At 35.8% G+C, this 72,089-nt stretch overlaps 1 long non-coding RNA gene and 2 other non-coding genes across 4 annotated transcripts; 2 read left to right on the forward strand and 1 right to left on the reverse strand.

Annotated features, from left to right (window-relative positions):
- Positions 1 to 38,842: 38,842 nt before the first annotated feature.
- LOC150015354 (uncharacterized) lies at positions 38,843 to 47,871 on the reverse strand. Of its 2 annotated transcripts, none has more exons than XR_016509990.1 (4): positions 47,640 to 47,871; positions 42,608 to 42,687; positions 40,847 to 40,998; positions 38,843 to 39,096 (listed from the first exon to the last, which is right to left on the reverse strand). It is a non-coding gene; the product is annotated as an uncharacterized LOC150015354 (long non-coding RNA). The 2 variants fall into 2 exon arrangements; XR_016509989.1 differs by having other exon boundaries at positions 42,608 to 42,774.
- Positions 42,600 to 42,761, forward strand: LOC150015355 (U1 spliceosomal RNA). The gene has a single exon (XR_016510330.1). It is a non-coding gene; the product is annotated as a U1 spliceosomal RNA (small nuclear RNA).
- A 21,450-nt stretch (positions 47,872 to 69,321) lies between the features above and the next one.
- On the forward strand, positions 69,322 to 69,425 carry LOC150015356 (U6 spliceosomal RNA). Its single transcript, XR_016510205.1, has one exon. It is a non-coding gene; the product is annotated as a U6 spliceosomal RNA (small nuclear RNA).
- Positions 69,426 to 72,089: the final 2,664 nt, after the last annotated feature.

Consider the following 72,089-nt stretch of genomic DNA (forward strand, 5'->3'; position numbering starts at 1 on the left):
CTGTCCTCAAAGACCAGATTTTACATTTCCCTGGTTTAATGATGTAATTTAAACAAGAGGACTATTATGCACATAACTTTCTCTGGGAAAGTTGAGCCCAAGAGCATAGTTTCTCCTTTCCTTACACTTACCTACTTTTAAGAATGTGTTATTGCCATAATTATTGAAATAATTATAAGAACTTGGTCTAAAAACTTGTGCAAGAAAAACAGGGCAAATATGTTAATAAACAGTTATTCATTTTTATACAGTTACTAATTGTCATTTGAAATTCTCTGCTTAATCTTACTTGATTTTAATAAAACGTTCAGTCTAATTGGAGAAGATATGCTTGCTGTACCCAACCTCAGTGTCTGCTTTGCAAAATTAATTAGAAACTGGCTAGTGTGACTTGGTGAGACTAGGTTCTATTTGATGAACTTGAGATGGGAAGTTTTCTTTTGTTTTGTTTAAGCAAGATTCAGGTGGTTCAATAAATGCCACTTAACTGGGGCCGACTTGATCAAGGAAGTTGCTGAATTGGGAAACCAATTAAGTCTAATGATAATTAGCATGCACTGCTGCTTAATTGGGATAGGAGGTCCATTGAGTTGGTATCACCGTAGGTAATTAAATCATGCTCTTGAAGGATAAGAAATAGAGTCTTTCTGATGCTTTATAGACTGAAGGCAATTTATTTCCTCTCTTGATCATGCTACTACTGGTTGAGGAAAACTCCCTTTTAAATGATGGCTTCAAAATTTCTTCTTAGAAATGACCTCTTTATTTGCGTGTATTTCTTTTTTTCTTCTCACTCTCAGCTGATTGACAAGAAATGAAGGATTATGCATTTTTTCAAATGCTAAGAATGACTCAGAGAGTCTGAGTGATTTCCTCAAAGTAGCCATCAGTGACTGGACATGGACAAGGACACAGGACTTCAATATTCCTCCCTAATGATTCAGCACAGGTGTGTTCATCATTTGGCAGCCAGGTTCAGAGAGGCTTGGTGGGACAGAGGGTAGAGCCTCCTGGGAGTCTGGGGACTTACTTCCAGCTCTGCTGCTGCCACACAAAAATAAGACATTTGGCCCCTCTGGACTTCAGGTGCCTCTTTTATTAAATAGACTGGGAGTAAATAGTCACTGAAACCCCTTCCAGATGTAAACATAAAAGTAACTCAATTCACTGATTTTATTTTAAAATTGCGAAAGTTGATTTCAACTATATTGTAAAGCTATCTTCATTAACATAGTATGGTATGTAGAGGCATAAAAACAGATGAATAGACCAATGGAACAAAACTGAAACAAAAGGAAACAAAAACACTAATTCGAAAATGTATCTGCATGCCCAGGTTCATAGTAGTATTACTTACAATAGTGGAGACATGGATACAGTCTAAGTACTCATAGGTAGTAAACAGATAAAGAAGTTGTGGTATGTATATAGGCAATGAAATAAAAACAAAGAAATCCTATCACTTGTGACAATATGGATGTATCTTGAAGGCATTATGCTAAGTGAAGTAAGTCAGAGAAAGACAAATAACTGAATGATCTCACTTATATATGGAATTAAAATAAAAACAGCAACAAAATAAAAAACAAACACATGCAAAAAAAGATTGGACTTGTGGTTACCTGGCAAGATGGATAGGGTGGGGTAAAATTGGAAGGAGGTGGACAAAAGGTACAAATTTTAGTTATAAGATAAATAAGTACTAGGGATATAATTTGTACCACTGCTATATGATATATAAGAAAGTTGTTGAGAGTAAATCCTAGGAGTTCTCATCCTAAGGAGGAAATTTTTTTTGTATGTATAATATATGAGAAGGTGGATGTTAGCTAAACCTATTCTGATAATCATTTCATGATATGTGTAAATCAAATATTCATGCTGCATACTTTCCTTATATAGTGATGTATATCAATTATTTCTCAATAAAACTAAAAAAATTATTGGAGAAAACATCTTCATTGATGACTTGGCAATGAAATAATCTCTTGCCCCACATTTGAAAAAATATTATCGTATAAGATGTATCTGGGTACTTTCTGTAAGGCTGAGTGAGAAGTGGGGTGGGTATTCATTGAGCAATTTTTGTTTGTACTATGAAAAAAGCATAAATCCATGGAGAAGTAAAGAAAATGAAAGCGATACTCCTGAGTCTGGACAGCTTGAAAGATACAGGGGTTGGCAAAAGTAGGTTTACAGTTGTGACTAGGTGAAACAGTTTATTCTTGTATTATTATTCATTAATTATTATATTATTTACTACTATTATTAACCTACTTTGACCACCCCTGTAAATGGAAATAAAATTTTAAATGAAAGTAAAAGAAAATGAAATATCTTAGGCTTCATGAAAGAGAAAACCTGGGTTAAGGCAATGATGTTGGACACTGTTCCCAGGAACCATGCAGAATGTGACAGTTGAATAACCTTTGACATGGCATTTGGAAAAAGTGGAAATGGAGAAATCAGACTGTGTTAACAAATGTGTCCTAATGGCCAAGACAAATAGGGATAGCAGTTATTAGTGGGATCTACTCTAATTTGTTTTGACTTAGATATGAATTTAAGATATTAGATCAAAAAACTAGTTTTATCTGTATTTTCCCTGTGTCAGCATAATACCAAGCATTTGGACCATGATATTCAATCATAACAGAAATATGATAATTAAGTAATGTGTAGTAGTCAGCCTACCCTGGCTCGCTTTTTTCTTTCTTTCTTGTCTCTTTAGGCTCATCATTTACACATTCCCACAAAGTAACATCACCATCCACTTTCTAAATCAGTGATGACTCATGATTATGCTGGAAACACTATCCAAATTTGCAAAATCCTTTACTATCTTTTAAACTTGCAGACTGCTTTAAATTCCTCATTGATCTGTCTACTGTAGATTCTCCCTAAATATTTATTTTTAAGCCACAGTGTAGAGATAAATATCACAGAAATATATGTATGCATACACAGTCTACCTGGAAAAAGTCCAATCGTTGTTATTTTAATGAGAACAGTTTGTGTGACATTGATGTAACCTAATAGCCAAGGAGAGTGGACTGGAATGTGCATGGATGAACAATGATGACTTCACTGTACTCATCAGTGGAGGCTGTAGACGCCATTGAGTGAGCATGTGTACTGTGTGGCCATTGCATTCAAAATGACCGAGTAGAGCAATGAATCTGCATCAGATTTTGCATTAAATGTGAACATTCCTCCGCAGAAACTATTTGGATGATTCAGAAGGCCACAGATATGGGCAACTGGTGATTGGCAGCTTTATCACAACAATGTGCCTGCTCATGCAGCATGTCTTATGCAGAGATTTTTTGGCAAAACATCAAATCACCCAGGTGGCTCAGCCCCACTACAGCCCAGATTTGGTGCCCTGCAACTTCTGGCATTTCCCAATATTAAAATCACCTTTCAAAGGGAGAGATTTCAGAACATTGATGAGATTCAGGAAAATACAATGGGGCAGATGATGGCAACTGGGAAAACTGTGTGAGGTCTCACACAGTTTGTTGTCTAGTTTGAAGGGGACTGATCATCAATAAGTGTCTCTTTTTTGTAGTACATGGATGCATACTTTCTGGACAGTCTCTCTCTCTCTCTCTCTCTCTCTCTCTCTCTCTCTCTATATATATATATATATATATATATATACACACACACACACACACGTACATATACATACATACATATACACACACACAGTTATTTTGCTTCGCTTATTAGTTACATCCCAGTTTAATACCAGTGAAAGGGCAAGTTTAGTTTATTCTTTATTTTTCTTTGTGTTACTACATGCAGGCATATAAAAAGTTAAGTGAAAGTTGCCAACTACAGTATTAGAAAATACATATGATTTATTTAGGAATAAGTCAGCAAACAACTTGGCATAAAATTGCCAGTGGACTGCTTTAAATTCAGAGGCCATTGCCTTTACAGAAGAATTATTGATAATCATACCCCCAATAAACACCTGTGACAGTGGCCCAGAGTTGAAATGGAATGGGTTCCAAGCTCCATTGCAGAATTTGTCCACTTGTTCTTTTTGCATTTTATAAATATAAAATATATGTATTAACTGTGCTTTAGCTTATTACTTATTATTTTATGACTCATATGGTCCTTGGAGAAAGATATCTTTGGTGAGTAAACTTTGAGAACATTTCCTTCATTAAGACAAAAACCTCACCCTTGTAAATTAAGGGCCCCAGTATAAGTGAATCAACATGTCTCCTTGAAATTTATTCTTCACTGTCCCTGGGAAAGTGCAGTCAGGCACTCAGGGTACAGAACTTCGGGGCAACTACAGTAGACTCTCCAGCCCAGCTCCTCCTGCAGGGGGACAGAACAGCTGACTGCAGCTCCAGCTTTGATGACCTTTATCCTCTGAATGCTTTACTGCTTGATTAAAAATGTGCTCATGCTTAAAGGTGGATTGCCGACAGGGTTTATAATAAGGCACAAACACACAGAGAGATTTATTGGAGGTATTTTATGTAACCATCTTTCAGGAATTGATTTTATGTGAGAAGTCACTAAAGGCCAGAATGACAACTGATCTGTGACTCTCTGGTAAGTTTTCTGAATCAGTTCATGTGGAAATCAAATTGCACCTGAGCAAATATTGAAGGGTGTAGCAAAAGGAAGGAATAGCTTTCATTTTGCAACCACAAATATTACAATAGCCTGTGCACATATTTTAGGAAAACATTTTTTTTATGTGAAATCACTTTGCATGAAATTGTAGGATAAATTTTGGTGGTGTGGATAACCTGAGTTGTTCTTTCACAGTTATAGCCTCCAGGAGAATTAGGATGTAACTGCTCACAAAAAAATTAATGGGAAAAAAAGATCATCTTGGGTCTTGCCAACTACTAGCATTTTGTTATGACTTTACAACATGATAATGAAAAAACATAATCTAGATATTGATAAAAGCACTATAAAAATAGATAATCATAAAACAGGGCCAATATTTAAAATTTGATAGGAATTATAATAGCTACATGTAATGAGTGTTTAATGTTCCAGGCACTATTTGGAGAGCTAAACATGGTTTTTGTCACTTAATATTCACAACACTTTCATGAGATAGGTACAGTTATTACCCCATTGCACCAAGGAAACTGAGAGTTCACCTACCTTGTTCATTGTTACACAGATATTATGATAGCATTAGGATCTAAACTGAGGCAGTCTGACTTTGAAGACCTGTCTTTTAGGCCATACACAACACAACCTCTTTAGATGTACTTAGTTATAAACAAAGGCAGCCTTAGTGACCAGAGGTGGACAAGGTTTATGTTTCTAGGACTTTGTCCATTTCATCTAGGTTATCCAATTTGTTTATATACAATTGTCCATAGTACTCCTTTACAATACTTTTATTTATGTAAAATAAGTAGTGAAGTTCTCTTTTTTATTTCTGATTTTATTTGAGTTTTGTTTGGGTGTCAATATTTTCTAAAAGCTTCTTAGGTGGTTTTAATGTGCAATCATGTCTGAGAATCACTGGTATAAGACAGTCTTGATTCCAGAAATACTTATTAGCATTTTCCTAATTTAAGATTTAGGTTTCAGATGGGAAAATTCACATACAAGATAATGCAAAAATAATGCTATTATATTAAATGAAATTGATCAGTAAAAAGGATGAGCTGGATTTTTAATGCTGGGTTTCTCTTTTCCTTTTCAATGATTTTGTCCCCTCATAATAAATGACTACTTGTTATTTGTGTTATGACAATGTAGTTAACAAATATTCATAATACATTAATTTGTATTAAATAAGTAAAATATACAGTTAATTCCTGCATTAAAAAAACTGACAAGAGGCAAGAGAACCAAACACATATCATTGAAGTTAATATATAAAACTTTCATCTCTAATACTCTTAAGTTTACTTTCTAAGTTTACTTCTTAATGCCTTTCATTCATGGAACTACCAAGACAAAACTTTTCAAGAAAGTTTAACTTCTTTATTTTATCTAACCAAGACACCATTAATTTTAAGATGTAATAATTTTTAATATTTAATAAAATCTCCCGAAACGACACTGCCAATAAAGATTATGACATAGCATTAATTGTAAAGTGCATTCTAATTTGAGAGATAATAAAATATAAAAATAAGCATTTTAGGTTCAATAAAATATGCACTTTTTCTTAATCTAAGCAGAAGTATCGGTTGATGGGAATAAAACAATGCAAGGCCTACATATTTAATTCATTGATTATTTGTGGATGTGGGTAATTTATGCCACAGGATGCTTATATTTATTTGGCTAACCAAAGGTTGACTGTGTACCAATTTATCTAAGATAGTGGAACTTTGTTATAAGAGTCAAGGCAGCACAAGAGATGGGTTCTTAATGTCTCTTCCAGTGCTTCAAGTATGAATTCAATACAGTTTTAAAGCTGAAGAGTTTACCAGCTAAATGAAGACATGTGCTTTCAATAGAAATGATAGTCAAATCATGTCTTTTTCTCTAGATATTTGCTCTTTCCAGGTGGTATTTGTTTTGTCCAGAATGGGATACAGCCAGTTCATCTTAGTCCAAGACTGTTTCACTTATGCTGAGAAAGCAGACAAAATGTAGCATAAAAGCAAGATAAAACAGTAAGACTGCAGCTCTGAATTCACTCCAATCTTGATGATCCTGCACAAGCAAATGCAGTGCGGAGGTCTCTTCCATGTTATTTGGGAATTTGGGGAGGTCAAAGGGGGGAATTCAGAGTAGAAGATGTGTATATTTAAAAACCCCAGGAAGAATTCCAAAAGATCATGAATACCTGAGATCCAAACAAATGAAATGACCTGCCAAGTTATATGGCAGTGGTTCAACATTAGAATTCAGGTCAAGAGACTATGCAGAAAATAAGAAAACCTTGACTCATTTGCTTCTCCCTCTCACAATTTTTTTTGCAACATATGTATTTTGTGAAGATTTTTAAAAAGTTTTCTCATAGAACATGCAACCTGCACCCCCCTTTTTTCTCCTTTGAAAATGCAATAAGCTCCTTTAAATAGAACATGCTTTGTCAATTTCAAGATAGACAAAGGATTAAATTTTAAAAACAGCCAGCTGCTTTTCAATAGTTAGGAATGGGGAAGCAACAAGCTAGTAAAATTCCTTCTTTAGGCATGTTTAGCTCCCCTAAGTTCCTCCTTCATTATTTTATTGTCTTCTATGGGGCACAGCCCTGGCTGGTTTGGCTCAGTGGATTGAGCGTCGGCCTGCGAGCTAAGTGTCGCTGGTTCGATCTTCCAGTCAGGGCACATCAGAGAAGGAAAACTCTGATTCCAAAAAACCTCCGCTGCCTTGCGGCATACCTCTTCAGGGGAAAGGCTAAGGGAGTAAACCCCGACAGAAAATCCGGAGCCGGAGTCCCTAAGGCGGTTTGATGTTGTAGTCAACACTGGCAACTCCTGCGGCACACCTGAAGCCAAGCTGTATTGACTCCGTCTTTCCCTTGGATCCCTCAGTTGCGAAGAGAGTGGGGGGTCTGCTGCATGGGCAACAGCAGACCCTCCATATCACCCTGCCCAGGCTCTGTAGCTTCAGCTTCACTGGAGAGGACACTCCAGCGTCATCGTAAGATGTCGATTCAACACTGGAGGAGACAGATACCGTGTCACTCCCGAGTCTGACTGCACAGCCATTCTCGGCGGTGCAGATAGACTCTTAAGAAGCTACACCATCCTCTCTCGAGGCTCTGTAGCTTCAGCTTCACTGGAGAGGACACTCCAGCATCATCGTAAGATGTCGATTCAACACGGGAGGAGACAGATACCGTGTCACTCCCTAGTCGGACTGCACAACCATTCTCGGCGGTGCAGATAGACACTTAAGAAGCTACACCATCGTCTCTCGAGACGGACGGCTGCCGACGACGACTATGGGGCAGGGATACCTTCTACCCACGACCTTCAAATCTTATGAGAAGTCAGCAGTGACTAAAGTATATATATACTCTGAGTCCTCAAGAATTATCCACATCCCACTGTTTTCCCAACATAGACATACAAACTCATAAGTTTAACATGCAGCCTTTTAGTTTTGCTTTTCAGTTTTAGGATAGGATTCTTTCTAACTTACCATTGATGACACCACAAAAATGTATAAAAAGGGGTCAAAGGAGCTGAAAGTAAAAGTAACCAATCCTTTTCAGAGATTTTTCTGGAAAGAAAAACACTTCTCCATCACAGTGCAGATGGATCAGAATAAAAAATATTTCTGCGCAGACTTCTGGAAAAGGGTACCTTGAATAGCCAAAGCAGTCTTGAGAAGGAACAAAGCTTGACAAAAAACAACAACAGCAACAAGGAAAAATCCAGATACATAGATCAATGGAACAGAATAGAGTCCAGAAATAGATCTCCACATATATGGTCAATTAATTTACGACAAAGAAACCAAGAATGGGAAAGTGTAACAGAGCAGGGTCTCCAAAGTCCCCACAACCCCTGGTTTTGGGGATAGGGGAAAGAAATAATACAGCTTTTAAGGTATTTTGCATATCTATGGCAGGCTGGTAGCTAGATAATAGCTGCATCACTGCCCGGGTAAAAGGCCAGTAAAAGGGCAGATAATAGAGCTTAAGATATTTTTCATAACAATGAGATAATGGTGCTCTGGGTTAGGTCAGATTTAAAATAAGGGGGAGCCATGATGAAGGGGGTCATGTGGTTTTAAAGGATAAAGAAGGGGCCCCGTCTATCATGAGAGGAAGCATGATGGAAGGAGCATGTTAGAGGAGCAGGATGGAGCAGCAGGTTGGAGCAGCCATGTGAGAAGAAGCAGCATGCAGTTTGTAGTCAGGATCCAGCCATGCGGCCTGGGCTGGTAAGAAAGCAGGCACGCTGCTGCTTTGATCATGCCTGTTCTACCTGACTCCAAAGCCACCGAGGATTCTGCCTTGCAGACCGGGGTGCTAGCCGGACTCCTGGAACTCGGGACATATGGAGAGGACACTCTCTAAGGATTTGTGGCTTTTCTGGACTTCCCTATGACCCAGTGTAATACAGCATATGCTTTTCTGGACTATTATACGGAGGCTGAGGACAACATATCCCAAATTCTGAAGGAAAGAGCAGACGGATGAGTAACGGGGAACAATTGGGCTTAGTTTTGGCTTATAGCCTTTTGGGAAGAAAGGGAGTTCTGGGTCTCATGGGAGAAGAGGGCTTCGAGCTGAACTGCCCCCAGCCCCACCAAGGTTGGAACATTATATACAAAGACCTGTTTTCCTCAACACTAATTGTTGAGTCACACATCAAGGTGCCACATTAACAAGACCCTCTTTGCTTGGAAAAAGAAAGGCAGTCTTTTCAATAAATAGTGTTGGAAAACTGGACAGCCACATGCAAAAAATTGAAACTGGACCCCTATCTGACATTATGCACAAAAATTAACTAAAAATAGGTTAAAGACTTGAATGTAAGAGCTGAAGCCATAAAACTCCTAGAACAAAACATAGGTGGTAAACTTGTTGATGCATCAGTCTTAGCAATGTGTCTTTTTATAGATTTGACACCAAAAGCAAAATGAGTGGGACCACATCAAATTAAAAAGCTTCTGCACAAAAGAAGGAAATGATCAACAAAATGAAAGTGCAACTTAATAAGTAACAGAGCTATTTTGCAAAGTATGTGTCTTATAAAGGACTAATATCCAAAATATATAAAGAACTTATATAACTCCATAGGAAAAACAAAAGCAAAAATGAAACAACAATTCAATTAAAAAATGGACAGAAAATATGAAGACATTTTTTCAAAGAGGACAAACGGATGATCAACAGGTGCATGAAAAAATGCTCAACATTGCTAATCATCAGGGAAATGCAAATCCAAACCACAATATCACCTCACTCCTATTAGCATGGCTATAATCAGAAAGTCAAGAAATAACAAATATTGGCAAGGATGTAGAGAAAAGGGAATCATTGTGCACTCTTAGTGGAAATGTAAACTGGTATAGCCACTATGAAAAATAGTAGAGAGGATTCTCAAAAAATTACAAATAGAGCTACCATATGATCCAGCAATATCACTTCTGAATATTTATTTAAAGAAAACAAAAACACCAACCTGAAAAGATAAATGCACCCCCATGTTCACTGCAGCATTTATAATAGCCAAGGTAAGGAAACAACCTAAGTGCCCAACAGTGAATGGGTGTATAAAGAAATTGTGATACACACACACACACACACACAGACACACACACACATACATATGTTTAGAAATATTATTCAGCCATAAAAAATGAAATGCCATTTACAACATGAATGAACTATGAAGATATTATGCTAAATAAATAACTGAAACAGAGAAAGATAAATACTGTATGAGCTTATATGTGGAATCTAATAAATAAATAAATACATAAATACAGATACATAGATAAAGAGAACAGGTTGATAGTTGCCAGAGGCAGAGGGTGGGAAGTCAGCAAAACGGGCAAAGGAAATCAAAAGGGACAGACTAGTAGGTAAAAATAAATAAGTCATGGAAACGTACAGGAAGGTGACTATAATTAATAATACTATATTGTGTATTTGAAAGTTTTAAGAGAGTACATATTAAAAGTTCTCATCATAAGAAAAAAATCTATAACTATGAATTGTGACGCATGTTAACTAGACTTATTGTGATCATTTCACAATATACACAGATATTAATCAATATGTTGTACATCTGCAACTAATTTAATGTCGTATGTCAATTATACCTCAATTTAAAAAATAAAAGAACAAATATCATTTCCTGTGAGAGTTCTAAGCAGGAAACTTAGATTCTCCTCACTACTCACACCTCACCAACCCTTTCAAACCCCTCCTGGATGGTTCCTCAAATTCAAACATCAGAATTTCACTTCCTGCAGACATGTCATAGATTAAAACTGCAAGTCCTTTCAGGTAGAACAGAATAGAAAGAGATGAATACTAGAGATACTCTCGATCTAGAGATATCAATAATATTCAGGAAGGAAGGTAAGAGATAGTTAAACCTGGAGAGCTATTGTGGATTTGGAATATAGACTCCTCCTCACTGTAAGAAAACAGATAAAGGGAGCAAGAGAAGTTAGTCCCTCAGTCTGGGAGAGCAATACTCAATAAGTATAAATTAAAGCTCATGATTACAAATTTCATTTGGAGTTATGAAGATCAGCTTGCCCTTGAGCTTCAGATCTGAGAGGGAAACTTTATAACTTTCACAGCAGAGCAGCATCTGTTTGTTGGCAATCTGTTCGTCTGAATGAATCTCGTTTTGTTAAAAGAGGAATGCACTTAAAAATGGCAGTACAAGGCCTGCATATCAATTCAGCATACTAAAAAAGAAATCTATAATTCTAATAATTAGACAAAGGGTGCTCTCCCAAAGGTTTTACTACAGGAAACAGAAGACTAATTTAGAATGCATCTCTTTTATGTTATAAATAAATATGATAAATTAGGATTATATGGAAAAAGCAATAAAATGAGACAAAAATGCCTTGCAGAAAAAAAGATAATTGCAGTCAAACCAAAATTATGTAAGCCTTAAAATTCATGTTAGTAAAATCACTATAGCAGAAAATGAAGATAAGAATCTTAATGGGCAAAGAGTGAAGATTTCTATCTGTCTCAAATATTTAAAAACAGAGAAATAATGGTCGAATAACATGTTTTTTGAACCAAAGTGTATACTAAAGTGAAGGGAAAAAAGGTAATACAAAATAGTTAATAATAAGAAAAAATTATTAATAAAATCCAGTTAATATATGCTGCACAATTTATTTTTTTATCTTTCAGATTTTACAATACCCGTACAGAGAAAAATGTAATTTTTTTAAATTAAAAAAATCAAGATTGCTTTATTTTTTCTCACAGAACTGAATCACAGAAGACAATGGCAAAATTTCACCAATGTTTTAAGGAAAAAAGGATTGTGACCCTCAATCTGAATGTTTTAGTTTGACCTCTTTTAAAATCAGGTCCTAAGCCAAGACCCTGAGAGCAAGCAGTTTACTTGAAAGGCATGGGGAACATCAGGAGGGCAGCGGGAAGTGATATAGAAAAGCAAGAAAGGTAGCCAGGAAGATGTGCGTGACTACGGCAGCTACCCCTGAAGTTAACAGGAATTTGGAAACTGGAAAACATACAGCAACATTTTGTTCTAAATCTTTGACCTTGCACTTGGCAATAAATTCTTAAGTATGACAAAAGCACAAGTAACAAAAGAAAAAATAAATAAATTGAATTAATCAAAATTTAAAAATTTTGTGCATCAAAAGACAATATCAAGTGAAAATACAACCTATGAGGAGAAAATATTTTAAAGTCATTTATCTGGTAAGTGTCTAGTATTCAGACTATATAAAGAACTCTTGCAACTGAACAACAAAAAGACAGACATTAATAAATGAGCAGAGTACTTAACTAGACGTTTCTCCAAAGAAGATACACAAATAGCCAGTAAGTTCAGGAAAAAAAATTCTCAACATAGTTAATCATTAGGGAAATGCAAATCAAAACCTTAAGAAGATATGACTTCACACTTATTAATATGGCCAGAATTTTAAAAAAGAGCATAAAGTAACAAGTGTTGGCAAAGATGTGGAACCTCTTTACATTGCTGGTGGGAATGTAAAATGGAACAGTTTGGCAGTTCCTCCAAAAATTAAAATAGACTGCCACACGATCCAACAATTCCACAACAAGGTATATACTCAAAGTAATTAAAAATATATATGCAAACAAAAAATTGTCCGTGAATATTCATAGAAGCATTATTCACAATAACCAAAAGGTAGAAATAAACCAAACTTCCATCAACTGGTAAATAGACAAGTGCTGTATATCTATACCATAGAATACTTTTTATTCATAGGACTAAAGTACTGATACATGCTACAGTGTGATGAATCTCAAAAATATTATGGTAAGTGAAAGAAGCCAAACACAAAAGGTCATATATTATATGATTCCATTTATATGAAGTATACAGAATAGATAAATCCATAAAAACAGAAAGCAGATGATGGGTTGTTAGGAGCTGTAGGGAGGAAGGAATGAGGTACGATTACTTAATGGATGTGGGGTATTCTTTTGAAGTTATGTAGATGTTTTGGAAACAGAGGTATTGGCTGTATAATCTTGTGAGTGTACTAAATACCAATAAATTGCAACTTTAAATTGTTAATTCTATGTTAAATAAATTTAAAATACATGCCTCAGAATTATTCCATTTGTGTTTTTTTTTTTTTTGGTTTTTCAATTACAGTTGTCCCCTTTTCCCCTAATTTCTCTCCCCCACCCAACCCCACCCCCTTTTCCCCTAATTTCTCTCCCCCACCCAACCCACCCCCTCTCCCGCAATCATATCCCTCCCCGTTGTCCATGTCCATGAGTCTTTTATACGGGTTCTTTGACTAAACCCTTCCCTTACTTATCCCCCTTCTCTGCCTCTCCCCTCCCCCCTATTGACTGCTATTCTGCTCTTTGTTCTATTTAGTTCCTTTGTTTGTGTTGTTCTTTAGTTTCCTGTATTAGGTGATATCATATGGTATTTTGCTTTCTTTGCCTGGCTTATTTCACTAAGCATAATTCTCTCTAGTTCCATCCATGTTGTTGCAAATGGCAGGAGTTCCTTCTTTCTTTCTGCTACATAGTATTCCACTGTGTAAATGTACCACAGTTTTTTGATCCACTCACCTACAGATGGGCACTTAGGCTGTTTCCAGCACTTAGCTATTGTAAACAGTGCTGCAATGAACATAGGGGTGCATAAGTTCTTTTGAATTGGTGTTTCAAGATTCTTCAGGTATAATCCTAGTAATGGAGTCACTGGTTCAAAAGGCAGTTCCATTTTTAATCTTTTGAGGTAATTCCATACTGTTCTCCATAGTGGCTGCACCAGTCTGCGTTCCCACCAACAGTGCAGTAGGGTTCCCGTTTCTCCACATCCTCGCCAGCACTTGTTGCTTGTTGATTTGTTGATGATGGCCATTCTGACAGGCGTAAGGTGGTATCTCATTGTGGTTTTTATTTGCATCTCCCTGATGGCTAATGATGTTGAGCATTTTTTCATGTGTCTGTGGACCTTCTGTATGTCCTCTTTGGAGAAGTGTTTGTTCAGGTCCTTTGCCCATTTTTTAATTGGGTTGTTTTCTTGATGTTGAGTCGTATCAGCTCTTTATATATTTTGGAAATCAGTCCCCTGTCTGTGATGTCATTGGCAAATATGTTTTCCCATATGGTTGGTTTCCTTTTCATCTTGCTGATGTTTTCTTTTGCTGAGCAGAAACTCTTTAGTTTGATGTAATCCCATTTATTTATTTTTTCCTTTATTTCTCTTGCTTTATAAGATGTATCCGTGAAGAGATTGTTACATGAGATATCTGATATTTTCTTGCCTAGAATTATTCCATTTGAAGGGTGAAAAAGCTGAGACATTTCCATCCTATCTCATGTCAGCCACTGATCATTGATTGAGAGCTTGTCTCTGGCATTGTTGATTCCCTGGTACTTCTAGGCTACCCCATAGGTGAAGGAAGAATACTTCCTGTGAATTGCAAGAAATCCCTTGGGCACAGAGATACAGTCGGAAAGTGTCTGCAGCATACTGAAAATACATGGTCTGAAGGATATGGGTAAGCACTGATAACAAATGCTGTACTTGCTGTGGTATCATTCATATGTCATTTCAAGCTATTTAAAGATTCACATTACATACTGCCATGTAAAATTCCTGAAACAATTACTCAAAATACATTCCAGCTATGAATGCCATGAACTATAAATTAAAATGCAAGAAAGAAGAAATAGCAGTAAACACATAGAAATGTATCTAAATACCAGTAAATGTGGTGATAAACTTACATTCAAAATAAAAATAAAGTTTTAAAAACAAGGCTATTTAAATATTAAAAACCAAGTTAATTTAGTAGAGTCAGCACTTTTGGTTGTTATCTATAGGTTATATTCACCATGACCATAAAGGGGAGAGTAGAGATAAATCAAAGTAAAATTATTTTAAATTCCTGTTTTATATAAAGTGGAATTTAAGAGTTACAATATATTCCAAATGTAAGTTTAAAGAAAATTATGAACATAAAGTGAAAACAAAAATAATTCCAGTTATATTTATATAAAGTTTGAAATAAAAGCATACACCCCTGTTCACAGATGATAGTAATAAATTCTATGTGGCCCACATACTGAAATGATAGTAGAGAGTCTCACAGAAACCAAGGGCATGAGTGCAGAGGGGCCTCAAAAACAGATCAGATTTGGAGTATCAAATACCTTTAGTAATGTATATGGTTTTACCTTTGCTTCGCTCTGTACGATAAATTCTTCTCTGTTTCTGCTAATAATCTCTTTCCTTGGCTCCACTTCAGAAAATATAATCATCTAAGTCTCCTGATTTCAATGTTACATGTACAAACTTGTGATGAGAGATTTACCTTTTTCACTAGCTTTTTCCCAAAATTTTTAGGAAGTGAATTGCATAGATGAACCTAAGTTGGTCACCTACCCCCAAACCAGTCAGCAGTGTGATAGACACCTCTTGGGGTACAGTCCAGTGGCCAGTGATGACCATTTTCTATAGCAGACATACCTAATTGGTCCCTCTTTCCCCCCTGAACAGGGAATCAGCAATCACTTAACCTTAAGAAACCATCAATATTATAAGATATTTAAATATTTTTACTGCATCTCAAATATTGTCTAAGTTGGCATTACTTCTATTGCTCAGGGCTTATCAAACTCAATGCATGAATTAATTCAGCCTCCTTTGTGCCTGCTATTAAAACAAAACAAAATTCAAGTTAGTCTGCTCCTAGTCCAACTACCCCTGCAAGTGACTTTACTCCTAGGCATGTCAACTTATCAGATGCCCACCTGTGATGTTGTCAATAACTTTGCAACAACCAACCAGATAATTCTTATGATTTCACTTTGGTTAGCAAGAAGACCTGAGTGCTGGTACTAGTAACTCTGGAACAATGATACATTTTATCGGGGTTATAAATTATATTCTATACAAAGACCTGTTGAAATCATATAGCCCAGAGCAGTGGTTAGTTTGCTACTTGGTAACTAAGATCTGATAAAAATCCAATGGATTCCATTTTCACAGGCAGATAATGACAAGGCTACACAACATGATCATTGAAGAACCTAAACCACTCTTTCATTAACATTGGGAAAGCAATGAAAATTCAATCTGTATATAATTAATGTCTTCATAAAAGAAACCAAAACAAAGGGAAAAGAAGCAATGGTCAATAACCAGATAAAGGATGAACCAATCCTATTCCTTATATGTGTCAGATAGGGGCTCACTCAAGAGATAAATAAAAGCTGGAATTTAACCACATATAAAGGGGCTCTTTCTCCTTCCATCCAGAAAATATGAATTGAGCAGGACATCTTATGATTGCAAGAAACTGCTAACAAATGGTTAATAAAGTGGGGTAATCTCTCTCAGTCTTTGTGAAGGTTAATAATAATATTAAGCATGCTAATAACAATGGCAACATAGACTTGAGAAAGAAATATCTAAGCTGAGACTTGAAGGATAACAAGATTTAAGCCAGATGAAAGGGAAGGAAGGGAGCATATGTCCTTGGCAAAGTGCATTCCGTATTGGGAAAGCCCTAGTAATTGAACATAAATATAGAATTGTGGTATGGCTGGATGAAAAAGTAATTAGAAAAGAGGACATTCTTTTAGGCCTGCAGAAAAGCTGCCTCCTTGCATGGTGGGCGTCTAGGGGAAAATGGGTACTAATTCCATCCTGAGGGCCGCACTCCCATGATCTTATCTAACCCTAATTAATTCCTAAAGGCTCCACCTCCAAATATCAACACATTGGTGGTTAGGGCTTCAACCTATGTATTTTGGGGGATACAAACATTCAACCCATAATGTACCTACATTGATACACGAAGACACAAAGTACTAAAATGTTAACAATGGTTATCATCTAAGATAACAACTGAAAATCCACAATAGGTTCTAACAATCACTTTCCTATCTCTTCTTTCTTGTCATCAAAAGTCCTCTTAGCATGTTTCTGTATTTCTGTTATTGCATTACCACTCACACGTTTTATTCCCTCCATCCTTCCTTTCTTCTCTTCCTTCCTTCCTTTCTTTTTGTTGCTCCATAACATACCACTTTATTTGTAAAGCTGTTACCTTTGTAATTATCTCAATGCTATATGAAAGATTATATCAACTTTCTAAACATAATTGTTTTTTACTTTATTGTTTATGTACTAGGCTAAGGTCATATGGCATAGGAATTAAAAGCATGGATTCTGAAGTCAGATTGCCTGGGTTCAGTTTTCAGTCACATTGTTAGTAGTGTTGTAGACTTAGATAAGCAATTTAATCTATCAATGCCAGGCGTCTAATGTCCATAAAAAGAGGGAAATAACCATAAGTATTTCACTGAGGTATTGTAGGAAATCAATGAGTTCATGTTTGTAAAGCACTTAGAAGTGTCTGCACATATGCAGTACCCAATAAATATCAGTTACTATTATTATTATATTCTATCATGATTTTTATTTCTAAGAAAATATTTAATCACTTTCTAGACTATTAACTTTAAAGCTATGTGTTAGTGTTATATTTCGATTGTATCTGTTATCTGCCAGGATAACTGGTGTTAGAGTTTAACTGTCTCTTTTTAAAGGAATGTGATTGACAGATCTGTGAAAAATATGTTTCTTGGTCTATATAGCTGTATTTCATTCCATGCCAGTTTATTTTTATAAGCCATAATATTTAATCCCAATCTTTGATAAATATATAGTCATCCACTCTATTATAAAATTCTCTTTTAAAGGTTATTATATTTTAACAAAAAAATTCTTTTCTCCCTCCCACTTTCCTCCTGTGCTTCCCTCCTAAAGCTTTCAACTATTATTCAACTATTATTTTAACTTTTAAAAATGCATAAACTGCAATTTTATGTGGCCTTGTCTTATTCTATGTGTATTCACAGAACATGATTGTGGTCCTTAGGTCTGGTGAGTCTTGACAAATGCTTCATCATCCAAAACTGCAGCTATGATGCAGTGGACAGAACATTACACAGGAAGTTGGGCACCTATGATCAAGCCTGAGGCTGTCTAGGGTATAACTTCAGAAAGTTTCAATTCCTTTTTCCTTTAAGAGATGAGAGATTACAACTGGAGATCTTTAAAGCTCCTTTCAGTTTGGAAATACTTCGACTCTTAGGAAGACAGCATATGTCCATGATTAACTCACATCAGCTTTACCTGCACTGAGTTCTGAACTCCAGGGCCGGAACGTGTCAATGCTATTTATTTCTATTCTATACTGTTAATAACAAGATTGCTGAAATTGGTTATGCCTGCAAGTTGTACTTGCCTTTGTTGGAATATGGGAGGGGTTGCTACTGTAGCTTGTGTGTGAAATGGTGGGTGTGAAATAACTAAATGGAAAAGTCTTAAAACTTTATGCGTCTACAACTACCAAATAATCTTGCAAATAGTTCCTCCAGCCCAAGAATGATGAATACTGAGAAAGAAGGTACACTGATAATTAGAAGACATTTTATTTCATTTACAACTATCTTAATGCTTACCAAGATTATTCTTGGTGCTCATTTTACTCATGGAACTCGTAATTTGTTTAACTAGAACACAGGACATTTTCAAAAGATTGTTCATATTTGCCTTTGTTGCTTAGTAATGAATGACACTTAGAAAGGTTTTCTTTCCCTTTCTCTGTTTATGCTATGCTTAAATGAAGAAGCTGTCCAGATAGCTTTGTGAAGTGTATCTCTCCCTTTTTGTCACAGTCACAACTTGATCAGTGTTCAAAAAGATTTTTCACTTTCCAAAATTGTGTGGGTTGAAAAATTCTCCATGCTGTCAAGCTCTTCATGACGAATAAATGTTACCTGTATCAAGTCTTCTAATTATCTTGAAGCTTTTGGATGTTAGAGCCAGCAATTTCATTATTTTACCATCTGCTAAAGAGAGTTTTTGGCAGGGTTTAGAAGAAAGATAGGCAATGTGGATTAAAACTTCACTAGTTAAATACTAAGCCTGAGCATAAAAATAATGCTATGGAGTTTTGCTTGAGTCAATGAAAGACCTCATTTGGTACTCTTAGGTCCATAGTGAATTTAAGTGCTCTCCATGCCTACCCACTGACCATCTTATTCACACCAAGGGAAATTAAAGAGGAAGTAAGGAAAACTTTCTATGATGATTAATGTTCATTCCTTCAGAGAGTAGTATATATTGAAATAACTTGTAACGTCTGGTTATTAAAACTAAAAAGGTAAACTAATAAATTTAAAAATATGTATTTTATATTCTCCCAGAAATAATGTCTTCATTGAGACACATAGAGCTTTCTTAAGGGCCTTATAAATTCTTCTCTATCCTCCATTATTCAAGGAAATGTGGGCATATCACTTTTAGACTTTGGAAATGGTTTAAATACCTCATAGCCTTAGTGACCTGCTTCTGACCAGCAATGCTGCATGTATGCTCTTTTACCTAAAGTAGACACTTAAGTATTCCAATTCTCTCTATGCCATGAAGGTTTCACACTACTGTTTTAATGGAGAATTAATGTGATAGCGTGCCTGTACATTATTCTGAAAAGACTGGTACTGGTACTCAATGCTGCTATAACTGTTCACAGGTCCTCCTGCAATTCTCCATCTTTGGGACTTGGATTTAAAGTTGAATTCTTCCACTTGCTATGTAGCCATGAGAAAATTATTTACTCTTTCCATGTTACTTGGATTCTGCCTCTATAGAAATGGGATAATAATAGTAGCTACTTAAGCATATTCATGTGAGGATCTGATGTTAATAGATATGAATCACTTAAAATAATGTCAGGACCCTGGCTGGTGTGGCTCAGTGAATTGAGTGCTGGCCTGCAAACTGAGAGGTCACCTGTTTGATTCCCAGTCAGGTCAGGGCACATGGGTGGGTTGTAGGCCAGGTCCCCAGTTGGGAGCTAGCAAGAGACAGCCAATTGAAGTTTCTTTCCCTCTTTTTCTCCCTCCCTTTCGCCTCTCTAAAAAAAAATTTTTAAGTAAATACATAAAAAATCTTTAAAAAAATGTCTGGCTCATGGTCAAGATGAGGAGGCAGAGAAGTATAGCCCAAAAGAGGGAATGGATCAAGGTTCCAGTGGGAGAACTAAGCCATGAGGAGATAGCCAACCTAACAGATGCAGAGCTCAAAACATAGGTGATAAAGATGCTCACAGGTTTGACAGATATGCTTGAGTATGGCAAACACATAAGAGAAGAAGTGAAGGCTGTGCTAAATGAAACAAAGAAAAATCCACACAAAACCAATGGTGAAGGGAAGGAAACTGGGGTTCAAATCGATGATTTGGGACATAAGGAAGAAAAAAACAGTCAACCAATACAGAATGAGGAAACAAGAATTGAAAAAAAATGAGGAGAGGCTTAGGAACCTCTGGGACAGCTTTAAACGTGCCAACATCCAAACTGTAGTGGTGCCAGAAGGAGAAGAGGAAGAGCAAGAAATTGAAAACATATGTGAGAAAATAATGAAGGAAAACTCTCCATGTTTGTTGAAGGAAATAGTAATACAAGTCCAGGAAGCACAGACAGTCCAAAACAAGCTAGACCCAAAAAGGACCACACCAAGGCACATCATAATTAAAATGGCAAAGGTTCAAGATAAAGAGAGAATCTGAAAAGCGGCAAGAGGAAAGTAGAGAGTTACTTATAAAGGAGTGCCTATAAGACTGTCAGCTGACTTCTCAATAGAAACTTTGCAGAGAGGAAGGGACTGGTAACAAGTATTCAATGTGTTGAAGAGCAAGGACCTACAACCAAAACTACTCTATCTAGCAAAGCTATCATTTAGAATGGAAGGGCAGAGAAAGTGCTTCCTAGACAAAGTAAAGCTAAAGGAGTTCATCATCACCAAGCTATTATTATATGAAATGCCAAAGGGACTTACTTAAGAAAAAGGAACTCAAAATCATGAACATTAAAATGACAACAAGCTCACAACTATCAACAACTGAATCGAAAAAATAAAAACAAAATCCAACTAAGCCAACCAGAATAGGAACAGAATCATAGGTATGGGGGAGAAATTGGGAAATGGTGCAGGGATTAAGAAGCAAATTTGGTAAATACAAAATAGACAGGGGGAAGTTAAGAATACAGTAATATAGGAAAGAGTGAAGCCAAAGAATGTATATGCACGACCCATTGACATGCACTGAGAGTGTTGGGATTGCTGGAGGTAAGGGGGATACTGTAAAGAGGGGAGCAAAGGGGAAAAAACCAAAACCACTGTAACAACACAACCAATAAAATATACTTAAAAAATAAGCCTGGCTCATAGTAAATCCTCAAAAATGTTCTTATATATATAATACATTATTTACATCACTGACATAGAAATTCTAGTAACAAAAACATCTTAAAACATATATGTATGCAGATATATACATTGCAACCTTTATAACAATATGAATGTTGAAACAATATAATGACCACATATCGGAGAAGAACAGAAAGAATAAGCAAATTATGCTATATCTGTGCAATGCAATATTAAATGAAGTGTGTAAAAATTTAAGTAACATATTAAAGAAATCTAATTTTATAATATTAAACAATAGCAATGATATAAAATTATTTAAATATTATTTCAGGTATATGAATCATTAAGCACAGAAGGAATGAAGTATAAAACAATATTAAGAGATAAATTATCAGATTTACAGGTGGTTTGTTTCATTTAGGTCTTTGCTCCTTTCTTCTATAATAAATGAAAGTAAGAACCCATATATACCAATTTTAAAGTAATTTAATAAAATGAATAAATTAGGACAAAATTGACATGGAAAGTCAATATAAAATATGAAAACTGAAAAGAAGCTTAAAATCACCTACTCTGACCTCTTGTGTAATGAGGAAATAACTAAAGCTCAGAAAAGTGAAGTGACTTGTTCAGTCACACAATTAGAGTGTGAACACAGATTTTAAATTTCTATTGCAATCTAACTTGTTAAAATAGATGTATTGAATAGTTTTTGGTGTGATACTGTCTTATGCGTATATGAGTAAGAAAAATCTGAAATGATCCTTCAGAAATTAGAAATTCTCTTTTTTGGCACTAAATAGTAATACATAACTATGTCTATGAAGGAAATGTCATTATGACATGGGCTATAAAACAGCACTGAAATTTCAAAGAGATAGATTTTAATCTGTTCAAATGCTTTTAGATTAGGTGACTGAGTAGCATTTTGCTGTCAGCATGTATAGTTAACACTATACAACACTTAGTGGCTGACAAGAGTGACAATTGGCATTGGAGTCACATACCAATGAGTCAGGATTATGAGAGGTGACACATCAGAATAAAATAGTAACATAATGTATTTGAATATATAAACTTACTCTAATAAGTGTGCATTATCAATCTTTTTGTATTGTTTTACTCAAGGACAGCACTGAGTACATATACCTCACCTACTACTAGATCTCACTATCATAACCTTAATTTCCCTTCTATTTAAGTTTAGTTTACCTTAATGTACACCATATTTTTTTTAAAATTGCTATAATTTATTTCTAGACTACAGTGAAGAATAAATAAAGTGTACCCTATTTTGTTATTGATATTGTTACACTGGGGCTTATTCTTTCTTCTTTTACCACTATTTTCCTTTGCATAGATGGAATTTTTTCTACTTGTCTTTAGGTTATCTGTTTCTGTTTTGAGCTTCCTGGTGGTTACTCTCATTTGTTGAGAATCAAATGCGTACCTTAGCAATATTAAAACTAAGTTGTACCTATATTTTATCCTGGACAAAGTAAGACACTAAGCAGGTTTTCACTTTCTATTGATGTTCAGAACAGTCTCCAGTCCCCAATTGACTTGCATGTTCTAGTTTTAATACAAGATTATATGGATCTAATATTTATACAATTGTGCTTATTTGGATAAACATAAACTTTATTAAATTTATCCCTCTGCCTTATTTCCATATCTTATTGCTTCCTCCAGCACTTTTTTTTTACTTCCTGAAGAACAAGTTCTAAAAATTATTTCAAAGAGTGTCTAAAAATACCTTTAATCCCTTTTTATGTTAAATGCAAATTCAGCTGTATATGAAATTATTTGTTAAAATTTTATTTTCAGCACTCTAAAGGTAATAGTCTATTATCTTTTCCAGCCAGTGTTGCTATTATGTAGTCAATCTTATTAATTAATAAGATTAATCAACAATTTTATTGTCAATCCAATTTTTATTTGAGAGATATCTGATTTTCCTCTTTAGAAACTTTAATTGTTCTTTCTCTATTTTGTTCTTGAATTTTACTAAAATGCATCTAGAGTTGTTATTTACCCTACTGGGCATTCTCTGAGCCTTATTAATCTGAAACATTGCATTATTTGCTATTTGTAAAAATTCTCATTATATTCTTAAATGCTTTCTCCTTTCTGTTTATGTTCTTTTTTCCCCCCCTGGGGCTCCTATTGATTACATGTTGAATGTTTTGTTTTCCTCCATGTTTATGACCTTTTTCCTTATCATTTCTTCTTTCCTGATGCCCTCTGGGAATGTTTTTGACCTAAGTTCCTACTCATTAAATAGTTTCATGGCCTACCCATTGAAATTATTTTAGTAATTATATCTCTTATACCAAACAACTGCAATTATTTTTTTCTTCACAGCTGCTTTTTCCTACTTTATGTTTCTAATACCCTCTTCTATCTACAAGTATTTTAAATTCTTGTTCTTTCTATTCCATGAGGTGTACCTTCTTTTGTACAGCTTCCTAAACTTATCTTATGTCTATATTCCTTAAGTTCCCCGAATTCTTTATTTCCCCAAGAAACCCACATTTTATCCTCTTTTCCTTATCAGCTACATTGACTAGTAATTTCTAGTTTAAGGAAATTGATGAAAACCTAGGCTTCAGCTTGGTGAAACTGGTAAAAGCCCCAGAATGATTTCAGGGAAAATCTCTTCAGAACAAAGAGCCTATTTTATGCATATTCATGATTCTTTACCTCCCTTGGTATCTGTTGCCTCTGAGCCAAAATATATTCTAATCAAAGAGTAGATACCCTATGAGAACATTGCCTGGTTTTGTGAGTGAGAGAAAATGCTCTGGACTATGCTGACATTAGTTACTTCTAACTTCCCAATAGTGCCAAGGTGCAAGCAATTGTTACCAAGCAAACTGGGGCTCATTCACATGGTGCCTTGGTGTATGACCCAACAATTAGTGTTTAGAAAAACAGGTCTTTATTTACAATATTCCAGCCTTGGGGGGCTGGGAGCACTCCAGCTCAGAGCCCTGTTTTCCCACAAGACCTGACACTTCCCTTGCTCCCCAAAAGGCTATAAACCAAAACCAAGCCCCCATGCCTTATCTGTCAGCTCTCTCCTTCAGAATATGGGATATGTTGCTTCAGTCTCTGTAAAATAGTCTAGAGAAGCATGTGCCATGTTACACTGGATTATGGTGAAGTCCAGGAAAGGCACAAGTCCTAAGAGAACATCCTTTCCATTGTCCTGAGTTCCAAGAGTCCAGAGTCCAGGTCTGCAAGGCAGAATCCTTCGTGGCTTTGGAATCAGCTACAGAGGACATGCTCAAAGCAGCAGCGTGACTGCTTTCTTCCTAGCCTAGGTTGCATGGCTGGATCTACACTACAAACTATGTAACTGCTTGCTCATAGCTCCTACATCACGGCACTCCTCAAATGGCTGCTACAACTTGCTCCTCCAACATGCTCTTTTCAAGGCTGCCTGCCTTTCCTCTTAAATTCTGAAAGTCAAATACACCTCTCCATAGCCCAGCTATTATCTAGCTATCAACTTTCCATAGATATGCAAAGTACCTTAAAATCTGTACTATCTCCTTCCCCATCCCCCACACCATGGACCATGGGGAATATCTGTACCTTATTTCACAACAACAGAAAAGGACGCTGCTAGAAAAGTGTCCAGAGGCCAGGCCACAAATATGCACCCCAGAACTTGCCCACTGGAAGCTGTTCCCACATATTGGGACTCATTCACTTTTTCTCTCCTTAGGTATTTATATAGACTTTTGGTTAGTTATTGAGGCATCTCCAAATTTCAGTTAAGGGGAAAAAGCCAAAAGTCTGAAAATTGTAACTATGTTGACTTATTTCTTACCTAGACTAAAAATCTATAATTTAATTTCAGAGATACACAAAGCTTTTAACTAAATAAAAAATATGATAAACATTATTAGAAATTAAACACAGTGGTAAAATTTTTAAACAATTTCTTAGTTTTGAAAAGCTAACTAGACACAAAATGTAGGTATATAATATATCTATATAATAATATAATAGTAGTATATGAATACAGAATATATATATATATATGTATATATATATATATATATTCTACAAAGAGAGATTGCGGCATTTTTTTAGGCACATAGGTCTTATTTTTCCCCCTAAACATTCAGAGAAAACTTTGATAAATTTTGAAAAGTAAAATTTTATCCTATCACATTCTCATAATGAATTGTAGGAAGAAAATTTTGGAACAACAATAAAAAGTTAAGCAGCTATCATCAACAATAGCAAAAATCCAGCTTCTTAAAAATTAAAGTTTGTCTTCTAAATACTAGTGAGATCAAATTATAAATGAAAATGTTGGTTATATATCAAGGTTGACCAGAATGCAGGAAAAGGGGCAGGAATATATACTATTGTTGTATAACCTGATAAAACCTTTTGTGGAGTGCAATGTGAGAGTGTTTATCAAAATTGAACATGTACATACCCCTTAACTTAGGAACCCCACTCCCTGAAATCTATTACAGAGGGATATTTGTACATGCAGGCAATGATATAAGCACAAGAATGGATATATACACCTTTTTTTATGTAATGTATAGTTATATGGATAAAAGGATATTTGAAAGAAGAGACAAGCTGGTATCTTAAAAAGTTGGTTTGAGCTAAAGTAAAGAGAGAATTTATTTATTTTTAATTATATATTTCTATACTGCTTGAAATTTTGTAAAAATAAAACAAAAAATTTCAATTTTAGAATATTTAGGAAACAATTATACTGTAACTTTAAAATGTCATTATGTGTGCTCAAGGATCTAGTCACATACCAATTTAGAAGCTTGAATGTCAACATTATACTAAATAGAAGGAAATATATAAAAATATTTTCAATGAGAGAAACTGAATATGCTCAACAAAGCAACTCTAAGAAACTAGTAAGAAAAATGATAAAAATGAAGGTTGACAGTTGACAATTTAACAAATACATCAAAGCACTTGCTTTATTAAAACTTTAATAAGATGGAAAATTTTGGAAAGTCTGGAGAAAATGTAAATAGTCAAAATTAGAACTGAAAAGAAGATATAACTATAGAGAGAACAATAAAGGATAATATTTTTATATCTTTAAGCTAATTTATTATATGTTTTGATGAAATTTGTGGCTTTCTGTATGAAAAATTTTTTTTTTGATTGAATAAATTGTTTATTTATGATAAAATTCTAAGAAGTATTTTATTTTATTTATTTTTTTTTATTTATTTTTTTTTTATTTTGGTTTTTCAATTACAGTTGTCCCCTTTTCCCCCAATTTCTCTCCCCCACCCAGCCCACCCCCTCTCCCGCAATCATATCCCTCCCTGTTGTCTATGTCCATGAGTCTTTTATACAGGCTCTTTAATTAAACCCTTCCCTTACTTATCCCCCTTCTCTCCCTCTCCCCTCCCCCCTATTGACTGCTATTCTGCTCTTTGTTCTATTTAGTTCCTTTGTTTGTGTTGTTCTTTAGTTTCCTGTATTAGGTGATATCATATGGTATTTTTCTTTCTTTGCCTGACTTATTTCACTAAGCATAATTCTCTCTAGTTCCATCCATGTTGTTGCAAATGGCAGGAGTTCCTTCTTTCTTTCTGCTGCATAGTATTCCATTGTGTAGATGTACCACAGTTTTTTGATCCACTCATCTACAGATGGGCACTTAGGTTGTTTCCAGCACTTAGCTATTGTAAACAGTGCTGCTATGAACATAGGAGTGCATAAGTTCTTTTGAATTGGTGTTTCAAGATTCTTCGGGTATAATCCTAGTAGTGGAGTCGCTGGTTCAAAAGGCAGTTCCATTTTTAATCTTTTGAGGTAATTCCATACTGTTCTCCATAGTGGCTGCACCAGTCTGCGTTCCCACCAACAGTGCAGTAGGGTTCCCGTTTCTCCACATCCTCGCCAGCACTTGTTGCTTGTTGATTTGTTGATGATGGCCATTCTGACTGGTGTAAGGTGGTATCTCATTGTGGTTTTTATTTGCATCTCCCTGATGGCTAATGATGTTGAGCATTTTTTCATGTGTCTATGGACCTTCTGTATGTCCTCTTCGGAGAAGTGTTTGTTCAGGTCCCTTGCCCATTTTTTAATTGGGTTGTTTGTTTTCTTGATGTTGAGTCGTATCAGCTCTTTATATATTTTGGAAATCAGTCCCCTGTCTGTGATGTCATTGGCAAATATGTTTTCCCATATGGTTGGTTTCCTTTTCAATTTGCTGTTGTTTTCTTTTGCTGAGCAGAAACTCTTCAGTTTGATGTAATCCCATTTATTTATTTTTTCCTTTATTTCTCTTGCTTTAGGAGATGTATCCGTGAAGAGATTGTTACGTGAGATATCTGATATTTTCTTGCCTATGTTTTCCTCTAGGACTTTTATGGTGTCACGGCTTACATTTAAGTCTTTGATCCATCTTGAGTTTATTCTCGTGTGTGGTGTAAGTTGGTGGTCTAGTTTCATTTTTTTGCAGGTCCCTATCCAGTTCTCCCAGCACCATTTGTTAAAGAGGCTCTTCTCACTCCATTTTATGTTCCTTCCTCCTTTATCAAAGATTAGTTGACCATAGAGGCCTGGGTTTATTTGAAAAATTTTTTTTAATGCATCCCTTTTTATAAACTAAGACAAACCAAAATAAACCATAAACCAAAATATGTTAAAGGTCTCAAGACCTGATGATATTATAGAAAATATCTTTCAAAAATTAAGGAACACACAGTTTATAAAATAAATGGAACATAAAACAAATGAAACGCTTTAAAATTATGATTATTTTAATAGCCATTATACAAAAATCTATTTTGTGAATATTCAAAATTTGGAAAAATAGTTTCAGTTTAAAAGCAAATACTTCTATGCCCAAGTAAGATATATTCTGAGATTATAAGGAGAATTTAATATTTAATAAAATAAAATAAAGCATGTCAATAAGCTAAAAGATATATTCTATATAAATGGCAAACATCCTCACCTGAAAACAAAACAAAACAAAACAGATCATTTGATGCCATTCCCAATGAAAATTCTCAGTATATGAGAAATAATGTGTATTTCAATCAACAGCTGCATCGTTCCTCGGAGGAATGCTAGATTCCTTGTAAAGAATACATTAAAGAATAATTGAATCATGCCCTCTCTGGCAGCTGGTGAATTCTTACTCAAGAATTACTTCCTTCTGCTAATAGAACCTCAATATGATTCAGGCACCAAGTGAACATGTCTCTTGGATGCTTGGTTCTCCTCTAGTCCTAAAGGGTAATGACAAGTCTGAGCCAATCCTGGTAATATTCTGTTCAGTTTGTCAAGGAATGCCTTAAAAAAAGCATATGAAAAATGAAAATGAGAAGTTTCCTTTTGTGGAGCTTCTAAGGAAACGGGCAAAATTGATGCATGAAAGCCCCTCTATTCTGGTTTTAGTATGTTTTGGAGTAAGAATGTGAAATGTATCTAAGAGGGCTTTGTCTAACCCAAGGCTACAGATATTATTTCTTAGTTTTATTCTACAAGTTTCATAGAATTTGATCTGCATTTAGATCTATAACTAACAATCAGTTAATTCTGGTGTATCATAAAAGTAAAGCAACCAACTTCATTATTTGACATGTGGATATCTAGTTGTTCCAACTCTTTTTATTAAAGAGACTATTCTTTCTTCCCATTAATGGTCTTCGCAACCTTGTTGAAGATCAACTAACCATAAATGTAAGGATTTATTTCTGTACTCTTAGTTCTGTTCAGTTGTTTTACATGTTTATCATTATGAAGTTACCACATTGTCTTGATTAGTAATTTTTTTAGTAAGATTTTAAATTGCGGTGCATGAGTATTCTAATTCTCTTTTTTCATTTTTAAAATATATATCTATTTTGGTCCCTTACATTTCAATCTAATTTTAAGTTGAGCTTGTCGATTTTTGCTAAAATGCTATTAAAAATATCTGCCTCCTCCCCAAGTGGTGCATTTGTTACAATCTATAAACCTACATTAACACATACATTATAATCACCCAAAGTACATAGTTTACATTATGGTTAATTTTTGGTGTTTGCTTTATTTCTTGAAACTACTAAGTCTAAGCACTAGCTCACATTTTTATTTACAGCATACTCCATACTCCTGTGTAATCTAATCTACATTCTAGGGGTTTGGACAAATATAGAATAAATGACACGTATCCATCATTATGATATCATACAGAATATTTTCACTGACCTAAAATCCTTCTCTGCCCTGACCATTTATCCCTCCTCCTCCTCCAACCTTGGCAACTACTGATCTTTTTACTGTGTCCATAGTTGTGCCTTTTCCATGAAGACATATAGCTGGAATCAGTATATAGCTTTTTCAGATCGGCTTCTTTTACTTAGTAATATGCACTTAAGCTTCACTCATTCTTTTAAATGGCTTGATGGCTCATACCTTTTTAGCATTGAATAACATTTTATTGTGCATTTATCTGTTCACCTATTGAAGGACATCTTGCTTGTTTCCACGTTTTGGCAATTATGAAGAAAGCTGCTATAAATATCTATGTGCAGAGTTTTGTATAGATGTTAGTTTTTAACTCCTTTGGATAAATACAAAGGAATGTGACTACTGCATTGTATGATAAGGGTATGTTTGGTTTTGTACAGAACTTCCAAACTGTCTTTCAAATTTGCTATATCATTTTTGCACTCCCATCAGTAATGAGAATTCCTGTTGCTCCACATCCTTGTCAGCCTTTGGTGTTGTCAGTGTTCCAGATTTTGGTCAATCTAACAGGTATGTAGTGGTATTTTATTGTTGTTTTACTTTGCAGTTCCCTAGAGACACTCAATGTGCAACATCTGTTTATATGCCTACTTGCCATCTGTATTTTTTTGTTGAGTTGTCAGTTCTGGTCTATTGTCTATTATAAATTTTTTCTTTTTTTGTTTTCTTACTGTTGAATTTGATATCTTTTATATTTTGGCTAACAGTCTTTTATTAGATATGTGTTTTGCAAAGATTTTATTCAGTATTTTCATTACCTTAACAATGACATTCACAAAGGTTTTAATTTTAATAAAGTCAAGTTTATTATTTTTATGGATCATGCTCTTAGCATTGTATTTAAAAAGCCATCACCAACATTAAGGTCATGAAAATTTCATTATATTATTTTCTAGATGTTTTATAGTTTTGAGTTTTATATTTAGGTTTCTGTTACATTTTGAGTTAACTTTTGTGAAGGATGTAAGGTCTGGGTACAGATTCATTCTTTTGTATATAACTGTAGATGTCAGTTGTTCCAACAATATTTGAAAAGACCCTTTTCTTCATTGTGTTACCTTTGTTTCTTGGTCAAAGGTCAGTTGACTACATTAATGTGAATCTATTTATGGGCTTTGTAGTCTTTTCCATCAATCTGTTTGTCTATTCTTTCGCTAACAACACACTGTCTTGATGAGTGTAGCTTTACCGTAAGTCTTAAAGTCAGGTAGTGTCAGGTCTCCAACTTTGTTCTTCTCCTTCAATATTGTGTTGCTTCTTCTGGTTCTTTTGTCTTTCCATATAAACTTTAGAATCAGTTTTCGTTATTCACAAAATAAGTTACAGGGATTTTTACTGGTATTGTATTGAATCTCTAGTTCAAGTTGGGAAGAACGGACATCTTGACAGTATGGTCTTCCTATCCATGAACATGAAACATATTTATATTTATTTCTTTTTAAACTTTATTTATCATATTTTTATAATTCTCCTCATATAGATCTTGTACATATCTTGACAGATCTGCACCTAAGTAACTTATGGGGGGGGTGCTAATGTAAGTGATCTAGTGTTTTTAATTTCAAATTTCATTTTTTCATTATTGTTATATAAGTTATTGACTTTTATATATTAACCTTTCATTATGCAGGCTTTCTGTAATAGCTTATTATTTCCAGTTTTGTTGTTGATTCTTTTGGATTTTCTACATAGACAATCATGTCATCTGTGAATAAGTTTTATTATTTCCTTCCCAATCTGTGTACCTTTCATTTCCTTTTCTTCTCTCACTGCATTAGCTGGAAATTATAGTACATTGTTGAAAAGGAGTGGTGAGAAAGTTTTAGTGAGTTTTTCATTTCAGTTTTGTACTATTCACTTCTAAAATTTTATTTGATTTACTTTTATAACTTCTATATCTTTACTGATATTCCCTATTCTGAGACATTGGCATCATATCTAATTTTATTTTTGTAAAGCTTGGTTTCCATTTGTTCTTTGAGCATATTCATCTTAACTATTTTGAAGCCTTTATGTGCTTACTGTGACATCTAGGCCTTCTCAAAGGAGGTTCTATTTTTTTTCTTTTCTGCTTTTTTCCCTCCAGCCCATTGATCACAGATTCACAGATTCCTATGTGTAAGCACATCTTGTAAATTTTGTTGAATTTTGGACATGTAAATAATACATTGTCACAACTCTGAATAATGATACCATTTATTCCTTCCTGGGGGTTGTAGTTTTTGTCACTGTTTGCTTGCTTATTTATCTAGTAACTTTGATAGATATTTCAGTGACATGTATCTCCTCTACAGTGTGCGTCCTCTGAAGTTTCACCTCAGAGGATGCAGCTTTGAGCATGTACACAAATCACCAAGACCACCCCATTTGCAACTCCCAAGGTTGATAGTGATTTTAGTTAATCTCCTTTTAACTCTCTTTAGCTGTTCTCAGCTCTTAAACTTCTCACTGGTCTGCCTAGATTGATACCACAACTAGCTGTTAGCCTCCACTAATTGCCCCATTGTTTTCAACAATGTCCTGGGCTACAAATTGCTCCACAGTCCAATCAAGTTAATATCAGTCCCTTTGCAGGTTTAGTCTTTGAAACTAATCATTGAGGCTTATTCTGATCCAAGAGGGTGATTTCTAGTTCTTCCTCTTTCTTTCTATTAGACTTCTAACTGGTCTACTATTTTTCTTATTCCCATCATGGAGCTACAAGTTTCCTCTTAACTGCTCATCAATAAAATTTCTATTTTTTGAGTCACTCATAGGCTTGAACTTCTCCACACTGTATTCTAAATAAAGTAAGTTCTCTGAAGAAAGCTATGGAACTCTGTTCTTTTGGCCTGCCTTTCACACTGTGCCTCTGTTCCAAACCTATGGTTGAAGACAGTGACCACTTTCTCAAATGACACTACTGCTCTACAAATTAGGTGTTGGGTGGGAGTGGTAGCCATTGGTCTTCTTGGCTTGCCTCTCCTGGCATGGAGCTTTCACCCTCCCAACAATGGGGGGCAAGGGTGACTGAGGCAAGTCTTACCTTCTGTACCTGAGATGAAGTTTCTTCCTTACAAGTGGGGTGCTTGGTAAGCCAATCAGTAAAAGAAATATACCACACGATCTCACGTATATGTGGAATCGAAGGAACACAATAAACTAATGAACAAAATAGTAACAGAAGCTTAGATATGTAAAACAAACTGATAGCTACCAGAAAAGGGAGGGTAGAACATGATGAAAGATGGTGAAGGGATTAACCAGAGAACCTTTCCTCACAACCCATGGACACCGACAACAATATGGGGAGTGGCTAGGGGTGGGGAGAAGATGGGGCTGGGTGGAGGTGGGGAAAGGAAGAAAAGTGGGAACAACTGTAAAACATAAGCAATAAAACTAAAACTAAACTAAAATAAACTAATATAATCATTTAATAAAAAGGAATAAAGCTCCAGACATTTTATTCTCATTTACCTGGAACACAACTTCTGCAACATAGAAACCAGGGAAAGTGTAGCCTTAAACTATGAGCTTGGGGGAGTAAGAGCACCTTTTCTTTTTTCTTCCTTTCCTTGTTTTCCCTTTCTTTTCCTTTCTTTTCTTTTTCCCTTTCTTTCTTTTTTTCTTTCTTTCTTTTCCCCCCTGCATTACCAGAGTAAAACTTCTATCTCACTGGCTGCATTTGGGCAGGTAGCAGGTTGTGGAATAAGTGATACACTTCCTTTTTTATTTTTACCAAAATTTAATTTGCTAAATGTTTTTATTTTAAAAAATGCTTTTCCATTTTCTATATATCCTTGAACAATTTCCAGAGACTTAGATAGTTGCTTTTAATAATTTTCACCAATTATTGTGTACCATAATAGAAAGGATCCATGGAAGTTCTTCCTCAAACTGTCATTGAGAAGTTTCCTCCTATCAATTTATCTAGAAGAGATTACAAGGAGTTTATATTATTTTTTAAAAAATTTGATAAATATAGAACTATTCAAGTTATCTAGTTCTTAAGCAAGTTTCAGTAATTTTTATCCTTTGAGTAATTGGGGAGATAACATTAACAATCTTATGTCCTCTTAAAAAATTAACCACTTGAATAAATTCCAGCCAAGATGGAGGCGTAGACAGACACACTGCATCTCCCTCCACAACTAAGAAGAAATATACCCCAAAACTAGAGACAACCAGAAGTTCCAGAAAATCAAACTGCGTGGAAGTCCAGCAAACAAAGATATAAAGAAGAAATACTCATCCAGAGTAGCAGGAGGGACAAAGCCATGGTGGAGAGGATGCAGTGTGATGGCAACATAAGTGGTAGCAGCAGTGGCGGACCAGCAGAAAACACAGTCACACATTTTAAAAAGTCAGGAGGGACACTTGAGGAGCATTCCCAGCTCTTCACCAGACGTCGCAGCTCACAGTCCCAGAACCAGGGAAAATCAAGCCTCATTGCTTCTGACTGTGCAGACCAGTGGGGGTTGGGGTGGAGGCAGAAACTGCCAGTCTCAGCGAGTCTGCTTGTTTGAAGGGCCCCCACAGTCCTACAACATCCACAGACCCACCCACTCTGGGAACGACAGCCAGGGCAGCAGCTACAGGGGCGCCAGTCCGGTGTGGAAGTGGGAGAGGTGCCTGGAAGAGGGGCGAGTGCTGGGCAGGTGGCATTGTTCCCTCTTGGACCCCTCCCCCACATACAGTGCCACAACGTGGTGAAACAGGTAGCCCTGTACTGACAAGAAAACCTAAGGCTCTGCCCCTTAAATGTAATAGGAGTGACAGCTCTACCTGGGACATGGAGGCAAACAAACACAGAAGCCTGTCAGAATGAGGGGACAGAGGAGTATGGCCCAAAAGGGGGAACTGATCAAGGTTCCAGGGAGAGAACTAAGCGATGAGGAGATAGCCAACCTAACAGATGAGGGGATAGACAATCTAACAGATGCAGAATTCAAAACACTGGTGATAAATATGTTCACAGGCTTGACAGATATGCTTGAGTACAGCAAACACATAAGAGAAGTGAAGGCTATGCTAAGTGAAACGAAGGAAAATCCATACAAAACCAATGGTGAAGGGAAGGAAACCAGGGTTCAAATCAATGATTTGGAACATAAGGAAGAAAATAACAGTCAACTAGTGCAAAATGAGGAAGCAAGAATTGAAAAAAATGAGGAAAACTGCCAAATTTTGTGAAGGAGATGGACATACAGGTCCAGGAAGCACGGAGGGTCCTGGGCAAGCTGGACCCATAGGGGACCACACCAGGATTCATCATGATTGAGATGCCAAAGGTGAAAGATAAAGACAGAGTCCTGGGGGCAGCAAGAGAGCAGCAGAGTTGCCTACAGGGGGGGTGCCTATAGGACTATCAGCTGGTTTCTCCGAGGACACTTTGCAGGCAGGAAGGGACTGGCAAGCAGTATTCAATGTGATGAAAAGCAACCTGCAACCAAGATTACTCTATCCAGCAAAGCTACCATTTGGAATGGAAGGGCAGATAAAGTGCTTCCCAGACAAGGTGAAGCTAAAGGAGTTCATCATCACCAAGCCATTATTATATGAAATGTCAAAGGGACTTACTTAAGAAAAAGAAGATCAAAACTATGAACACTAAAATGACAGCAAACTCACAACTATCAACAACTGAATCTAAAAAATAAGAACAAAATCCAACTAAGCAAACCAGAATAGGAACAGAATTATAGGTATGGGGATCATTGGGAGGGTTATCAGCTGAGAGGGAGGAGGGGGAGAAATGAAGAAATAGTGCAGGGACTAAGAATCATAATTGGTTGGTACAAAATAGACAGGGGGAAGTTAAAAATAATATAGGAAAGGGTGAAGCCAAAGAACTTATATGCACAACCCATGGACATGAACTAAGGGGGGTGGGATTGCTAGAGGGAAGGGGTTACTGGGCAGAAGGGAGCAAAGGGGTAAAAATTGGAACTATTGTAACAACATAATCAATAAAATATACTTTAAAAAAACATTAAAAAATATCCAACAATATAAATACCTACATTTTTGTATAGTACTGAACTAAATATTAAGCTCTGATACTTCACTTAATTTTTATTGTAACCTTATAAAATAGGTGTTATTTTTCCCATTTTACAAATGGGGGAAAAGGCAAAATAAAGAAAAAAAAGTAACCGCTTTATCATCATGTAATATCTCTCTTTGTTTTTGATGTACTCCTTTGTTCCTGACAGTAATCTGAAATCGATTTTGCCTGATATTAATAAATTGCTTAGTGTTTTGATTAATATTCCCACAGCATATATTTTTTCATCTTTATACTTTTTTTTCATTGTTTTTAAAAAAGAGGAAGAGGTGGGGTGTAGGGAGAGAGAGAGAGAGAAATATCAATCAGTTGCCTTTGTATATGTGCTACAACAGGGGATCAAATCTGTAACCTAAGTAGCGCCCTGATCAGGAGTCAAACATGCAAACTTTTGGTCTGTGGGACCATGCTCCAACCAACTGAGCCACACTGACCAGGTCTCATCCTTATACTTTTAACATATGTATAACTATATTTAATGTGGGTTTCTTGTAAACAATATAGAAGTAGGTCTTGCTCTTTTATTCAATCTGACCGTTTCTGTTCCTTCAGTGGTATGTTTGGACCATTCTCATTTATGGTGAAGAGGATTAATACTGTTGGGTTAAAATATACTAACTTTTTATTAATGTTCTATATTATTTATTTACTTATTTCCCTTTTTCTGCCTTTCTGTGTAATTTTAAAATAATCCTACTCTATCTCCTCTATTGAAGAGAATGTTTTGTTGTGGCCCTAGGATTTATAATATACATGTTTTACAATATGCATCTTTAGTTAATCAATGCATGCATTTATAGGAGATTATATCTCTTCATGTGTACTGTAATGAACTTATAATGTTATATTCTCAATTACTCATTTTAACTCATTGTGCCTTTTTTGCTATATATTGTGTTCTTTATATGCTCTAAACACAGTATATATTTCTATCTTTGCTTTAGATAATAGATTTTTTAGAGCAATTAAAAATAAAAAATAACTTCATATTACTTTTATTTCTAGCTCTCTTCTTTTTCTTTTTTCCTTGTACACCTAAATTTTCTTTTGTTGTCATATTTCTTCTACACAAACAACTTTATCCAACATTTTTTGTTGACTGGGTCTTCTGTCAAATTCCTATAGTTTAAATTTTACATTAAAAAAAAAGGTTTATACACATTTTTGCTAAGTACAATATTCTGGGTTAATTAGATATTTTTTCCTTTCAGAAGTTTAAAGATGTCACACCATTATTTTCTAGTTTTCATGGCTAGAAAAGTTGGCTTTAGTTATTTTCATTATTGTGTCAGCTAGGCATCTTTTTCTCTGATTTTTTTCAAGAATTTCTTTACCTTTCATTTTTATCAGTTTGAATATGATAAACTTAGGTATAGTGTGCTATGGCTATGAATGTGTGTTTGCATATGTTTGGATGTTTTTCTTCTTGCTGTACCCTCAGCTTTTGTACCTAAAGTTCATGTGTCATTAATTTTTTTTTAATTCTTTCCTTTATTTCTTTAATTTTTTCCCTCTGCCTCTCCTCCTGGAATTCTAACTATATGTCCGTGAGACCATCTGATATTGCTCACAACTCTTAGACAATCTCTGTTGCTGGGTTTCCCCTCTCCTCATTTTTCTCTTTTAGTTTCAGTTTGTATAATCCATAGACCTATCTTTAGATTCACTGAATCTCTTCTTGTGCGATGGGCTGAATTGTGCCCCACCCCAAACTCATATGTTGAAGTCTTAGTTCCCAATACCTCAGAAAATGACTATTTGGGATAGGTCTCTCTTTTAAAGAAGTCATTAAGTTAAAATGAAGTCATTAGGCTGGACCCTAATCCAGCATGACTGGTGTCCCCATAAGAAGAGGATATTAGGACATACACACACATACACAGGGAAGACCATGTGGAAACACAAGGAGATGACCATCTGCAAGCTAAGGGGAGAGCTTCGGAAGAAACCAGCCCTGCAGACTTTTTGGTCTCGCTCCTCTAGACTGCCAAATTTTGAGAAAAAATTCTCTGTTGTTTAAGCCACTCAGTCTGTGGCACTTATGGCATGCATAGCAAACTAATACAACTTAACCCTGTCAAATCTACTAATAAACCTGTCAAACATGTTCTTCATCTCCATTACTGTGTTTTTCGTTTCCAATACTCTCATTTACTACTTTTTTATAGTTTACTTCTCTCTGCTGAAATTACCCAATTGATATTGCATACTATCTGTGTTTTCAATTAGAATCTTTACATATTAATCATAATTACTTGAAATTTCTTGCCAGATAGTTCTAACATCTGTGTCATATCTGAGTTTGCTTTTAAAGATTGCTTTGTTTCTTGGGAATTTTTCTCTTTTTTCTAATGCTTTGTAATTTTTTGTACAGACATGACATCTTCTGTACTATAATAAAGACTGAGGTATATAGTGTCTATGCCAAGAAGTAGGTACATCTTTCTGATGAAACTTCTCTGTGAAGGTTAGGGTTATCTAATTAGAAATTGAGGTGGGTTTGAGATTTATCGTTGCTATGGTTACCTTAGCACACTACATGTTTTACTAGTGAGTGAGGACTGTTTTATCAGAAAGTTTTTTTTTTTTCTTCAGTGTCTTCTCAACCCTCAGCTTTTGGTATTTCCTTTGTGCAGTTCCTCAGAGAGGGTTTATCTCTTGCACATTACTTCTTACTAGGAGGTGGTTAGCTTGACATGTGGGTTGGGGTATTCTATAGTTCTGACTAAGCTTCAGTCTTAGGCTATCATCAGGAATCTAGGTCTTGTGTTTGTGGTTTTATCAGTGCTTCTGACCCTCTAATTGTGTAGTTCTGAGACCAGTATGTATCCTTCCTCCTCTGTAGGTAGAGGTTATTTTTCCATTTCTTTCCTGTTTGAAATAGACAACAGTGTCTGTTGCCCACCTCCTCCAAAGATTAAGGCTTTTGTTCTATAAGGAAGATAGAGGAGAAGAGTCTCAGCAGTTATTCCATTACTCCAAACTCTTTCAGAATATTTTTCCTATTTTATAGGAAAGCACTGGTGGTACCACCTTTTAATATGATCCTATGAGGGCTTTCCTTTTTTCACTGGGAGGTCAAATTAAATAGTAAAAATGAAATAAGAGTTCCTTTCCATTTCCCTATTTCTATCAGTAACATAGAACATAAATACAAGAAAAGGTTATTAAATGTTTTTATTTCTGGTAGTCATTAGGGCTGTTCAATAATAACATAATTTTCTTCATTTCAGTCACACAGTGGGGTTGCATTTCACTACCTACCCCCAACCCTGCATGAAGTTGGGCATGTTACTTTAGCTTTGGCCAATGGAAGTTGAGTAGAAGTGCTAGGGGACAGTTTGAAATTCTTCATGCTTTCTTCTCCTTGCCACCAGTTTTATTCCAGGTAGTGACCGGACTCCCAGTCTGGCACTGAAGTGAAGAGATGTGAAGTGGGGCCACAGTCAATTCAATAATCAACATGAAAGACAAGTAAGAAATTAACTTTTACTGTTATTAGCCACGAATATTTTAGGTACATTTGTTATCTCACCATTACCTCACTATTCTAATACTATTGAATTTCTCATGGAGATAAATTCCAGCAGTGTTATCTCCACCTCAGTCAACATCTGGGCAACCCTGGAATGTGGAAGACCCAGGTCATATAACATGTTATCAAACAAACCATGATATTTTTATTGTGGAAAAGAGACATTAAAATTTACATGAAGTCTTCGAGCTTCATTCAGGGATATAGAAAATTGGAAATAAAAGTGGCACCTACTTTTGTCAAAGGTTATTAGGTTTCCTTACATGTAGGGTCCCTCGGTTTGTCTGTATTTTTAGTTCTACAAATATCTCCAAGTTTTGCTCTTATTTCTCCATTTAAGAAATAATACCCATCCCTTTCTTATATGCCTTCGAAATAACCTTTTTAGTTTATTGTATTTGCTCTTATAAGTTTTAATCTTCCTCTGTGTTAAATTGCCACATTGCTCCAAAAAGATTATGGAAATGTATATCATTCAACTATTAGCATTTAATGGAAGACAGAAGTTGGTTTGGAGATATGTATATGTTCACACACACATGTGCGCGTGCACACACACATATTGACATACACATGTATGTATACATGTATCCATTATATGGCAGCAAATACATCTGTGTGTATATAGTGTGTACACAACACATATACATATATGGCACACCCACCTGCATATCCGCTGAATATCTATTCTCACAGGATTGCTGTGAAAAATAATGTAAACATATGTTTTTCCATGTCCTTTTATATACCTTTAGTTTTATATATGGCCAATGTAATGTTCCTTTTAGAATATATATTTTATGGTGAGGTACATGATTGCATATAAGAGAGAAATTATTTTAGGTTATTTTTCAATTATCACCAATAGCTAATTAGTGGTAAAAACAAATTACACTCTAACTAGACAGAAGATCTGGCACTCTCACTCCTTCAAAGCAATAACAAAAGCATTTGAGCGCCTTGTTCTGAGAAGCTAATGGGAGTCCAGACAAGAAACCCGGGCAGGCAGGGACTCAGACTTGCAGTGTAGCTTGTCAATAAATACAGCCTCTCTCCAGTAGTGATTAATTTTCAGATGATCTTATCATTAGCCAGAGCAGGAAGAGGTCCTGAGGGTGCCTTATACGGAAGAAAAATCAGCCTTTGAGTTCTGGGCACCCGGATGTTTGACTCTTTCAGGTACTTTACTCGTTTGGTGATACCATTTTGTGAGGGATTTTGTTTAATTTTCCTATCAGTATTTCCCCTTCACACTTCAGTAAAATGTAAAATAAACTTACTGGCTGCCAAAACCAAGCTTATAAGTAAACAGTGGAGAGAGCAAAGGCAGAGTGCTGCACTGAGGCCATAGAGAGGAATGAGGGTCCTGCCTCCCCTAGATCTTTATATGATCCTCCTTGAAGTGACTAATAAAAGTAGACTAAAATATTCAGAAGGGAAAAATAAATTTAAAAAACTAGACAACAGTGGTGACTGCTGGGCAGAGGCAGGGTATAAGGGGACTAAATGGTAATGGAAAAACATACAAAAAAGAATAAATTTAAAAAATAAGGAAAAAAATTATACAGCAAAGAGGACAACAACAAATATGTCACACAAAATGTTCTGAAGCTGCTTCACCCCACTCACTCTCCAGGCTGTTTTGGCTTGGTCTCAGGCTCCAGGGTATGTCTCAAAGGCACCTCTGTCTTTTGGAAATCTTGTCTGTGCCAAGAACCCTTCGTCCAGAATGCCTCTGGGAGCCTGGCTTCGTTCTGGGGAACTGGCATAAACTCTGGAGCCTACAGAGAAAAAAAATATTTTTTTATTCTAAAACCTTCTTTTTTTCCCATCAAATGGGTCTATCTCTTTTCATTTTCTTCACAGTTTGAGATACCCTGAGATAGATGGAAAGCAACCAGGAACACAGAATAAATAGTAAGTGAGAAAGAATTTTCCAAAGTTCTTAGACCAAAAATTATAGGGAAGAACACAAATTAACTTTGCTCAAGCCTCCAGTGGATCCTTCTAATCTCTGTTCCATATAACCCCTTAGGTCACTGCTTCTGTCAACACTTAATTTTCTCTTTATCTGAATTCCTATGACTTATTCAGTCTTCATTATGCTGATTCTTTAAATGTATATATTTTTACATCAGGATTATTCCTGGAAATTTTAATTTTCCATGGTATCATCATAGGCTTGGATTTGCTTCTTATAAATCCATCTGTTGAAAGTTAGTGATAGGTTCTCATTCTGTGCTCAACTCTTTCAAAGCACAGCATAATAAATATGGCTGAGAAAGTCATGAGAGTTCCTCTTCCCCTCTTGAAAATTGTACAATAGTAACAGAAGCAAAAAAACAAAAATGTTTAGAAACTCTAATTTTATCAAACCTGGAAGACAGATATAATAATAATTTTTTTTAAAAGCAAGGGACTTTGGAATTGTAAAAAATTAGCAGAATACTCTTATAGGCAATGACAATGAAACACCATGTGAAGAGGAGCCCACCTGCAGCAGAGCTCAGAGGATAATAGTAAAGTTATAGTTTTTGGAGGTGAGACACAAATTAATTTAAATTTGCAATCTATTTGCAAAAAAAAAAAAATCTGCTGGAACTGCAGATAATGAGCTATTGAGCCTCACTCTTCACTGTGTTTGACCCAGAGAATACAGGGATTTAGGGGTACAAAACATTCACACAGATAAGCCATATTTGAATAGAGCTATCTATCTTTGTGGCAACAAATAAAGATTCTTTACATAATGAAAACTTAAAGGTCACTCTGGTTGTAGCTTTCCATCTTGCCCACCAACTCTCTAAAATACTGATCCAAGAAAATCCAACTCATTCAATGACAAGTAATATTCGAAAAAACAGCCCAGCAGTACAAAATTCCTACATGAAAACAAACATGAAAAACACCATCAACACTCACCCCCAAAAGAACACTTACAACAAAAATGGTGCCATAGAGACAATATTTAACCTAAAAACTTACTAGTAGGTAAAAAAAAAATGTTCAGCAAAATCTTATATAAATTTATACCACTCTCTGAGTGTAGAAATACTAGAACTCAGAAAAGAGTGGAAATTATAATGGGAAAAGATGAAAGTTGATCTGGTAGACCTCAGAAAAAAAGATGAAGGAAAACCAAAATTAGCATGCAAATGAAGTTAAAAATATGAGAAGCTATAGCCAGTATACACACTGTGAAAAACATAGTAAAAGAAATAGATAATAGAAATGAGAAGAGTAAAAAGAATGAATTAGAAGTAACAAAATAAAACCATTTTAAAAGGTCAAAGTGATAATACAGAAATCAAGCAAAAACAAAATACAACATACATACAATTGAAATCCCTGAAGAAAAGACAACAAAATGAAAAAATCTCCCATACTCACCTGGCAGGGAAGATACCATGATCACGAAGGTGGTTTTCCGAGGACAATGCTGATCCATTGCACTCCGGATGTGCTGATGCCTGCAATTTCCCCAAATGTGGGAAACTTGACTGCATAATTTTTCATAGTGGGGGACTACGTTCGCACTCCCGCTAAAAAAATCTTATCTTTAAAGAAACGATTCAAGAAAACATATCCAAAATTAATGTCTTGAATTTTTACATTGGGAGGACAATGTGCTAGAGAATACTGAAACAGAAGGAACAAACCATCACTATGTTAATAATGTTATTAAAATTTCAAGATTTTAAACAAAATAATTATGTGAGTGGTCAAGCAAAAAAGATTAAGGTACATGAGAATAAGATAAAACAATCAGGCTGTTTATGTATTCTTTACATCAACATACAAAGTTAAGAGTCAGTAGAGCAACACATAAAAAGTATTCAATAGAAGAAAATGAGACTCATATTTCATATCCAGATAAACATATCTTCAAGCTTTAAATGTATAAAATCTAAACTCCTTTTAAGAAAACTACCAGAGGATAATCCTCATTCAACTAAGTAGCAAATGGGAAATATATGTCAATAAACCGTTGAATTTACCCCTAGAATTGAGGATAAAACATAGGGATGTGGAAAAACAATATTATTGTATCCTCTGACCATGGAGAGGTGAAGAAAGGTGGGTACATTTCTGTGTTGACTCATCTATGACAGCTCATGATCAAAGTTTATCAATAAAGGTTGAGACTCACATAATGGAAATATAGGCTTATTGAATAATATAAAGTAAAACAATAAGCAAGAAAATATTTATAATGTAGAGGAAGGAAGAGAACAGGAAAAAGTACAGGAAAATTGTTATTATTGTTCATATTAGGGAAGTAATATTGGATAGATACCATGTAAACCTATCAGATGAAGTAGGGACAAGCAAACCATGGCTTATGGGGCCAAATCTGACTTAATGTGTATTTTTGTATGGCCAATAGTATAAAAACAGTATTTACATTTTATTTAATAACTGATAAAAATTAAAAGATAATGGTTCATGATGTGAAAATTTATGAAATTTAAAATTCGGTATCCATAAAAATGCTTTATTGGAACACAGACATACTCATTCATCTATGTTTTGTCTACGGCTGCTATGTGTTATAATGACACAGTTGATTAATTGTAACAGAGACCCTATGACCTGTATTTTATAATTCTAGTGCATTAGACAAATGATGGTTTTGATGTATAAAGACAAAATCTAATTGTTTTTAAAAATAGTAAATCATTAGTTAACTTCATTAGAAAAAAAGGAGAAAAGTGGCAATTAAAAACAATAAAATGACTTCTGGCCAAAATGGAGGCATAGACAGACACTCTGCATCTCCCTTCACAACTAAGAAGGAACAAAACTACCTGAGAACTAGAGACAACCAGAAGTTCCAGAAAATCAAGCTGCATGGAAGTCCAACAAACAAAGATATAAAGAAGAAATACTCATCTAGACAGGTAGGAGGGGTGGAGCCAGGATGGAGAGGATGAGGTGTGGTGGCAGCAGCAGATGTGCAGCAGATGCAGCAGTGTTGGCAGCAGCAGACTGGCAGAAAATGCAGTCACACATTTTAAAAAGTAAGGAGGGACACTTGGGGAATGTTCCCAGTGCCAGACCAGGCTGCGCAGGTCACGGTCCCAGTAGTGGGGAAATAAGAGTCTCATTGCTTCTGACTGTGCAAACCAGTAGGGGTGGGGTGGAGGAAAAAACTGCTGGTCTCTCAGCAGAGTCCACTTATTGGAAGGGCCCCCACAGTCCTAGAATGTCCACAGAACCACCCACCCTGGGAACAATGGCCATGGCAACAGCTAGAGAGGTGCTGGTCCCATACAGAGGTGCGAGAGGTTCCTGGAAGAGGGGCAAGTGCTGAGCGGGTGGTATTGTTCCCTTTAGGACCCCTCCCCAACACACAGCGCCACGGCATGGTGAAACAGGTCACCCAGTACTGGTGAATACCTAAGGCTCCGCCCCTTACAACATAACAGGAACAACAGCGTACCTAAGACTCAGAGGCAAACAAACACAGGAGCCTGTCAAGATGAGGAGACAGAAGTATGGCCCAAAAGAGGAAATGGATCAAGGTTCCAGTGGGAGAACTAAGCGATGAGGAGATAGCCAACATAACAGATGAGGAGCTAGCCAACCTAATGGATGTAGAGTTCAAAACACTGGTGATAAAGATGCTCACAGGCTTGAAAGATATGCTTTAGTATGGTAAACACATAAGGGAAGAAGTGAAAGCTATGCTAAGTGAAACTAAGGAAAATCCACACAAAACCAATGGTGAAGGGAAGGTAACCTGGGTTCCAGTCAATGATTTGGAACATAAGGAAGAAAAAATCAGTCAAGCAGTACAGAATGAGAAAACAAGAATTGAAAAAAATGAGGAAAGGCTTAGGAACCTCTGGGAAAATTTTAAATGTGCCAATATCGGAATCATAGGGGTGCCAGAAGGAGAAGAGAAAGAACAAGAAATTGAAAGCTTATGTCAAAAAATAATGAAGGAAAACTTCCCAAATTTGGCAAAGGAAATAGACATATAAGTCCAGGAAGCACAGACAGTCCCAAACAAGTTAGACCCAAAAAGGACTACACCAAGACACATCATCATTAAAATGCCAAAGGTGAATGATAAAGAGAGAATCTTAAAACTGGCAAGAGAAAAGCAGAGAGTTACCTACAAAGGGGTGCCTATAAGATTCTCAGCTGATTTCTCAAAAGAAACTTTGCAGAGAGGAAGGGACTGGCAAGAAGTATTCAAAGTGATGAAAAGCAAGGACCTACAATCAAGATAACTTTATCCAGCAAAGCTATCATTTAGAATGGAAGGGCAGAGAAAGTGCTTCCCAGACAAGGTAAAGCTAAAAGAGTTCATCACCAAGCCATTATTATATGAAATGTTAACGGGACTTATTTAAGAAAAAGAAGATCAACGCTATGAACACTAAAATGACAACGAACTCACAACAATCAACAACTGAATCTAAAAAATAGTAACAAAATCCAACTAAGAAAACCAGAATAGGAACAGAGTCATGAGTATGGGGATAACTTGGAGGGTTATTAGCTGGGAAGGCGGATAAATGGGGAAATGGTGTAGGGATTAAGAAGCATAATTGGTTGGTACAAAATAGACAGGGGGAAGTTAAGAATAATATAGGAAAGGGTGAAGCCTAGGAACTTATATGCATGACCCTTGGACATGAACTAACAGGGGTGGGATTGCAGGAGGTAACTGGGGTGCTGGGCAGAGGGGAGCAAAGGGAAAAAATTGGGACTACTGTAACAACATAATCAATAAAATATACTTAAAATTAAAAAAAAACAATGAAACGCAAGTGAACAGTAAAGGGGGAACTAGGAACAAAGAAAATTAGAGATTCATAAGAAGACTAATTTGAAAAAGTTGAATAAAATAGATTTTAATGGAATATATAATTTACACAAAATAACATCAAGAAATATAGAAAAATATAAACAGAACTATTTTAATAGAAACAATGGAAAAAATTATTAAAAAGATATACCTAGCAAAGTAGCAGTGTTAGACACTTTAGGGGAATTTAAAAGCTAATAACATCAAGGCTATTTAAATTGTTCTAAAAAATAGTAGACAAAAGAAGACCATCAAATCTTTTTGACAAGGAGATATAAAATTGATAATAAAACCTGATAAAGGCATTGCATATAGAAATAAAACAACAGATTAATCTCAGTTATAAATAATAATGGAACCATTCAAAAGAAAATGTTAGCAATGTAGTCCAAGACCATATAAAAAATAATTATTCTGACAGAATAATTTATTCTAGAAGTACAGAATGGTTTATTATTAGAAAATACATTAATATAAAAATTATAATATTAAAGAGGTATTGTCATTTTTATATGTGTTGAAAAGTCATTTGAGAAAATGCAATAGCCACTCTTCAAAAACACATTCAGTTAAGTAGAAATGGATGGATACATTAAACATGGTAAATATTTATTCATCTAAATCCAGAAGTCAGCATCATGCTTAATGGATATATATTAGAGGCATTCCTACTAAAATAAGATCAAGAGAAAAATGCTATAACCTCTACTATCTCACAAAGTACTGGCATTACTAATTAACATAACCTGACAAAATAAAGAAAAATTTGAAGCATAAACATTATATACTTTAACAGTGTAGAGATGATATGATGATGCATTTAAAAACACAAGAGAATATCACGAAGAGTGAGAGAGTTCAGAGAACTCATAAGATATAAACATTACAAATACAAAGTAATAAATTTATGATGTACAAAAAGCAAGCAGTTAGAACACATAATGAGAAAACCATTTAAAACATCAAAAACAAGCAAAACAGCATCTCTAGAAATAAACCTAATAAAGATGTACAAACCCATATGAAGAAAAATTAAAATATTAGTTAAATTTGAAGGCAAAATTGACTTTTTATCAAGGTAATATTGGTTTTATAACATTATATAAGCTATATATAATGGTGTTATTATAACCCATCTGGGGGAAAAATAGTGAATCCATACTTCACACTTAACATTAAGAAATAAAGTCTAAAATTGTAGGATAAAATGGGAGAACTCATTTGTGGGGAATTCCTTTTTAACTAACAATTCAAAACTCAAATTGTAAAAGAATACCTAAGAAAACAGAAAAGAAACTTCTATAAGAAAATGCAAAAATCAAAACAAAGCACCATGAGTAAAGTCAAGAAATAAATACAAACTGGCAGGGAGGGAGGGGGGATTGGCATTTATATCATAGGCACAGATATTCTTTTTAATATATAGTTTTTCAACTCAATAATAAAAGACAAGTAGTTGAACACAAAAAAATAAGAAATAGATTGAAAAGATAGTTTACAGGCAAAAAAGCTTTTAAAAACCCTTAAACATATGAAAAATGATTAACCTCACTTATTATAAAGACTGTATAGATGTACAATTTTTTTAACCTATGGGGTTACCTCAAATTCCAAGGTTTATAACTCTTCAGTGGAGAAACTGAGGGAAGTAGACATTCTCATACATTGCTGGTTCAAACATGTATTGCCACAAAGCTCTTCAGCCACTGTGATGGGAGACACTGATGTCCTCAGATCTCTGGCCACTGCATGGATCCTGGAAACTTACCATTTGTAGGCTTGTTCCCTTTGGCCATAAGTCATAGTCATCTTTTTTTATAGGGCACCAAGTCCTTTCCAGTTTATCCCAAGTTGTATTTTCTTTGAGTGTTATAATGTGGAAAAGCTTGTGAAGCCCTTAAATGGTACAATTGCCACAAAGGACAATTTGATAAATACCTATCATAATTATAAATATAATAACTTTTGACCCACTTTCAACATAGGAATTAATCTTGCAGATATATATGCAGATGTGCTCAGTGAATAATATTCAAGGCTATCTAGCATAACAATACAAATGTCCCATGATTCAGTAGGGAGTAAATATATTATGATCACCCAAACAATAGGACACTAGGCAGTGACACTAAAAAAAATGGGGGAAGCCCTGGCTGCCGTGGCTCAGTGGACTGAGTTCTGGCCTGTGAACCAACGGGTCACTGGTTCCATTCCCAATCAGGGCACATGCCTGGGCTGTGGACCAGGTCCCTAGTTGGGTGCGTGCAAGAGGCAACGAACTGATGTTTCTCTCACACATCAATGTTTCTCTACCTCTCTTTCCCCATCTCTTTACCCTTCCCCTGCTCTGAAAATCAATCAATCAATCAATCAATCTTTTTTAAAATGGTTGAGGGAGGGATGGAGGGAAGGCAAAGTGAGTAAAGGCTATCAACTGTATAATGATGAATGGTGAGCACAGTGTAGTATATACAGATATCAAATTATATTGTTGCACACCTGAAATGTCAGAGAGAGACCATATGCTGATATGGAAAGATCATCAAATCAAGTAAATTAATCATCAAAAAATGAGGGTACAGAACAATGTGTAAAGTATAATAAGTTTTGTTAAAAAATAGAGAGAAATGATATATATTCATATCAAGAAACTCTGGAAGGATACTTAGTATACACTGCTTTCCTATGGATGCAAGTTTTTCAGGCAATGCAGGTTGAGACTGATAAATGGGGCTTAGAGGTAGAAGCAAGATGTTTCACTGTATTGATTTCTGTATTTTAAAATTAATTTTTACTTTTGAACAATGTAAGTATATTGCCATATCAAAACTATTAAAATGAAAACAATCCAACAGTAGCTATTTCCAAAACGAAGAACTAAGATAAGTGATATATTTGGTGGAAAAAAAAAGTGTAATGTCAAATTTCTGATGCAAAAGAGTACATATTGAATCCCTCAGGGTATGTCCTGGTTGTTGGGGTAGTAAATGTCCTAAACAAATTTTCTCATACCTCTGAGAATGTCTCACCCTGCTCTGATTTTTGCTCATTCTCTGCTCTGATGTTTTAAGGAAATAAGAGAGTGGGCCCTTTGCTGAACTCTTTGCTTTCCCCTCAATCAGGTTCAAAGCAGCCACTATTTTTTATTTTTAAAGAAAGCTAGAACCAATACCTTTGGATAGAAAGTCCAGTGAGATCATGATTTTATGGCAGTGGAATGTGGAGATCCTAGACTCTGGGGGAGCCTGCTGGACACAAGTCCAGATTCCATCTTTAGAAACTTTCTTACAATACATTGCTGTAAGATTCTGATCACCTCATCAGGTACAGAGTGTTCGTAAGATTTAGTACACATACAGCACTTAGGAGATTGCATGCCATGTAGAAGTGCTAGTTATAACAAACATTTTTTCCACTTACTGTGTTTTATGCAACTCTTATAATAGTCAGTACTGTCTTCTCCTAGTAGTCCATAAACACCTGAAGCCCTTGTATATTTCTTCTTATTCTACATTGTGCCTGGAGAAGTGTTGTGTATGACCTGCTGTTTTTCATGTTAACTTGGAGAGCAGCCTCCAAATTAAAGTTTTAAACATTCAATTCCTTTTAAAAGGACAACTAATAAGTCTTAAGGTGACAGATTGTTTCCAGGTTTTGAATTAGCACAGTGCAGTGACTAAACGTGAGCCTTAGAATCAGATAACTAGTGATCACATTCCTGCTCCACAGGCAACTTATGTGTCTCTGTCTCAGTGTCCTCACCTCGGTCAGCTTAATGCCAGGCTCAGAGCAGTGCTGAGAGAATAATGAGATGTAGCTTGCACAATGCCAGGCAAATAAATAGCAGGTGCTGATTAAGTAGGTGTTATTATTTTTTTTTAATATGTCATCATGACCCATCTCAGAGACATCTAGCGCACAGTAAAGAAGGGGAGCAAAAAATAGCAATCCAAAGACACATTCCCACAGTTAATACATAATAGTTATATTGCAGGAAATGCTGAGGTTAATTTTTTTGGACAACTTCTACCTCATCCATAGCCAGATTCTGTTCCAGGGCTTAAATGTCAGAATTGGTATCATTTTCTAACCTCAGAAGTTCATTATATTCTCTCCAAACCCTACGAAACATCAGTTGTGGGTTTTGGGGTTTTTTTGTTTGTTTGTTTTTGCATCAATTGTGTTTTATGTCTTAGATCTTGGCCCTTAGAGGAATACTCTTCTTTTTTATAAATAGCACAAGGTCACGTATTATAAAAGTCTGACAATTCACAGGAGATCTTCCTGTGTGGGGCGGCAGCCATCCTAGATTTTACTGATGAAAGGTTTGCTTCACCCCCCGCCCCTTATTCCAATCTCATTAACTGTTCACTTGGTAAATTTTATTTTACTATAATAATAATTCAAATGAAGTTCAGAAATATAAGCATCTTGCTTGCTGCTGCCCTTGTTATCCACAAATTTTCTGGTAAAAAACCTTTATATAATTTGCCAAAAGGCAGATAACCTTAAGCTGCCTCCCTGCTGCTTGGGTTCAGTACCTAGGAAGAAATGTGCAGTCCATTATGAGAACTTCTCTGAGTGCCATGAAGTGGAATTCTGCTGCCCAAGTCACATCTCTGCAGTCTTGGCTATCTCATTTTGGATTTCTAGGGTATAAGGTGCTACTTTGTTTCAGTTCCAATCTGTTCTAAGTCCATGGGGAGACCACAGTAATGAAATGTTATCTGTCATAAATACAAAATTAAATAATATGTGCAATGTAAGCCTTAGATTATTAAATGTATCATACTGGAGAGACCACCTGGCATGATACAAACTGTTTTGATAAAAAAATATATAGCCTGAAAGTTTGTAACAAATTTCATAACATGGTAGAAAAAAACTGTATCCCAATGATAGAGATGTGTAGTAAACAGATATGTATTATTAGAAATATACATATGCACATTTATCACTAGAAATACATGTATATTTCTATGTGGGTTTCAATTTCACCACTTCTATAAGAGGGGTAGTGGCATCTCATAGAAAAAACATTACATAATGTCTTTATAAGTACAGATAGAAAGATGGAGTAAGAAAGTGAGTTAAAAGCTTCATTTTATGTATCTCAGCCAGAACATAAAAAAAATTTAACTGTTTTCAGAGCCTGGGTACACCCTTTTCCAGGCATTTCTTATAGCCCCTTTTGAAGTTCTACTTGTGCCTCAAGGCAAATATAATGGTCCAGACAGGCTTGCAGAACTAATTAGATAAATTAAACAATGTTAACAGTAGTGACATCAGGAACCTTGGAGTGAAAGGCAGCTTAACTGTCATCTTTTCAACCAAATGCTCTTTATGTTAATAAGTACAATATTCCCTCACTTATTGCAGGTATTACATTCTAGACAACCCCGCGATAGGTGAAAGTTCACGAAGTAGGAATCTTACATTTATTTTAGTATTTATATATATATTTTAAGGCTTTATAAACCCTTCCCACACACTTATAGACTGTTTCCAGTCCCTTATTAACCTTTTCCACACTTTTACAAACACTACTTATGTTCTTACCCTGGCTGGTTTGGCTCAGTGGATTGAGCGTCGGCCTGCGAGCTAAGTGTCACTGGTTCGATCTTCCAGTCAGGGCACATCAGAGAAGGAAAACTCTGATTCCAAAAAACCTCCTCTGCCTTGCGGCATACCTCTTCAGGGGAAAGGCTAAGAGAGTAAACCCCGACAGAAAATCCGGAGCCGGAGTCCCTAAGGCGGTTTGACGTTGTAGTCAACACCGGCAACTCCTGCGGCGCACCTGAAGCCAAGCTGTATTGACTCCGTCTTTCCCTTGGATCCCTCAGTTGCGAAGAGAGTGGGGGGTCTGCTGCATGGGCAACAGCAGACCGTCCATATCACCCTGCCCAGGCTCTGTAGCTTCAGCTTCACTGGAGAGGACACTCCAGCGTCATCGTAAGATGTCGATTCAACACTGGAGGAGACAGATACCGTGTCACTCCCGAGTCGGACTGCACAGCCATTCTCGGCGGTGCAGATAGACTCTTAAGAAGCTACACCATCCTCTCTCGAGGCTCTGTAGCTTCAGCTTCACTGGAGAGGACACTCCAGCATCATCGTAAGATGTCGATTCAACACGGGAGGAGACAGATACCGTGTCACTCCCGAGTCGGACTGCACAGCCATTCTCGGCGGTGCAGATAGACTCTTAAGAAGCTACACCATCGTCTCTCGAGACGGACAGCTGCCGACGACGACTTATGTTCTTAAACATATTCTACATTCTTAAACCTACGTAACTTTAACAACATATGTACACAGTACCACAAAATCCCGTGATGTAGCAAAAAATCCGTGATAAATAATTAAGTATAATATTTTTAAAAATCCCACAATACAGTGTGCCCATGATAAGTGAACCATGATATAGAAAGGGACTACTGTATAAACTGAGTTCCTTGACTCCACCACAGCCTTTATTGCTTCACTTATCAGGGACTCTGTTAGTGAGAATTCATGTCCAGTAGAAAGGACTAATGTAATGACATGATATGAAAAGCTACCTATTCTGGGGTATAAAAATTGCCTCTTATTTAAATCATGACATAATAACATTGAGTAGACCTGATTCTGGTAGCACACATAAACACTCAAAGCGGATTATTTTTATTTTGCCTGATGCTCACCTTTGATTCTATTAAAACGAAAGCTGTCACCATTATTCTACAACTCCCCATTTTATGGCAGATGTTGTATATTCCTTGAAAGCAAGGACTGTAACTTATTCATTTTTGTATTTCTATCAGTGCCTATACAATGCTTTCCATACACAAGATTTCTAATAAATGATCAATGGATACATTAATGTTTCTTTAGAAAAATCCTCCTAGATAACTTATATAGTTAAAAGAATACAGAATGGGACAAAAGTAGGTTTAAAGCTGTTTATATGGAAAATAATACAATAAACTCCATGTTTTGAATACTCATTTCTACTTGTGCCTCACCCTGTATTCTACTTAATGTTGTAGCTTACTTCCAGATTTATGTGGTATAAGAAAGTATAAGATTCATGGAATAATTGGAGTTTGCTATTTTTCCCATACGGCTTTGATGTGTGTAATTCTCACAAGCAATAAATGGAAAGATGAATTTGATTAACATTTCTTTTTAGGTCCGTTTTTCTGGAAGACTTTGTCAATGATTAAGCATCAAATACAAATGTCAAATGACTCTTTCCTTCCAGTATTTTCCTACTGATCTTATTTTGTAAGTGATAAATTTTCATTAGGATATTGCCTTATAAAATTCAATTTTTATTTATTGGCACCATTGCAGTTTTATGGAGGACATGATTCACACTTCATCTTTCTCAGTGCTTTAAGAAATATTTTGAGGCTATTTAATGACCTTATTTTGAAATCCAATAAAAAATATATAAATAAATACACCTACTAAGATAGGTGTATTCAGTTGATTAGAGCTTGGGAGCTCTAAGACTAAACCCATGGATTAGTACAAAGTGTTTTGGTTCTAAGACCATGAGTGGTTCTACTTTCCATGAGGGGCAGGCTTGTACATACATGTTCTACTCCTGGTCAAGGGCTGGGTGATGAGTCAGTGTTCATCATCACTATTAGAAAAACAATTCAAAATGTGGGCCCCACATTGGGTGAATCCATACTCTATACTTTATTATTCGTTTCTCAATACCTATACTTGATACATCGGATTGATATGGATTCACAGGTAACATGCTCACTCTCTTTTACTTTCCATGTTCTGCTTCTTTGTTTGGTTATTTATTTTTCCTTATCCAGTGCTCATTTCCACATCATGGCCTTCACTCATGCTTTTTCCTCAAGTTTCAAATTCTCCTCCTCCTACTCCCTTCTTTCCCTTCCCTTTTCACGTGGCCAATTTCTAATCAATCATGTGTCTTCTCAACTAGAATGTTAGCTCATTAAGGGCATGGACAGGGTCATCTTGTTCTTCCATGTGATCCCACCAGACACTCCAGCTTAATTAGTATTTGCTGAAGAAATGACTGTAATTATGTTATTCTTGTACTTTAGGTTAACAGAAAATTAGGTAATACTTAATATGCAATAATTAGGAAATACTTAATATGCAATAATTAGGATTCTGGTAAAAGAACTTGTAATATAAATCTATGAAAAAATGTTGAAATGTAAGTAAAATACCTAGATAGCAAAGTTAAGTAAGAAAAAGCTGGATACAGCATTGTAAGTACAATAAGCAGTGACAATAAAAAGCGTCCTTGCCTGCTTGAATTTACATTCTTATGGGAAGATATATGAATAAATTAGTAATCACATAAATAAATAAGAGAGTTTCACATATTGAAGAAATAATAAAGGGGACTGGGACAGAAAGTGCCTGATGGTAGAATTTTAGATTTGGGGTTTGTGGTGACATGTTCATGACTGAAATAATAACCAACAATGTTTAAGTCATTGATCTAGACTAGGCACTCTTATCTGCTTTAACAATCATCTCAGGATATAAGTGCTATACTTACCTCCATTAGAACACACAAGAAAGTGGACCTTTAGAAAGATCAAACAATTGGTACTTAACAGCCAATTTTTGGTGTACTTCTTTCACAGTATTTATCACATTGTAATTTTTCATCTGATTTTTTTGTCTTTACACTAATACTCTCTGCTTCATGACCGCTGGGCTATTAGTCTTAATAGGCTTTGTAACTTGAACACATATTTCAGAGACTAAATGTAATTTAATCTCTGCACTTTTGTTAAATAAACAAATATGAGTCAAAATTTCATAAAAGATTGAGGAGAAAATTTACTCTAAGAGAAAAGGAGTATCATTTTGACAATTCATGGAAAGGCGTACCTCATAAAGTGAGTGGAAAATTATTCTGTATTATATAATTTTATTTTCTCTGTATGATAGGGGACAATAAGTCTCTATGAAATAGGAACAAAAAGTCACCAAAAAACATTAAAATGAATCATAGGTTAAATTTAAAAAAGAGCTAGTTGGTTTTATGAAAAAGGGAGTTTAAAATACAGTAACACATTTAAATTTCAAATTGGAGTATTTTAAAACTTGGATATGGAAACTTAGCACACTACTCTCAAGCTTATCAACCTAAGTGCTTGAAAATTAAGAAAAGAATAGAGAATTTGAATATGTGATACAATTAATAAGTTCAACATGATAGTATCAAAGAAAGAACCATATAAAGAAAAATATAGAATTTTTGGAAAGATATTAGAAAGGGTAAATCAATGATGACTCATGGGTTCTTTAAGAGTGACAAAATGATTTAAAGCCTTTCTGGAGAATAAAACTTTAAACATATTTTTAAAAGTATGAATAGAGAAGACCTAAGTAGGGGGTATTAGGTATTGATATATATTTTAAAACTTTTAACAATTTACTCAATACAGTGCAAAGTCCATGGAAGAGGTTAGAGAGAGAAGTATAGCATAGTAGTTGAGAGCACAGGTGTTGGTTTCTAAGAAACTTAGGTTTACAGATGTCCGCTCTCAGCTTCATCATGTGAAAAAAGCTTGGTCATCACTTCCATCCTCACTCTAAAAAAAAAAAAAAAAAAAGCTGACCAAACAAAAAATCTTTGACTTGTCTTAGATCCTTCACAGTATTGAAATCAAAGGGACAAATTGCCACCTTGAAAAATGAAGCTTCTAGCAACTACAGTTTCAATAAACATTAAACATAGCCAGCTCTAAAGCCAACTTTCCTTACATTGACCATTTTTGTTATTCAATACATCACATCATGATTTCACCAAAAATTACAAAGTATGCTAAGAAGGAAGAAATACTAGTCTGAAGAGAGAAAAGACTCGTATGCCTCAAATCAATACTCAAATATGACACAGTATATGAAATTATGAGTTAGGGAATTTAAAATAATTATTAGTAATATGCTAAGAGTTTTCATGAAAAATGTAGAAAATGTGCAAATGTAAGCATATATGTTAAAGGAGGAATACAATTCTAGAAAATAATCAAAAGGAAATACTGCAAATCAAAAACACTGTTAAAGAAATAAAAAATTATTTGTACAGGCTCATGAGAAGACTGGATATGACTAGTAAAAAAATAAGTGAGCTTGACTGACAGTAGAAACTTCCCAAACTGAAATACAAAGATGAAAAAAATGACTAGAATATTCAAGACTGATATGATTACAGATAGTGTATCATACATGTAATTGGGATGACAGAAGGGGGAAGAGAGAATGTAACAGAGGAAATATTTAAATAAATAATGGCTGAGAATTTTCCAAAACTAACAACAGACATGATACTACAGATCCAGGAAGCTCAGAAAATACCAAGCTTGATAAATACTAAAAAATAAACTTCTAGGTATATTATATTCAAACTGGAGAAAACTTTGAAAGAAGCCACAGGGATAAAATGCCCTACCTGTAGAAGAATGAGGATAAAAAGAAAGGACACCAATTACTAAAATCAGAAGTAAAAGAGGAGTCATCACTACTAATTCAATGGATAGTAAAAGGATTATAAGTAAACATGTAGACAATTCAATACTCACAAAACTGAAATCTTAGATGAAATGGACCAATTACTTGAAAGACACGAACTACCAAAACTCACGCAACAAAAATAGGTCATCTGAACAGGTCTATATCTATTAAGTAATGGAATCAACAATTAATAACCTTCTTTCTTTTTTTTTCTTTTTTGTATGTTTTATTGATTATGCTGTTACAGTTATATCACTTTCTTTTCCCTTTGCTCCCCTCCACCTAGGAACCCTCCTCCATCCAGCAGTTCCCCGCCACTTAGTCCGTGTCCATGGTTCATGCATAAAGCTCTTCTCAGCATCTCCCTGTCCATTCTGCACCCTCCTACTATGCTTCTTAATTCCTACACCATTTCCCTCCTTCTTGCCCCTTCCCCCTCCCAGCTGACCTTCCCCCACATGCTCCTCATACCTATGATTCTGTTCCCATTCTATTGTCTGCTTAGTTTGCCTTTCTTTCCATTCCCTAGCTTCTGTTGTTGATGGTTGTGATACTGTTTTCATTTTAACGTTCATAATTTTGATCTTCTTTTTCTTAAATAAGTCCTTTTAACATTTCATATAATAATGGCTTGGTGATGATGAACTCCTTCAGCTTTATTTTGTCTGGGAAGCACTTTATCTGCCTTTCTATTCTGAATGATAGCTTTGCTGGATAGAGTAATCTAGGTTATAGGTCCTTGCTTTTCATTATTTTGAATATTTTCTGCCAGTCCCTTCTTGCTTGCAAAGTTTCTTTTGAGAAATCAGCTGACAGTCTATAGGGACCCCTTTGTAGGTAATTCTCCTCTTCTCTCTTGATGCTTTTAAGATTCTCTCTTTATCCTTAACCTTTGGTATTTTAATTATGATGTGTCTTGGTGTGGTCCTCCCTGGGTCTAATTTGTTTGGAACTCTCTGTGCTTCCTGGACTTGTATGTCTATTTCTTTCCCCAAATTAAGAAAGCTCTTTTTTCTTTTGCAATTTTTTGCTATCCCTCTTAACCTTCTGGCACCCTATGATTCATATGTTAACACATTTAAAACTATCCCAGATGTTTCTAAACCTCTCCTCATTTTTTTCAATTCTTATTTCCTCCTTCTGTAATGGTTGACTGTTTCTTCCTTGTATTCCAACTTGTTGAATTGAACCCTGGTTTCCTTTAGTTCACCATTTTTTTCATGTGAATTTTACTTCGTTTCAGCCAGAATAGCCCTCATTCTTTCCCCATCTTGTTTAACTTTTTCTGTCAAGTCTGTGAGCATCTTTATCACCAATGCCTTAAACTGTGCATCTGTTAAGTTCTCTATCTCCTCATCTGTTAGGTGTGCTATCTGCTGGTTTTTTAGTTGTGTCACTAGAACCTTGATCTGCTCTCCATTCTGGGCTGTACTTCTCTGTCTCCTCATCTTGACAGCTTTCTGTCTTTGCCTCTGTGATTTGGATAGAGCTGTCACACCTGTTACATTATTGGGGGTGGAGCCTTAGGTATTTGTTAGTGCTGGCACCCATTTCACCACGTTTTTGTCTGAGAGGGGACAGTGCTGATTGCCACTGCTTTTCCAGGCACTTTTCCCCCTTCCTGTACTAAGAAAGTTTCCTCCTTTTCGAGACTGGTAGCTTTTTCCTCTGCCCCAACCCCATTGGCTTTCACAGTCAGTAGCAATGCAGCTCTATCTTCCCCAGCGGTGTAATTTATGCAGTCTGGTCTGGGGCTGGGATCACTTCTCAGGTTTAAAATGTATCACTGTGTTTTTCACCAGACCTACTGCTAGCTGTGCCCACCTGCTGCACTCCTGCCAGCTGTGCAGCCTCTAGCCATGCTGCTGCCAAGCATTGCCCCTGCAGCTGCTGCTCTGCTCCTCTTTCTCTCCATCTGGGCTCTTCCCCTTCTACCTTTCTGACTGATTATTTATTTATTTATTTGCTGAACTTCCCTGTAGTTTTGATTTTCTGTTTGTTTGTTTTTTCAATTTTGAAGTGGTTGTAAATTCCTTCCTAGTTCTGAGAAGATGCAGCATGTGTATTTATGCCTTCATCTTGGCTGGAAGTTAATAATAACCTTCTTTCTTAAAAAAAAAAAAGGCACCAGGCCCACATGGGTTCACTGGTTATTCTACCAAACATTTAATGAAAAAATTATACTACTTATCTACAATTTCCTCTAGAATATAGAAGCAGAGTGAACCCTTCATAAATTATTCTATTAAGCTAGTGTTACCCCTATACTGAAATCAGATAAGATAGTATAAGAAAGAAAATATGTAGACCAATATCTCTCATGAACATAAAGGTAAAAATCCTCAACAAAACATTAGCAAATAAAATCCGACAATCTGTAAAAAGAATTATATACCACGACCAAGTGAGGTTTATTCCAGGTGTACAAGGCTGATTCAACATTAAAAAATAATAATAATGTAGTCTTGCACTTCAATAGGTTAAAGAAGAAAAATTGTATGTTGATATTAATTGATACAGAAAAAAAAGCATTTGACAAAAACAGAACACCCATGCATGATAAAAGTTCTTGACAAATTAGGAATAGTGAAATTTACTCAGTTTGATAAAAACCACACGTGCCAAAATCCTAAAGCTAGTATTATACTTAATAATGAGAAATTGAATGTTGCCCACTAAGGGAAAAAGGTATGTTTCCTCTTATTACTCTTATTCAATATTGAACTGAAATGCTAGTTAGTACATTAAGACAAGAAAGTACATGATCAGAACTGCATATAAGAGTACTGTACCATAACTGATAAAATTGTTTTACACAGGGGTACATGTTAACAGTTCTGATAATGCTATAATATATAATAAAATTAAATAATTATATAAATTCAAGACAAATGGTGGTTACCTGGTTTTTTACTGTTGGAGTGGGAAGTTACAGATAAGAAAGAGAAAGAAGCCATAATATTTCATGTAGTAATGTATTAGTGTTCAAGACATCAGTAAAAAAAGGAACACTTCATTTAATACACATATAAATGATGTCGTCGGCGGCGGCGGCGGCAGCCGTCCGTCTCGAGAGACGATGGCGTAGCTTCTTGAGAGTCTATCTGCACCGCCGAGAATGGCTGTGCAGTCCGACTCGGGAGTGACAATCCCTGCCGCACTTGTTACAGGTGAAGGCGGATGGCCGTTGTTGCTGCTGTTGACGCTGCTTCCGCCTCGATCTTTTCTGGACCGCCTCCTCGTTGCGCGCAGCCTCTGCGCGTGACGTACCTTGCCTGACCGCGAGCCTCCAGGCTAGGCGGTCGTCTGCTTGAACTTCCCATGTGTTGAGATTGATGGAGCATTGTGTCATGTCCTTTTTGCAGATGTCTTTGAACCGCAGTTTTGGGCGCCCTGTCATCCTCTGGCCTTCTGCTAGCTCGCCGTAGAGGAGGTCTTTGGGGATACGGCCTGCATCCATTCTTTTGACATGGCCGAGCCACCTGAGGCGTCTCTCGCTAAGAACTGCATGCAAACTGCTCATATTGGCTCGCTTCAGCACCTCGGTTTTGGGGACCTTATCCTGCCAGGCGACATGCAGGACGCGTCACAGGCATCTCATGTGGAAGCTGTTGAGTTTCCTTTCGTGCCTTGCGTAGGTGGTCCACGTCTCGCTGCCATAGAGGAGAGTGCTGAGTACGCAGGCTTGGTAGATGCGCAGTCTGGTTTTCTCAGTGAGGCTGGAATTGTTCCACGCTCGCCGGTTCAGTCTGGCCATAACTGTGGCTGCCCTGGCGATTCTCCGGTTGACCTCCAAATCGACTGACAGAGAGCTCGAGATGGTGGACCCGAGGTAAGTGAAGTTGTTGACAATCTCCAGGGTGTACCCGTCGATGGTGATGCATGGGGGAGTCCCCGTGCCTTGAGCCATAACATTCATCTTCGTCAGGCTGATGGCTAGTCCGAACTCCTTGCATGCATGGGAAAGGCAAGTGACTAGCTGCTGGAGTCCCTCTTCGGAGTGTGATGTCAAAGCTGCGTCGTCGGCGAAGAGCATCTCACGGATGAGCACCTCTTTGACTTTGGTCTTGGCTCGTAGACGGGCCAGGTTGTAGAGCTTGCCATCGGATCTGGTGTGAATGAAGACACCCTCGCTGCAGTCCTTAAAGGCGTATTGGAGGAGCATGGAAAAGAAGATTCCGAACAGCGTAGGCGCGAGGACGCAGCCCTGCTTTACTCCGCTGCTGACTGGGAAGGCCTCAGAGGTTGCGCCGTTGTATTTTCCCTGGCACTGGAACTGTGAGCTCTGAGGTCTGGTGCTGGAAGTGTTCCCCAGGTGTCCCTCTCTATTTTTTAAAACATGTGACTGTGCTTTCCTCTGGCCTGCCACTGCTGCTACCACCATGCAGCATCCTCTCTGCCCTGGCTCCGCCCCTCCTACCTGTCAGGATGAGTAATTCTTCTTTATATCTTTGTGTGTTAGATTCCCATGCAGCTCGATTTTCTGTAACTTCTGATTATGTCTAGTTCTGTGGTAGCTGTATTTCTTTTTAGTTGTGGAGGAAGATGGAATGTATCTGTCTAGGCCTCCGTCTTGGCCAGAAGTCCTGTAGACACTCCATTCTAAATGAAGGTTGCACAACGGGCCAGTCCTCACATATGGACTGTAAATAGTGACTTGTTTCCAAAGCATACAGTATTGAAAAGTATGTGTATGTATGTGTGTGTGGGGGGGTGAGTAACTTTATGGTGGAGAAATCTGATAAACATTTCTTCAACAAGGTGATCAAAGTCAACATCAACAATCATAAATCATGTTGTTAGTGTGCATACTGGAAATGACGTGATAAAATAGTATCTTATCTCTGTGATTTTTCTCCCCGAATCTCATCACTTCCAGCTAATCAAGAGAAAACTTAGACAAATTCCAACTGAAATGTCTCTTAATTATTAAAATGTCAAGGTCATTAAAATCAAGGGGAGTCTATAAAAGTGTTGAGAGAAACTTAGGTAAAATGACACCTAAATGTACTGTGGAATCCTAGATGAAATCCTGGATGAGGAAGAGGGCATTAGGCAAGAAATAAGAAAATATGAATAAAGTATGGGATTTAATTAATAAAAATGTATCAACTTTGGTTCATTAATTATAACAAATGTTACTAATGTAAGCTCCTAATAATAGGGGCTAATAAAAACTCTTTGTACTAACTTCAATTTTTTTCTGTAAGTGTAAAATTGATCTAAAAATGAAATATTATTAAAAAACAATTTTTAGACTCTAGGTTTGAATCTTGGCTCTGCTGCTTGTTAAATATACTATTTGTGCAAGTTATTTAAATCTCACTAAACCTCAGTTACCTCTCTGCAAAACAAGAATAACACTAATGTTTGCTTCTTGTAACTATTGTAAACAGTCAATTAAATAATGTATGTAAAGAGTTTATCAAAGTATCTGATAGTATTTAAAAAACATTAAGTATATTTATATATATGATAATTGCCCTGGAACAAATTGACTACTCTTAAAGGATTTAGCATAAGCTAATGATGATATATTACACCAGGCAAGAGCAGAATTACTGGATAGTTATTTTGGGGAAAATTAAAGAAAGTTTTGAGTTAGAGTTTTACCTCAAATTATATCAATTCCCTCAAGATTAATGAGTTAAATGTTAAAATCTCAAATAATTAAATGGTATAAAAATATAGTGTATATCAAAAAATACATTTTAAGTTGAAATGTATTGCTCAGGAAAGGACATGGATTAGACTTCATATTAGATTACAAAGTTTTAAAGTGGAACAAATAGACTGAAGTGGTAGACTTCAATCTGAAGAAAATATTTACACAAAAGGTCATCTGACTAAAATCCATACTGTTGATATGTATAACTTAGCAAATAAACAGAGAATTTAAAAATAAGAATATTCAATGCAAATAAAGGGGTGAAGAGACAGGCAGTTTTAAATATATCAGTCTGAAATATAAATTGGTATAATGTTTTGCTAAGCAACTTGGAAATATGTATCAAAAGTATAAATTTACTCATTTTATCTAACACAGTAAGTAATTATATATCTGAGATTATACTATGAAAATATAATTTGAAACAAAGATTAATAAAGAAATGATCACTGTTTTACTTAGTAAAAACCTGGAAACACTCTAAGTGTCACCAAATAGGGATATAATTAAGTGTTTTTAATATATTCATGATATGCAATATACAGTTATTAAAATAGTTTTCTAGTTTTTTCAAATTCACTTTGTTTTTAATAGATAATACATACTCGATTATAAAGAATTTAAACAATTCAGAAATAAAAACAAAACTATAAATTTCCAAAATTTTCTGAATCCAATTACCATCAAATAATCATCATTAACCAAAGCAAAATGGCAATTTAGGCATTGTTCTATGTATATAAATAGGTAGCCAGACCAAAAAAAAATGATAAGGACAAAACACTTATTAAAATGACTTAAAAAAATAAACAATATTAAGTATTGACAGGATGCAAAACAACTACAGTTCTCATTTACTAGTTGTGATAGAAAAGAGTATGTACAGCCATTTTGGGAAACAGTCTAGCATACAGTTTTCATAAAGTTAAGTAATTTCCACTTACACTATGATCCTGAAAAAATTTTAGGTATTTATTTAACAGAAATGAAAACAAGTGTCACACAAAACCTGTGTGTGAATATTAATAGTAATAAAAGAACCAATTCAATGTTTCTCTACATACCTACAGTGGAATAATATTCACCAATAAAAAGGAACAAGCAAACAACAACTTGGACAAATCTAAGCACTATGCTAAATAAAAGAAGTCAGATAAAAGAAGTCAGACTTAAATGTACTGTGATTCCATGTATGTAACATCCAGAAAAAGATAAAATTATTGGAACTGGTAACATAAGTGGTTGACCAGTGGCATTTGCTGAGGGAGGGGGAGAAGGTGAGAATGAGGATGACTACAAAGAAGCCCAAAGGAAATTTTTGTAATGATAGAAATATTTTATTTATTTCTTGATTATGTTGGTGATTATATGACATCTGTCAAAACCCACAGAGTATTTATCTAAAAAAGGTAAATTTTATTGTATATAAATTATACCTCGCAAAAACAATGACAAGATATTAACATAGCTGAAATTCTGCTTTATCATTCTATATGAAAAAAATATTTATCATTTTCTAAGAGATTATTTTAAGATGAAGAAAATAATCCAGGACAAACTGTAAGAAACTAGAAATAGAATTGTTTTTAATCATGTTTTCACTAGACATAGAACAGATTGACTCCCTGTTACAAATATGAGAAAAATAACACTTCACCACTCTCTCCATTTTTCCTCTTTCTCCTTCTGATTTGATTCATTATTTGTTTTGAATTGTCAAAGCTTTTTCTGCTTACTTTCTGTTTTATAACAACAAATTGCAAATTGTTCAGTGTTAATTTTATATTTAAGATGCAAATCATATCTGTCTTCTTCAATTCAATTAATTTGACAATTTGTTTAATTTTGTCATCATCTGGGTTTTCTGTCTTTAAATTAACAATATGCATGTGAAGAATAGTTTCTGCAGTTATAATCATGAGTCTCTTTAATATTTTTGAACATCTGTTGCCTTTAGATATGCTTTTAGTTCTACATCATTGTGGAATTTTATTTACTTTGTCACAATTTCTTTCTTCCAGAACTTTGTTGACAAACATTGACTTATGTCATTGAACATGACAGAGGAGTAGCTTATTCTGTTCTTCTTTCTTGGAGGTTACAGATTTTTTCTGTCAGGAAATGTGAATAATTACTTTTTTCTTGAAGTCTAAGATACCAAGATGTGTTTTGATTGTTAGTGTGCCCTTTTAATTTGCAAATTTAGTGGTTTTACTAGTTCAAGGGAAATTATTTTTTTGAATCTTTGAATGCTCTTTCTTTTCAATTTGCTAAGTTTTAAAATTTATAGGTGTCTAGTGTTTGTGTATTTAAGATAATTCTTAGCTCTTTTTTATGTCTTTTTGCTTTTATCTGTTGCTTTAATCTCTGTTTTTTATAACCATTCACTGTACTTAGCTCAAACCTTTTCTCTTTTGAAATATCAACTATGTTTGTTGTGTTTCTTGCTGTTTCCAACTTAGTTGTTAATTCTCTAACAATGTAATTCTCATCCTAATTTGTTTCCTTAGATTTCTAACTTCTCTTTTCATTCTGAACATATTACATTTGTGTTTCCAAAGCTTTTGTTTTTTACAACACAAAATATATGGAATATAATGTGAATAAATCCTCTGAGGGGATTTGCAGTATATTTTAGAATACCTGGTCTCTGGCATTTAAGAGGTTTCATTAAATGTCTAATATCAGGTGTTCACCACACCTAATTGGGAGGTGTACCCCATTTCTATGGAGATATAAATACCTCCCTTGGACTGATATAATACCCTGGAAACTTGACATCCTTCTGGAAATGCTAGTCCCATTGGACCATTCCCATTTCATTTGTTTCTTTCCAGTAGGTGTTGCCACTATGTCACAGGAGGAGGAAGGAAGCCATTTAGATAAGGATATTCTCAGAACAGATCTCTCAGACTTGGAGGTGCTGGTGAGAATGCTGAGGTTTGGGTTCACTCATCAGTGAAGTGATTGTGGGTAAGAATAATGATCATTACAGTCAAATTCCTTTGTATTGTGCTTCTCTGAAAAGTTTCTTTATTTTTTTTCTTGTTTTTCTCTTTTTACTCTTTGACATTTGTGAGATTAGAATATCTTTTCATAATGTGTCAATGTAAAAGACTCCTGCATTGCTACTTCCAGGACAGGATCCTACTCTCCAGTCTGAGGGTGCCCAACTCTTTGAAAGACAAAGACAAAATACAAATTGTGCAGTTCTTTCTTCTTTTTTTAAGTGTGCAATTCAGTGTTGATAGTTTATTTGAAGTTTCAAAACCATCATTACAATCAATTTTAAGATATTTTCATCAATCCAAAAGGAAATCCATACCCATTAGTCCCCATTTTAAAGTCATATTTCCAACTTCTAAAAATTAAACTGATTAGATGTTGATTGAAATTGTGTTGAATCTGTAAAAATATTTGGAAAGACTTGGTATCTTAACAATATTGAGTTTTCTTTTTCTTTTTTAACATGCTTTATTACTCATGCTGTTACAGTTGTCCCAATCTGCCCTTGCCCTGCTCCCCTCCACCCAGTGAACCGTCCCCCAGTCCACGCCCATGGCTAAGCATATAGTTCCCCCCAACATCTTCCCATCCACTCTACTCCCTTCCATTATGCTTAATTCCTGCACCATTTTCCTCCCCCTACCACTGACCTCCCCACTAAATGTTCCCAAAACTATAATTCTTTTCCCACTCCTGTTGCTCACTTAGTTTGTCTTTTTTTCAATTCCCTAGCTTCTGCTGTTGGTTGTTGTGATACAGGTTTCATTCTAATGTTTGTAGTTTTGATCCTCTTTCTCCTAAACAAGTCCTTTCAACATTTCATATAACAGTGGTTTGGATCTGATGAACTCCTTCAGTTTTACTTTGTCATGGAAGCACTTTCTCTGCCCTTTTATTCTGAATGACAGCTTCACTGGATAGAGCAATCCTGATAGTAGGTTTCTGCCTTTCATCGCTTTGAACATTTCTTGCCAGTCCCTTCTTGCCTGCAGAGTTTCCCCTGAGAAATCGGCTGATAGTCTTATTGGGACCTCTTTGTACATAATTCTCTTCTTCTCTCTTGCTGCTTTTAAAATTCTCTCTTTATCCTTAATTTTTTACATTTTGATTATAATGTGTTTTGGTGTGATTCTCCCTGGGTCCAGTTTTTTTTGAATTCTCTGTGCTTCCTGGACCTATAAGTCTATGTCCTTCCCCAAGTTAGGGAAGTGTTGCTTCATTATTTTTTCACATAATTTTTCAATTTCTAGTTCTTCTTCTTCACCTTCTGGCAACCTTATGATTCGGATGTTGGTCCACTTATAGCTGTCCCATAGGTCTCTGAGCCTCTGCTCATTTTCCTCACTTTTTGTTTCCTCTTTCTGCACTGGTTGATTGTTTGTTCCTTCCCTATGTTCCAATTTGTTGATTTGATCCTTGGTTTTCTTTCCCTCACCACTAGTTTCATATGTGTTTTCATTCATTTCAGCAGGACTAGTCTTCATTCCTTCCCTGTCTTGTTTAAGATTTGCTCTTAGGTCTGTAAGCATTCATATAACCAAGCTCTGAACTGTGCTTCAGAAAGATTTCCTATTTGCTGAGCCATTAGATCAGATATTTGCTCTCTGATCAGCTGCATTACCAGAATCTCTATCATGATCTGCACCATCCTGACAGTCCTGTGTTTACCTTTGCTTCCTGGGTGGGGTTGTCACACTTCCTACACTACAGGGGCAGAGCCCCATGCACTCATTACTACTGGGTGACCCCTTCACTACACTCTGGTGTATTGTGTGGGGGCAGGGATCCAAGATGGACTCCTGCCGCCCACTCTCAGCTGAGAGACCAGGAGCTCCTCCTCCATCCCCATGGCCTCTTCCCCTCACAATCCAAGGCAATGGGGGTCCACGTTCCCCGGTGTTGGAATCGCAAGCCGACAGACCTGGTCTGCAGCCAGGGGCACTCCCCAGGTACCTCTAGCTTCCCCGCAAATATGAGTGTCCATGCTCACAGCCATCCCACCACCATCACTGCAGCTGCTACTGTCAGCACAGTCCGACCTCTCCACCCCGGTCTCATCCCTCCCACCCGTCCAGATGAGCACCACCTCTTTACAATCTTACATGATGGACTTCCATGCAGCTTTACCCTCTGGAACCTCTGGCCACTTCTGGTCTTGTGGCAGCTGCATTCCTTCCTAGCTGTGGAGGAAGATGAGCGCACCAGTCTAGGCGTCCATCTTGGCCAGAAGTCCAATATTGAGTTTTGTGTGCAGTTATTTCAGTTGCAAACCACAAACCCTAATTAGAAAGCATCTTTTATTCAGTAAGTCTTTGAACTCAACCCTAGAAATTCCCCTAATAGATCTATTCACTCACTTAGTATATAAAGTGTGTGTGTGTGCGGGGGGGAGGGTGGTAATCTGTTGAAATATTTTTAAGCATTTAAGGATAATGTACCCATTATGAGTAGCTTCTATTCCAGGAGGTTGTCCTCTCCTCATGCCCCATTCGCTATATTAGAACATTAGCAAATGCTTACTCAGATACATCCTACATTTTTGTTTTGACATGACCACTGACAAAATTCTCTCAGCTTCCAGTGTTGGGTCAAACCTAACACAGCCATACTCTTTCTTGCAGCTGTATTTTCCCATTACTATGATGCAATATACTTTGAGAAGGCCACATAAAGAGTTTCATCACAAACCTAGAGGTCGCTGGTTAATCTACATGAAGACCTGTGGGAGGTGCTGTGCCATGAAGATTGATCTTAAGGAAAATTTGAGAGTCCTGAAGATTACATTGGGAAATGCTGGTCCAATATTGCACAATGTAGGTTTTCAGTCTATACTTCATAACTGATTAATTTTCCTTCTGTAAACTTACAAAGGCTAATAACAACAACAACAACAACTCACAGTCATTTCCCTTAACCTCACCTTGGGTCTACTTTTTTATTAGGTTTAGAGAAATGAAGACAAACCAATGTATTTCTCTTAGAATGAAAAATTCATATTTTGGGGTTGATTTTGAAACCTGAAGGGAATTTACAGAGAGATTGTCTCTACCATAACTCTTTCCTTCCAAAATAGAAAATGCAATAAAACATTTTAATAATTGATTAAGGTTTCTTGGTTTCAAAGGCAGGAGCAGTTTGTTATCATTTCTTAGAAAATATTCTTAAAATGTATCTAACTTTGTGTAACTTTCTTCATAGGTAATGAATTTCCAGAGCTGTGGAAAGGGTGGCTTTGCACATGGTAAGCAGCAGGCTGTGGAGATGCGAGTGTTAGTGAAGGGGACTTGTAGCCACACGCTCTCCCATCTTTTGGCCTTCTGGCCCCTTCATAACCACCTGACACTCTTCTGTTGGGATTAAGATTGGTTGCTGTGGTTAGAAAGAGAAGAGAATGTTATTCTTTTGGTCAGCTCCTTACTGCTAATTGAGTTGAAGAGTGATGAAAATGAAAGTAGAGGAGACAAAAGAGTTGCTTTTTCAAGGCCATGCTACTCAGGCCTTTATCTAATTTATAAGCTTTATCCACCTGCTTCCTTGCTGTACCCACCTGTTCCTAATCTCTTTGCATTGATCTTAGGTCTGCAAACTTTAAGAGAACAAAGATTCAGCTTCCAGTTAGAAAGGGTTTTAGAGAAAGACTTTTCTCACTAGACAGGAAAGGCCCTTGTAAGCCCCAGTCCCATCCTAGTCTGGGCTATGTTCACAGGTACTATGGAACATTAGCAGCATTCTGATTGAGGTAACACAACAGCAGGGTTATGGGCTGGGCTTGCATATGGACCTTGTTGAGGAGTAGCAGGGTGAACTCTTATTGTTATTTTAAAAAAGGATGCTTTCTCATTTACTTCAAATATGTATGAAAGAAAAAGTACTTCACAAAGACAATAAGCTAAATACAAAAACAGCAATTACCTTCTATTCATTTATGTTCTGTTTGGTAAAAGAAAAAAATACACTGTTGGGCTTGGTACCCTTTAAAACATTAAAAAATCAACACTCAGTCAAACAAATTAGGTACTTCAGAATGTTACAGCTGATTCCAATGATACGCTATAGGGATTGCTTAAGAATTCAGAACTATATTTTTAAATTATATTGCATTAAGTGCTTGCTTTGGCAGCTCATATATTAAAACTTGAATGACACTGAGATTAGCATGGCTTCTGTGCAAGGATGACATGCAAATTTGTAAAGCATTCCATATTTTTGACTCACATATATGCTGTTAGCAAGAGACCTACCTCAGAACAAAAGACCTATACAAACTAAAAGTGAAGGGATGGAAAAATATTTCAAGCAATGCAACATGAAAAAAAGCTGGGGTAGCAATACTTATATCATATAAAAGAGACTTCAAAACAAAGGCCATAAAAAGAGACAAAGAAGGACACTATGTAATACTTAAAGGAGCAGTCCATTGAGAAGTTATAACTCTTGTAAACATATATGCATCCAACATAGGAGCACCCAAATATATAAGGAAAATTTTGGAGGACTTCAAGAAAGGTATCAACAGCAACACAGTCATTGTAGGAGATTTTAAAACCCCATTGTCAACAATGGACAGATCTTCCAGCAAAAACAAAACAAAACAAAACAAAAAACAAGGATATTGTGGCATTTTAAACACTCTAGATTAGATGGGCTTTATTGATATATACAAAACCCTTCACCCAAAAGAAGCAAAAGATGAATTCTTTTCAAATACATATGGAATATTTTCAAAGATAGACCATGTGGTAGCACACAAAACAGGCCTCAACATATTCAAGAAAATTGAAATTATATCAAGCATCTTCTCAGATTACAATTGCTTGAAACTAGAAACCAATATCAAGAAAAAACTCAAAAACCTTCCAATACATGGAGACTGAATAACATGTTATTAAATAATGAATGGATTAACAATGAGATCAAGGAAGAAATCAAAGTATCTGGGAACAAATGATAATAAACACACAACCATTGGGACACAGTGAAGGCAGTCCTGAGAGGAAAGTTCATAGCAACTTAGGCCTGCCTAAAAAAGACAGAAAAATTTCAGATAAGTTACCTAACGCTACATCCAGAAGTACTAGAGGTACAACAACAAACAAAGCCCTGAGTGGGCAGAAGGAAGGAAATAATCAAGATCAGAGCAGAATTAAATAACATAGAGACTAAAAAAAAAAAACAATTCAAAGGATCAATAAATCCAGAAGCTTGTTGCTTGAAAAGATAAACAAAATTGACAAGCTTTTAACCAGACTCATCAAGAAAAAAGAGAGAGGACCCAAACAAATAAAATCAGAAACAAGAGAACTTACAACCAATATCACAGAAACAAAAAGGATAGTAAGAAATTACTACAAACAAACAACTATATGCCAAGAACTTGGACAAGCCTGGGCAAAATGGACAAATTTCTAGAAATATAGAGTCTTCTAAAACCAAATCAAGAAGAATCAAGAAGCCTGACTAGATCTATAACAACTAGTGAAACTGAAGCAGTAATCACAAAATTCCTGGCATACAAAAGTTCAGAAATGGATGGCTTCACAGGTGAATTTTACCAAACATTTAAAGAATAAATAACTCTAACCCTTCTCAAACTATTCCAAAAAATTCAAGAAGAGGGAAGACTTCCAAACTCTTTTTATGAGGCCAGTATTATCCTTATTCCAAAACCAGACACAAGACACAGCAAAGAAGAAAAACTATAGGCCAGTATCTCTGATTAACAGATTATAAAGTCCTTAACAAAATATTGGCAATCCAGATCCAGAAATACATTAAAAAGGTCACACACCATGATCAAGTGGGATTCATCCCAGGGATGCAAGAATGGTACAATATTCACAAATCAATAAATGTAATTCACCACAAAAACAAAATAAAAGACAAAAACATGTGATCATATCAATAGATGCTGAAAAAGCATTTGAAAAATCCACCACCTATTTATGATCTTTTAAAAACTCAGCAAAGTGCATATGGAGCATACCTCAATATAGTAAAGGTTATATATGAGAAACCTACTGCCAACATCATACTCAATGGGCAAAAACTAAAAGCTTTACCCTTAAGATTAGGAACAAGACAAGGGCGTCTGCTTTCACCACTTTTATTCAATATAGTATTGGAAGTTCTAGCTGCTACTATCAAACAAGAAAAAGAAATAAAAAGCATCCAAATTGGAAATGAAGAAATAAAACTGTCATTTTTTGCAGATGACATGAAAATGTACATAGAAAACCCTATAGTTTCCACCAAAAAAACCGCTGGACCTAATGAGAGAATTTGGCAAAACAGTGGAACACAAAGTCAATATTCTGAAATTAAAGGCATTTTTGTGCACCAACAATGACTATCAGAAAGAAAAACTAGAGTTAAAAATCCCATTTACTACAGCAACAAGAAAACTAAAGTACCTGGGAATAAACTTAACCAAAGAGATAACAGACCTGCATTCAGAAAACTATATAACACTGAAGAAAGAAATTAAGGAAGATACAAATAAATGGAAGCATACACTATGTTCATGAATTGCAAGAATTAACATCATTAAAATGTCCATACTACCCAAAGCAATCTATAGATTCAATGCAATCTCTATTAAAATACCAATGGCATATTTTACAAATCTAAAACAAATGTTTCAAAAATTTACATGAAACCAAAAATGACCCTGAATAATCTGAGCAATCTTGAGAAAGAAAAAGAAAGTAGGAGGAATCAAAATACCTGATATCAAGTTATATTACAAGGTGACTAAATCAAAACAGTCTGGTACTAGCATAAGAACAATAAACCCATGTCTCTATGGTCAATTAATATTTGAAAAAGTGGGCAGGAGAATAGAATGAAATAAAAATACCCTCTTCAATAAATGG

The sequence above is a fragment of the Furipterus horrens genome, unplaced genomic scaffold (assembly GCF_987537825.1).
Source record: "Furipterus horrens unplaced genomic scaffold, mFurHor1.1.pri manual_scaffold_3, whole genome shotgun sequence".
In the NCBI taxonomy this organism is placed as follows: domain Eukaryota; kingdom Metazoa; phylum Chordata; class Mammalia; order Chiroptera; family Furipteridae; genus Furipterus; species Furipterus horrens.